Raw genomic sequence first — 61,135 nt, forward strand, 5'->3', positions numbered from 1 at the left:
TAGGTGGGAGGGGACTATGGCAATTGTTTCGAATGTGTAAGCATGTAGATGGTCTCTAAAATATACTTCTATGGGTGGGGCGCTTTGTGTTTTGAATTGGTGTTTGTGTACGAACTTAGAACTAATTGAAGAAAATGAGCTACCAGAATCTAACAATGCAAGTGTAGGACTGCGGTTGATCTATGTGACTAATGTGGTGAGAAACTACTTATCGGAGGTGGTTGAGGCCTGAACGTGTGAGTGTCTTGCCTCCTTTAAGGCTTTGCTTAATTGTTTTCCTATATGTTGGCTACAGAGGCTGCAAATGTGTTGGACATTGCTATCAGATGGTTCTATGGGTTTTGTTATGGGCGCTTTTGGAGTGGCTTGCGACAATATTCGTCGACGTGGTCGTAGAGGTCATAGTTGAAACACCATGGTCATCCCTGGATATCTCTCGTGGGTAATCGTTTGAATTACACATTTTGGACATCAATGTCCATGGGTACTACCATTTCAATTAAATTCTTGGAACGAGGTGTGAAATTTGTCATCATTACTTTGTTTTCTCCTATGATGTTGGCCTTGAACAGTTTCGTGGAAGGTGCGAGGTCCCTGATCCATCGTTCGGCATGAAATGTCATGGTAGAGTCGTGGCCACAGAAAGAATAATTTCATTTCCCCTGTCATATTTGGTTCCGCTCATAGCAATAGCTAGTTTATATTGATGGCAAGCTGTGCAACTGGTTCATTATTGATATGGTGTTCCAGGTTCTAGAGTTGTTGTAAAGTGGTTTGAGTGAGGTTTGTTTGTGAAAAAGCCTGTATGAGTTGCTCTAAAAGGGGGGTCCAATTGTATATGACTGCTTTTGATTGTTGTGAATACTAAGTGGCTATGATCCCTTCGAGCACTGTGTGGATTTCATGAGCTTTGCGGTTGTCATCCATTGTTGGTGCTCCCCTGACATTTTGAAAGTGATCAAGCCATGTGTTGATGTCTTTACGTTCTCCATGTCTTTTTACTCATTGTTGTAAGAGACACTTCCTCTTCCACCTACATCTCTCCCCCTTCCTTGGGATTAGGGTCTTCTACCATATGAGTTTCCTCTTCCACGATTTCTATGCGCATTGTATTGTTGTTGACCTTGCCAATCCTACCACCTCATGAAAAGGCTCTCCCCCTTGCTCCACGACCTCTCTATGAATAGAATGCTTCATTGTTATGGATTTCCAATGGTGATGTTTCCAAAGCCGCTCAAGCTTTGCTTCCTCGTTTATGAGCATGCAATCAGCTCACCAAAGTTAGGCGGTGTCTCACACATGGAAATGGATGTGTCCAATGACTTGTAGCCTTTGTTGAGACCATTCAACCTAACTGCCACAAGATCTACATCATAGGACGGTGAGTTAATAGATGCCAATGCATCTACATAATCCTTGATTTCCATAATGTACATAATCATGTATGCTCCTCCCCTTCTATGCCACATTATGCATCTTTTGCTTCAGCAGCCACAGCTAGAGCTTCCTTGCATGAGTATTTGTGCCATAGAACTTCATGAGTGTATCCTAGATGTCTTTCCTGTCACATGGCAAATCACCCCGTCACTAATGCATATAGAGAGCCAATGCATAACCTTCATCTGTCGCTCCTTCCATGCATAACCTTCAAATCTTTCTTACTGGGCCATCACTCAGCCTAGCTCTGCAATACCTTTCTTACTGGGCCATTACTTTATCATCACTCAGCCTAGCTCTGCATAGGAACCTAGAGATACATGTAGTGAGGCTCGGCTTGTCTTTTTCAAAAGTCAGCGACTGACAGTTTGGGGGTCCCTCTCCTCCTTTCAACACCCGAGAAAAGTTTTTCGACTGTTGCCATTGCCATGTCACCCCTATGCCATCCATCCATACACATCCAGATTCCAAAGTTCAAAACTTCCCTCCTTCACATCACGTGAGGTCATCTTGAATCAGCGTAACAAAGAGATTCTGTCGCCTGCTCGTGCGCCACCGTTTCCAGCCTTTGCACCAGCAACGTCTACATACGTGCGAACTCCAAGACCTCCGTATCTGCAAACTCCAAGACAAAGTTTCCTCTCCTCATACCTGCAAACTAAAAAGCAGTACATGTCTTCAGGTGGCTGACGTGCTAGAGATGCCAGCTGCTTTGGTGTTTCAGGTTTTGCATGGTTTCCATAGTTCATGTGAGGAACTTCGGAAAATACTCTACCAATTCTCAGTCGTTCAGTTTGAAGCGAGCAATGTTGGAATACTTCCAACAGAATTTTGAAGAGCAGAGTCAAAAGGAGTACGACGCACTCAAGCAATTCATGTGGGCAGCGGGAGCAAATATGTCCAATCTCTAGAATAACTCAAGTGGCATTAGTTTGCAATATCTCATATGCAATAGCCATAGCACTAGGCATTAATCTGACAACTGCCAGGCTATTCACAGCAGCAGCCTCTCTGTTCCGGATACCATCGTGCCATCGCATGTGATACCATTGCCAGAGCCCCGGGTGCGTATTAAGAAAAAGCCTTGGTGGTTGTCAATCTGTTTGCCATTTAAAAAAAAAAAAAGACCTTATCTTGCAGCGATGCTTTGCGGATCTGTTCATGTTCCTGCCTGTGCACTTCTGAAGTTGGTTCATTTCGGAAGAATTATATTCAAGTAGCTGTAGTTGTTAGTGCAGATAATGAGAGATTTGCGAGTATATAATGTGAAATTGTCTACGTATGTCATTGAGTTGGTGCAGAGACACTCGAACATGACTTAGTGTTGGCATAGATGCATTGATTGGGGATTCCCCACACGAAAACTGAGCTACAGACACGAAAATTGACTCCATCAAAAACGAAGGATGCAGTTAAACTGTACGGCATCTATCCTTCTATATAGATCTGCAGGCCCTTGAATAACATATCTACAACTACAATACATGAAGATATATAGCAAAACATAAGCAAGTAATGGAGCTATGGCCATTGAAGGACGCAGCTATGGAGTTCGCCACAAGAACGAGAGACAAGCTTCTCGCTGTGCCATATGTCATTTGTTGATTTTCTTTACTATTGTTATCACGACCATTCAAGAGTCTTTTGCTATGCTTGTTTTCCCTGAGTTCCACAGTCTCTTGCTTTCAACCTTTCCTTTTCATTTAGCTCAACTAATCTACAATTACATTAGACGCCTCTTTAGAGATTCAGTAGTTGTTAATAGGGACATGCATACTTGCAAACGTGTCTGTTCCATCAATAGTGAATATAAATACTTTTTTATTCTTTGCAGATAAAGATCTGATTGCAAATTACATATAAACGTATAAAATGTGTTTCCTTACTCTATCTGAAATGTGGTAATGCAGATGGCAGCAGTGCCGTTGCTTGCAATAAATCGTTGCGATAGAGATGATTGCGAAATAGTGCATAAGATACGATTGTTGACTCCACCTACAGGCCCTTTTGACAACCTGGCTTTATCTTGGGATCATGCAGTGGAGAAGAGATCCATGTACACAATCATAAGGCGGGCACATATCCCTTGGAATAGACTTGCAGACTTCTTAGAAGGTGAAGATAGAAGAGAAGAATATCCAACAAACTTCAAGAAGACATCCAGTTAGAGCAAGTCCACTAGCTCTATGGAGAGGCCGAATCAACATAGCTGGATTTCACTTACAGAGTATATTTCTATGCAATGAAAACATAAGAAATGTGTTTTTCAAGGATCCATTGTTCGAAGATTAATCCTTAAATTTCTTGCCATGCTAATGTCTTTGTAAGTTTGATAGGTTCTAGTGCTCTTATGGTCCTAATGATGCTCGCCATAAACCATCACCTCCTCCAATCGACAAGAGTAAGTGCCCAAATACTAGAAAAGGAAGCAGGCCTAGGAGAGTTTTTGATACTTATTAGCATGGTTGTATGTGTTACTTCATCATCAAGAGATTATATTTCTGGCCTGATGTAGCATGCATTAGCTACATTGAAATGAATCACATTGATAAGAAAGATGAGATTTGCCATGGATTACGTTACTCAGGATGTTCAAAAGCATCTACTAACTTTGCTCCTTAGTTATCTCTTGAAATCAAAGAATGGATTTTCATTATGTTAGCGAGGGGGCTTACGCTGCAACAAGTGTTTAAACAGCACATTCTCTTGGTTGGGTGGTAGCAAGCTAAGGGTGTCCACCACTTCTGGACCACTTTCGGGTGAGTGTGACACCCGCTCAAGTGAAAATACAAAGGTTTTGCTTCAGTCTGCAATACCTCGATCGAGGTATAAGTTCCAATGAAAATCACACACGAGGACAACCGAGCCAAGCCAATACCTCGATCGAGGTGCTGGGCTTTTTTCACCGGACCGAGCCTATACCTCGATCGAGGTTTGCTGGCATGCCACCTATACATGCCACACATACCTCATTCGAGGTATCGTGGCAATCCAGCTACACCTCGATCAAGGTAGTGTAGCATGTCCAGCTATACCTCGATCGAGGTATGTGCCATCCGACAGGGCAGCTGACATACCTCGATCGAGGTATGCTGGACGAATACGTCAATCGAGACATGTGGCATCCGGATGCTACCGACATACCTCGATCAAGGTATCGTGGCATGTCTATACCTCGATCGAGGTAGATGTACCGAGATGTATGGGCATGTTAAAATACCTCGATCGAGGTATCGTGGCATGTCTATACCTCGATCGAGGTATGATGGAGTGATATGTATGTTGCATGTGAAATACCTCGATCGAGGTAGGGAAACCCTAAATTTTCTTATAAAAGGAGAGCGACCCCCCTCATTCTTCATACCTCGATCGAGCTCCTCCTCATCGACCGAATTCGGATTTGCGGGACGTCGATGGAATTGCGCCAGCGACGGAGAGCGACCGACGGACAGCGACGGAGATGGACGGAGCGGGAGAGTCTAGGTAGGGTTTTTTTTATGTAGCATTTTTTTTTGCTAAAATTTATTTAAATTTTAGTTTATAGGAATAATTATAAAGAATTTCTAAATTTCAAATGCATTTTAAAGTTTTTTTGAAATTTTTGAATTATGATATTTTTTATTTAAAATGTGAAAATGTAAAAATTTTGTTTTTTAAAATCATCTTTGAAAAAAAAGAGATTAAAGTTATTTTTTAAATTAGAGCTATTTTTATTAAATAAAAAAATGTTTCATAGGAATAATTCTAAAATATTTCTAAATTTGAAATGCATTTTAAATTTTTTTTAAATTTTTGAATTACGACATTTTTAATTTAAAATGTGAAAATGTAAAAATTTTGTTTTTTAAAATCATCTTTGAAAAAAAAGAGATTAAAGTTATTTTTTAAATTAGAGCTATTTTTATTTAAATAAAAAAACGTTTAAATTTTAGTTCACAGGAATAATTATAAAATATTTCTAAAATTGAAATGCATTTTAAAGTTTTTTTTAAATTTTTGAATTACGACATTTTTTATTCGAAATGTGAAAATGTAAAAATTCTGTTTTTTAAAATCATCTTTGAAAAAAAAGAGATTAAAGTTATTTTTTAAATTAGAGCTTTTTTTATTTAAATAAAAAAACGTTTAAATTTTAGTTCATAGGAATAATTATAAAATATTTCTAAATTTCAAATGCATTTTAATTTTTTATTTAAAATGTGAAAATATAAAAATTAGGTTTTTTTAAATCATCTTTGGAAAAAAAGAGATTAAAGTTATTTTTTAAATTAGAGCTATTTTTATTTAAATAAAAAACGTTTAAATCTTAGTTTATAGGAGTAATTATAAAATATTTCTAAATTTGAAATGCATTTTAAAGTTTTTTTAAATTATTTTTGGAATTACGTAATTTTTTATTTAAAATGTGAAAATGTAAATATTTTGTTTTTAAAATCATCTATTAAAAAAAAGAGATTAAAGTTATTTTTTAAATTAGTGCTATTTTAATTAAAAACGTTTAAATTTTAGTCTTCAAAATCATCTTTAAAAAAAAAGAAAATAAGAGTTTAAGGTAGCGGTGTGCGTTTATCAATCTTTATGTGGAATATTATAGATTATATAGTTGGTTAAGAGTTGTTTCATAATTTAGGTAGAGTAAGTAGGCTATATAAAACACCACATGGGCATTATCCCTAAAACACCACACCGCATGGGCAAAGACCCCAACACTAGAGTGGTTAGATGCATAAGCGTATGGCTAATTGGATCTTCTAAATGCACTAGCGCATCGAAAACACATACGTAAATGATTGTCCAAAGGTCTCCTCTCTTCCCAGGCATGGGATCCAAGTGATGATCTATAGGAATGGCCACTAGTTGAGGTGGATTGCCCAACCAAAATAGATAATATTGAAAAGGCCTAATTATTTTCTCAAAGTTCTCGCTTTAAAAGGTCTGTAGTGTCAACCCGCTCTCTTTTTTAATGTGTAGTCCGAGAAATACTAGATGCACCTTGCTTGTGTATCGTTCAAAGTAATGTATTAGGTATCCTTCTATCTCCTCCATATCTATTGCAAACCCAAGGCAGTAAAGCATTCAAAGAAGGTCTTATTAACCAAACCTCTCCACTATCTGTCCTTAGTATAGGGGCCATAAGTGGACAATGTGGTCCTTACACCACATGTGGAAAAGTTTCATATTGGATAAAAAGTAAAAATAGGGAAACATATAAGGAAAAAATATTTGAGACATCTAAGTTTAAAAATGCAACAACTAGAGTTTGAAAAAATTTTAATAAAAATTAAGAATTTTTAATAATATTGAGTTTAATAAACATAATATTGAGCCACACATTTGGCCCATCTACCGGTAGGTGCATAGGATGATCCCAACGACATCCTACCTCATCAAGGAGTACGTACAAATAGTTTTCATTACGTAAATAGATTATAAGTCATATTGAATAGAATATTATTTTCATTACCCAAATAGAATATTAATTTCCATGTGTTTTTTTTGTGCATGCGCTAGCGAGCGCACAGGTTCTGGCACCACTATTCGTATGCAGATAGAGATTCTGAGAGCTGAGATGAGGGCACTGCAGGATGCTAGGGCACCCCCTCACTTGGTTGCGAGTCTAGATTCAGTTATTGAGGCTTTGGGTCGATTGGACACAGTTGAGGACGTTGGGGATAGCTTTCAGGCACAGGCTAAGGCAGAGATCACTGGTGATGGCTTGGATTGGAGAGCCATTCGACAGTTGTTTGAGCGTGAGTCACATCACAGGCAGGCCTTAGAGGATATGTTTTGGGATGGTCACACTGAGGCGATGCGACCACGATCAGGGCTCCCCTTGCATATTTTACGTTGTAGGCACCCCATCATAGCAACACACATTTATCCGAGATATCTCGCTGCGAATGGTGGTCGATTGCCTCACAACCGTCAGATAACCAGGTCATTTGCCATGCAACTATACACTGAGTTTGTGCTTGGTCATCGGGTAGACTATCTTAGTACCCATCCAGGATCAAGAGCGGGACATGGTAGGATGGGGCGTCAGGAGCGTCAGACTGCAGGTGTTCGGCGTCGACGCGAGGCACCAGAGTTGCACACCATCCCTGCACCGGCATTGCGAGCTATTGGAGGACGGATTAGGGGGGATGTTCATTCAGTGGCATCATCCTTGCAGCACATTGTCTCTGCCCTATCGAGATCACTTTCGATTCCACCTCCCCCACCTCGATCATCGATGGAGCCTCCCACATCTACACCACCTCCCACATCTACACCGCCTCAGCACAAGTTGGAGGCTCGAGATGCACGGATTGCAGAGTTGGAGGCATTGTTGGCCGAGTCTAGGGACGAGGTTAGTTATTTTGATTATGTTAGTTTATTTTTTTATAGCGTGTTTTGAACTGAAGTTTTTTGGTTAATTCTCACCATGTAGGCGACATGTTTGCATTGCAGGCACATCTATTGCGTCAAGATATGGAGTCTCGTGTACGACTATTGGAGGCAGATTTGGAGGAGCAGAGGATTCGGACACGCATAGCATACCATCGTGCGGAGCACTATATTTTGCAGCTGAGGCATACTAGTCGTGATCCATCTCGCCATAGGATCGACCCCAGCGTGGCCCTATACCCCGCTCCTTCTGTAGATGTGCCGACTAGGACACCCATAGACGCAGCAGTCATAGCCAGGCTTCCTACTGCCACTTGCATCCTTTGCCATGAGGAGTTTGATACCGTAGGGTGGTTTGGACTAGGGTGCGGCCACATCGCACATCTCCATTGCATGACCCGCCACATGGTGGCATGATCAGTGTGCCCTGTATGCTTTGCTGACATTGATGTGGCCACATACAGAGGACTAGGCATGGATGATCTGTATCTTGGTCATCGTTAGGCCATTGATCCTTTCGCCCGCGTGGTCTTGACAGAGCACTACAGGGAGGAGGTACAAAGAGTGTTACTGATGCAGGAGGGTGCTGATACATCGGTGGTTGTAGCGTGCGTTCCACGATGCTTTTCATATGGTGATTTCATGCCAGGTGACGAGGCACGAGCAGAGGAGGCACACCGTATTGAGCAAGAGGTAGAGCTGTAGACATCATTGTAGCAGTGGGTGGAGCAGCAGCTTGGGCGGGGCCAAGACCAGCATCTTCTACATGTAGAGACGATTACTCACGTTGGATTTGAGGCACGAGGATTCGCAGATGCACGACTATGGGAGCTGAGACGCGCATACATAGAGGAGACGAGGGAGGCAGAGATGGCAGTGGTGGCTCGTGCAGCATGCCCTCCTCTTCATCATCTCATGCAGGTGATGAGGCTGGCCCATCTGATCCGGCTTTGCCTGAGGGCACATAGCGGACGGTTGGGCAGCGGGTCATACAGGAGCCACGTCAGAGGATGACTAGAGGACCATATGTGGAGTTATCAGATTCTGATTCAGGATGATTGTTTAGGCTTCACACATTTCTTGTTTAGGGATGCACTTCTGCACGATGATGATGATGATGTACAGATTCATTTTGGTACTTTCATGATATTGTTCTTACTTTTATGATGTATGAGCATTTTCGTACTTTCATGATGTTCTTCACACTTTGTTTATCTCAGTTTATAGTTTGTTCAAATCTAACATAAACATTTAAAATTAGGAGTATGATTTTGAATTTCGAATATCTCAATTCACACATCTAATACATAAGGTATTTAAAAAAGAATGCCATGTGAAGTAATTGTAAACATTAAGCATTGAAAAAGTGTTCAAGTTCCAACTTTATCATTTTGAATATCATATTGAATTTCGTATATATCAATGCTTGCAATTATTACACTAAACCTAAGAGCCGTGCGAAGTTTCATCCCCATGTGCGTATTTAAAATTAAGAGTATGATTTTGAATTTCAGATATCTCAATTCACACATCTAATACATAATGTATTTTAAAAATAATGCCGTGTGTCATAATTGTAAACATTAAGCATTGAAAAGGTGCTTGCAAAAATGTATGCATTATACCTTCCACGTGGTGCATACCAAATCAGTTGGAGACCAAATCTAGTCGTGCTAGTAGGAATTGTAAAAATGTACGCATTATACCTTCTACGTGGCGCAAACCAAATCAGTTGGAGACCAAATCTTGCGTGGATGTACGTCTAGGGTAGCCTAAGAGCCGTGTGAAGTTTCATCCCCAACAAGGTTTAGGATTTAGGGTTCAGGATTTAGGGTTTAGGATTTAGTCGTGCTAGTAGGGATTGTAAAAATGTATGCATTATACCTTCTATGTGGCATAAACCAAATCAGTTGGAGACCAAATCTTACGTGGATGTACGTCTAGGGTAGCCTAAGAGCCGTGTGAAGTTTCATCCCCAACAGGGTTTAGGATTTAGGGTTCAGGGTTTAGGGTTTAGGGTTTAGTCGTGCTAGTAGGGATTGTAAAAATATATGCATTATACCTTCTATGTGGCGCAAACCTTGCGTGGATGTATGTCTAGGGAAGCCTAAGAGCCGTGTGAAGTTTCATCCCCAACAGGGTTTAGGATTTAGGGTTCAGGGTTTAGGGTTTAGGGTTTAGTCGTGCTAGTAGGGATTGTAAAAATGTACGCATTATACCTTCTACATGGCACAAACCAAATCAGTTGGAGACCAAATCTTGCGTGGATGTAAGTCTAGGGTAGCCTAAGAGCTGTGTGAAGTTTCATCCCCAAGAGGGTTTAGGATTTAGGGTTCAGGGTTTAGGGTTTAGTCGTGCTAGTAGGGATTGTAAAAATGTATGCATTATACCTTCTACGTGGCACAAACCAAATCAGTTGGAGACCAAATCTTACGTAGATGTACATCTAGGGTAGCCTAAGAGCCGTGTGAAGTTTCATTCCCAATAGGGTTTAGGATTTAGGGTTCAGGGTTTAGGGTTTAGGGTTTAGTCGTGCTAGTAGGGATTGTAAAAATGTACGCATTATACCTTCTACGTGGTGCAAACCAAATCAGTTCGAGACCAAATCTTGCGTGGATGTATGTCTAGGGTAGCCTAAGAGCGTGTGAAGTTTCATCCCCAATAGATAAGTCCACGTGCGTATTTCATTAGTACATGCGCCATTTTTCATACGAGTAGGGATTGTAAAAATGTACACATTTGTCCTTCCACGTGGTGCATACCAAATCACTTGTGCACCAAATCTTGCGTGGATGTACGTCTATGGTAGCCTAAGAGCCGTGCAAAGTTTAATCTCCAACAGATAAGTCCACATGCATATTTCGTTAGTACGTGCGCCATTTTTCACACGTAGTCGTGCTAGTAGGGATTGTAAAAATGTACGCATTATACCTTCTACGTGGCGCATACCAAATCAGTTCGAGACCAAATCTTGCGTGGATGTACGTCTAGGGTAGCCTAAGAGCCGTGTGAAGTTTCATCCCCAACAGCTAAGTCTACGTGCGTATTTCATTAGTATGTGCGCCATTTTTCATACGTAGTCATGCTAGTAGGGATTGTAAAAATGTACGCATTTGTCCTTCCACGTGGCGCATACCAAATCAGTTGGGCACCAAATCTTGCGTGGATGTATGTCTACGGTAGCCTAAGAGCTGTGCAAATTTTAATCTCCAACAGATAAGTCCACATGCATATTTCGTTAGTACATGCGCCATTTTTCACACAGTCGTGCTAGTAGGGATTGTAAAAATGTACGCATTATACCTTCCACGTGGCGCATACCAAATCAGTTGGAGACCAAATCTTGCATGGATGTATGTCTAGGTGGCCTAAGAGTCATGCAAAGTTTCATTCCCAATAGATAAGTCCACACGCATATTTCGTTAGTACGTACGCCATAGCTTTACCGTAGTCGTGCTAGTCGGGATTATAAAAATGTACGCATTGTACCTTCCATGTGACGTATACCAAATCAGTTCAGACCAAATCTCGCGTGGATATATGTTTAGGGTGGCCTAAGAGTCGTGTGAAGTTTCATCCCCAACAGATAAGTCCACACGCGTATTTCGTTAGTACGTGTGCGAATTTTCTTAGTCACGTTTTTAAAATGTCCTAAAGCACAAAACAAATTACAACATTACTACTAATAAATAATTTTTTGTTTTACAAACACAAAAAATCCCATTGAGAAGACATCAGACATCATGTATAAAATAGAATCTAATACAATGATGTGTATGAACGTGTATACAGCCATCAGAGTGAAATACAAAATATGAGTCCATGAAAATTACAATGGTACGGTCACACAGTGAGCCTATACATATCGAATACAAAAATGTGTAATCAACTAGTGATACCCAATAAAAGTCAATCTGATTAATTGATGATCCCAAAAAATATGATATGTAATGTGCTACTCCTCAAGATCAGCTCTCATGCCAATAGTTGCAAGTATGCTAGACCTTGCAGGGCTCCTAAATGGAGAAATTATCCTCTTACCTCAGCTATCTTCAATCTTGAATCCTGCAAAACCAAAGGAAGCTCATTGTGGAAATCTATTCGGCATGCTTTTGAAGAGATAAAAGCCTTTCTTCAATTCACTTGGTAAAGTTGCTTTCATGGCCATTGACTCAGTTAGGGTGTCAACAATTTTCAAATTTGTATGTTGACAGAGGAGCAATTTAGCATGGCATGTTCTCTATTTAAGAAGGGACTACAATCTTGGGGTCAGTTATGGAACATAGAACTTTTCATATGGAAGACATGGCATGATATTAGAAGGGAAATTTCTCTCACAAAACAAAGCCAGGGACTTATCATGGGTAGGTTGGAATTATGGAAGGGAGAAATTAGCTGGAAAGGTGGCAGGAATATGCGAATTATAATCTCTGTCAAATTATGCGAGGTTGAAGAAGACTGCATAGCCTTCAATGCCTCACCTGGTGTGGTTTGGCCAACTTCTTCTTTGTCCTTTGGAAACTATAGTGGTGTGTTCCCTCATGAGCTATCATGCACTATATATCCTCAATTTCATCCTTTAGTACCTCTGCTTTAGCCATGTCTCCATCCTCTATATCACTATCAATCTATCCTCTGAGGCAAGGATAAGATATGACCCAAGGAGACTGCAAGGTGCCACTTCTTCAAAGTACTAGGAGTGGAGTTCCTACCAAAGCTCCTCATGAGTATGAAAATCCATTGCATGAGAGTTGGTTTGGGTCAATTCAATTTGCTCTTGCTCAATGTAGCCCATTGAGTGAGTGACAAGGTCTATGGGATCAATAGTATCGGAGTTATAGGGGAGGTAGAGGCCATTTTCATTGATGAAGTTTGACCAAACTCACTAGAATGCTTGCTATGTATTTAGAACTCCCTCAATTACCATTAACCTATTACACTAGCTAAGACAAGATAGACAATGGATCCATGTACTAGGTTGAGGTAGTTCTATTCCCATCTCAATATCCATAGTATCTTTCCCTCCTTAGACAAGAGGTCCATTAACAACAAGGACTTATTGGCCATCCAAAATGTTTGGAATAGAAAGATCTCATGTCACAGCAATGGTGTGACATGCACCCTGGCCACTTTGTTCACTAAAATGAACGAGTAGATGAGGAATGGCATACACATTGGTGGACTTTAAGGCCAGTATAAGTTCTCCATTGCACTCTTTTTTTATGACAATAAATTTTCATTACACGTGGATGCAAGTAGATATGGATAGTGTGTTAAATTACACGACGCAGCAGCAGAATAGAAACTAAGCAAAGATTAGAGAGTACACAGCAAATTGAAGACAAACAAAATTTTCCTTCAATACTGATGTAGTATAGATGATGGCTCCGTCCACCCATGCGCTCCCATAGTGAAGCTTAGATGGCGATCTAGACAGATACTAGGTGAAGAGCTACTAGCTGGAAGATCTCTGCTGGTATAATGGACTGGGGGGTTTCCTCTTTATAGCTATGAGGGCGGTAGTCAAATCAACGTAGTCGGTGGAACCGACCAGTCAACCTAGTCAGTGAAGCCGACCAATGAACCTAGTCGGTGGAACCGACTAGTCATCCATGGAATATTTAGGAAATATTCCCTATATCATTGCCTCGGGGGCTCTCGCCCCCGAATCCCCACCAGCTGGCCCCTAGACCCCAAGAAGAGCAAGGGGCTCCCACACAATCACCTTTCTACCATCAACGATTTCATTGTTGATAGACCTCATTTGACATGTCAGGATCCATCCAGTGTCCCGGGCTCACACATGGCTTCTCCTCATATGGGGGCCTTACAACTTGAGCATCTTGGACCACTGGTGGTTACCAAGAGGGTGGGGCATTGAGCATATCTAACATAGTGTTTGTAGGCTACAAAAGAACCATACTAATCTTATGATTTAAAATGAGAGATAATGGCATGAAGTTGCACCACCAAAACAAAGTGCATAAAGGACTTACCATCCAAAATATGAGCAATCTAGGATTTTAAATGGGATTGACATCCCACACAAGGAGCTTGGGCCCTTCAATCATTGCCCCTCTCCCACATGCTTGAAATCAAACTGACCATTTATAGCAACCCATGTGGTCGCGCTTTCAAACAAATCTACAGAGGTAGCTTGCAAGGCTACATTGCTTCATGCCATGTGTATGGATACAAGAAAAGGTGAATGGAAGGAATATAGCCCTTTGAATCAAAGCTCTCCCTTAGTGCTAAAATTCCACTTGAAGCCATGTGTATTGCTTCATTCGGGAGAAGTCTGTAGAGTGGTACTAAGGGGGGCTCTATTTGTTTATTGTAGATAATGAAGCTAGCTAGTACATCTTACAATAGGCCTAGCTCATATTCCTTGACTAGAACCATTTAGGTTTCAAAAAGACCCTTTCTTCTTGACCATCCTCATCCATATGGTCCTTTCCATTGCTTGCCTCAGTCTTGCATGCTCCACTATCTCCTTCTTGTTTGTCTCTTTCCTAATCATCTCCTTGACCCTATCCATTCTTGTCTCTGACCCCTTTGTCCCCATCCATCACTATGGGGTTGGCTTCAAACATCTTTATCCTTTTAAAAAACTTCCTTCTCATTGGCCTTGATGGTGATTGTTGTGTGTTGAGATAGATCATATGGATTTGATGGCCTCATCTTTTCATAGTTATTTGAAGTGTCCTCATCACATATCATTCTACCATTGATTCTCCTAGAGAGCATAGTATAGGCTTGCGGACTCCTTGATAAAATTGTGAACACATCCCATCAAGAAATCTCAAAGCTACATGTAAATCTAGCATAATAATTATAGGTAGAGACTTGTGATCACTTGTTTTTTTGCATCTTCTCGTATCTATTTAAATCCAAGTAGTCTCATGGATCATAGACCTCATGTGCATTAGTCAAACCTAGTTCAAAGGGAATGGCCAAGAGGATAATACAATGGGGGGCACTCAATTAGACATGTTTTATGTGGACTAATGGTGTGGCTCTTTAGACGCATTGTCCCAATGCTAAATTGTCCCCTTTGGCATAAAACAAGTACTCTCCAAAGCTCATTTTGGATGTACACTGGTGTACATCCAAAATAGGCCTCCAAAGAGCCCCTTTTTTGAGTCCAATAGAGGGCAAGGGTGGATGGATGGGATGGAAAGTAGGGGTCCCTAATTATATTTTTTTAGTCCAATAGAGGACCCTTGGTTTTAGAGGGACTTTGACTTGCTCCCTAAATAAAAAAGGGCAAGATGGGATCATAGGGGGTGGAAAACAGTTATACCTAATGCTCATTTTGGATGTATGTTAGTGCACATCACAAATAGGGCCTCCAAAGAGCCCTTGTTTCTTGGACCAAGAGGGACCCTTTATTGTAAAGGCTTCATCAAACTGGGCAAGATGGGACCAAGGGGTGAAAATAAGGGGTCCCCAAAGCTCATTTTTTATGTGCACTGGCGCGTGCATCAAAATGGGGCTCCTAGGAGCCCTTGTTTTGAATTGCACTTGGAAATCATATTGTTCCTTCTCAAACTCAAACATAGGTGTTAACCAATTTGGCTAACAAAATGCCACCATTGGTTGGTAATGTCACTTGATAGATAGTGGCAAGTTCCTAGGATATTGACTTGGACCCAAATCATCCCAAGATGATTGTAAAGAATGAGGATTACAAAGGGGTATAAAAAGAATAGTGTTGGAGCCTCCCTTCAAAAGGTGACATGCATAAAAGACCAAAAGTTTGACTTTGGTGTTTGGTTGTTGGATGTAAGTTTTAAGGAATAGAAGCTCTCTCTTTTTCCAAGAGTTATGTCTTATTTTATACTTGCTTCTTGCTTTTGTAAATTCTAGACACCCCCCTTCCCCTTCTCTTATCTCTTGATTTTCATCCCTTGTCCCTCTCCCTTTCCCTTCCACCCTCCCTTCTCCCACATCTTTGCATGTGGATTCACACTTGCAACAAGTCTGAGAGACATTTGAGTGACACCTATGGACCATTGATGCTTGCATAGCTCTCACAAAGAGTATCTTGGAGTAGGAGCCTCTATAGGCACTCTTACAAGATCCCCACGACACATGAGTCATAGTTAAGACCATATTTTTTGCACCATTGCCATGGAGTTAGAGGTATGTTATTCCTTGCATGTGCTTCTCCCAGTATCTCCCATTTCCCAAAACTTAGTAGCTTCATGAAAAGTAGCCAATTTGGGTACTTTGGAAAGATATGAGCTTTAAAAAGAGGATCTTGTGGGTAAGAAGAGAGAAAGATAGTCAATTAAATTTTGTTTGTAGATGCTTTTTTAGGTTTCTAGTTGTGCAAATCTAGGATAACCATTGCTAAGCTTTGTATGCTACCCAATGCTTAGAGAAAAGAAAAAAATGATGACTGGGTGAGTTATTTAAGGTCTTGAAAATGAAAAAATCCCACTTTTTGACAAAAACATTCTATTTTTCTTCAAACTTGCCCGTTTTTTGTTGTTTCTTGTTTGTAAGTAGGTAGAATAGGTAGAAAAGTACCTCGCTAGCACTCCAAACCTTGCACATAAACCATGGAAACTCATAAATCTCTGAGAATTCCATTGACAATATAGCTTGAGGAAGACACATTGGGTTAACCTTAACCTAGCACACATTGGGTTAGCTTTGACCACCTAACATAGTCTGACACTCTAACATCTGATAAGTTCTTCTACCGGCTACACTAAATGCAAAAAATCTAGTCCAAAATGGAGGTCAATCCCTAATTCAAGGAGCATTGAATTACTAACCTAGTGCACACAAAGTTAGCAACAGTACATGTTGGATTAGCTATGGCACGTTGAAATAGCAAATTCCATAGAGAATTACAAAATCCAACATTGAACTAATGACCTAGTGCATGATGAGTTAGCATTCTAGTGGATGTTGAATTAGCTCTACCACACTGAAATAGTAAAGTCAACGCTGAATTGCAACACAATCAATGCTCAATTAATAACCTAGCACATGCTAAGTTAATATAGCAGTCCCCTCACAAACAAGGTGGAGAATCCACTGAGTACCTTCTTTTAGAAAATTATTTCTTTGTTGTGAGTTCAATTGTGCATGGATGTATGTTCATGCATGTGTTATTACTATGTTATATGCTGTGATTTTGGTTTTGCAATTTGCAATGGGAATTGAATATATACATCAATAAGTTATAGGGCCACAAAAGAGTTTTGAGTAGTTAATCTTAGGGAAATCACTCGCGAAAAGCTGAAGTTAACATGGCCCATAAAAAATGATTAACCAATTGCTCTTCACTACTCATGAATAGCTAAATTATTCTTTCAATTATTAGATAAAACAGTATGTACAACTTATGTCATTCATATTGACATGCTTTGTTGGTGCATAGCCAAAAAATAAATAAAAACAAATCATAGTCCCAAACTTAGAAAATCACAAATAGAAGTTTGGTAAGTCCTTAACATAAGGACCTAGCATTGGCAAAGACAAAACCTTTTTTGAAACATTTAAAAAAAAAAACCATAGAAAACCTTCGCAACGCCTAATTGTGGGAAAACACATGGGCTTAAGTAGTCATTTGTATACATATTGTAGAATGCTTGAGTCAACATTTCTTCAAATGAAATATTTATGAAGTACCCGAATACGACAAGTTAAAGAATTTGTGCACTTTGCTCCTAGGGAGAAGCAACAAGTGGTATATTTGGCCGATAAGAGATGGAAGCAAATGCACACCCCTTTGCATGGAGTTGCGTTTGAAGTACATCCACAATATCAAAGCATGCTCAATCACTTAATCTTGAAGTCATAAGTAACTTTCGAGAGGTTTGTAAAAAGTTACTTCCTAGAGATCAAGGAAAACTGGCCTACCAGCAACGAGTGAGATATACGAATCGCGAAGGCTCTTTTGGAGATCCTTGGGATCTTGATGCTATTAAGACCACTATTGCACCTACTTGGTGGAAGGAATATGGTGGAGAGACATTGGAGTTACAGCATGTTGCAACTCATGTGCTCTCTGTTGCTGCATCATCGGGTGCATGTGAGCGAAATTGGAGTGCATATGATTTTATTCATTCTAAGAGATGCAATCGCTTAAAGCCATCAAGAGCTATAGATTTGGTATTTTGCTTTGGAAATCTATGATTGTTGAAAGGATTTAATGTTGCGGCTAGGGCAGCAAGCGAAGCTGTTGTAATGAGAATTGCTGGACAACGATTGACTATAGAATTAGTTGCTGAGGGTGCATTCAAGGAAGAGGAAGACGAGCTTGAGCTACTCAGTGACAACAGCGAAGTTGAAGAGATAGACGATATTGTACCTGTGTTGAATGTAATATAGAGTGATAGAAGAATATGATAGGTGATAGAAGCAGTGGATGAAGCTCTAATTATATCGGATATAATGTTGTATGCGAGGGGATGGATGGGAGAATATGTCAAGCGATGGGAGAGCACATATGCTCATATCCATCTCGTCTCCTTTTGTATTGAAATCTAGAACCTTGTGGGCTACAAGCGATGTTGTGTTGTAATTATTGAGATTGTGGATGATTTTGGTGTACATAATAGTTAGAGACAACCTTGTGACTTGCAAATACTTTCAAGGCAACATCGAAGGGAACATCAGAAAGTTGGATCGAATAATCGAATATGCGCAATCGAAGTTTATATTTTCAAGTCTCAAGGGTTGATCTAGCTATTATGTGCACTAATTCACGTCGATATATTTTAATATTTCTGCATTAACTTTACAAGTCCACCTAATCCATTGAAAACCACGTAAATCACTTATACCACTTAGTTCACTTAAATCACTTAGTCCACTTAAATCACTTAAATCACTTAGTCCACTTAAATCACTTATACCACTTAATTCACTTAGATCAATTAAATCCATAGAAAATTACTTAAATCAATTATACCACTTAGTTCACTTAGATCACTTTAATCACTTAAGTCACTTAAATCACCTAGTCCACTTAGATCACTTATACCACTTAAATCACTTAGTCCACTTAAATCACTTATACCACTTAATTCACTTAGATCACTTAAATCACTTAGTCCACTTAAATCACTTAAGTCACTTAAATCATCTAGTCTACTTAGTTCACTTATACCACTTAAATCACTTAGTCCACTTAACTCACTTATATCACTTGAACCATCGTTGCAGAAGAAGAGTATTATAAAGTTATATATGAAGTTTACAATGTACATAATTATGTAGTAGGATCCACATCTACTGTTCCCTGAGTGCTTGGTCCTGCACCCAATCTATATTAGTGAGGTCCTTAAAATAAAAAATATCGGTATCCTCAGCTGCATCCAAATCTCCAAAGGACTGTCTGTAGCATGCAAGCTCGGACTCCAACGTCTATACGGGTGCTTGTAGGTCCTCGATCTTGTAACTCCTCAGTAGTAACACCTTGTTGATGGAGAGGTATGGCAGATGTGGCCAAGTCAAACAAGATCACTCTGTGCCTGGGGAGTTAGCACACGAGGTCTTTGAGACACGAGCCCTCTGTTCTCTATCCTTGCTCGCTTGCACTTTGCAGGACGTCCCTTTCCTATTCCTGACAAGTGATGCTTGTCATTCCAATCCACGTGTCGATGCAAGACGTCATAGACATACACCTGTTGGATGAAATACATGGGTATTTGCTGGTTATTGGGGATGCTTCCTTCCACCTCTATGAATCATTGGAGAAGGATGTGGGCTAGGGTTTTGTGCCGCAAGTCTGACAACTTGGGCTGTGCATATTTATTCCTAGCACTTCCTGAACGAAGAAACAAGGTGTTTCTTATGAACTCTTATGGGCATAGTCTCTGTACTTGTCGAAGAGAGACCGGGTCGCCTTGCATGGTATCGCCATCCACTGGACCAGCAGCAAAAATACCTAGTCCCTCTCTACCCAGCATCTCTCTTTGCGCTTGTAAGATAGCCTGAGCCTCGGTGTGATTTAGCTAGTCTGCTAAATCAACCTCTTGAGGCACAAAAGCACCTTGTGGGCCCTCTTGGACTGGAGGTTGCTCTGGTTGGGGAGGATCTTGTGGGAGAATGTTCTCTAAGTTCTCTCCCTCCATGCTCATACTTAGCCTAAAAAATGAAAACAAGATAAAATTAATTTGTAACCACAAATAATATTAAATATTTAAATAATATTAAACAATTAAATAATATTAAACCTATACAAATAATATTTAAATATTTATTATCGCATCACTTATCATATTTTAAAATTGGACCATCATTTTTATCGCAACATTTAGTTATACAAATAATATTTAAACATTAATTATTGCATCATTTATCATATTTGACAATTGGATCATCATTTTTATCGCATCATTTACTTATACAAACAATATTTAAATATTACTTATTGCATCATTTATCATGTCACTTAAATATACAAATTGTTCAAACAATGGAGTGGATCCAAACTTGGATGATATATAAAACTAAAAATGTTACAAGTTCGAACAATGTCACTGTAAATATACAAACTGTTCGAACAATGGAGTGGATCCAAACTTGGATGATATATAAAACTAAAAATGTTACAAGTTCCATGATCGGTCACTCATGTTACATCCCAGCATCCAAGTCCTTGGTTTGGACTGAGCTGTATACCACATCTTGGAGCAATGTCAAAAATCCCACAAAAATCTGTAGTACTTGGATGTCTATTCGGTTCGGTTGACTTTCCCTGATCACAAATCATAGTTAATGCCCGATTAGAGCTTCTGCGGGCCTCGTACTTGGCGATGGTGCATAAATGTCCAAGATTTTCAGGATGTGATGAGACATGGCGTACACATCCTGTGCAACATCGAAAGGTGGGGGATTGGTGCAAAGGCACTCTAGAGCAACATGACGAAACCTAGCAATGGAGCTTCGCACAGTGTTGGGGCTATCACTGAGTAATGCGAGATAGTGCTTTCTAGTGCTGCATGGGGTCATCATTCCCCAATCACAAATGCCCAGATACACCTCCTCATATGACTCCGAGAAGTGTAGCATAATGTTTTCGCATGCAAATCATTATGCAAGACATTGTGTTGGTGCATGTAATGAATAGTGCGAACTAGTGCACTTAAAATATCAAATACATGCTGACAGACCCGTGGAGCTCTAGCAGGCATTTTTGCATCATCTCTGTGAAACACCGGAGATGGTCGCTTTCGGTCATGTTCGAGGTAGGTTAGCCATCTTTCCAAATGATTTCCATTCTAGAACAGAAATAATATCATTGGGTTATCGTCATGGACTAGACCTATTGCTTGGATGATGCCCGAATGTACGACATCGCCCAAGCATGTGGCTTCTTCCAATGCGCTGGCCTTCAATGCATCAACGGACACAGAAACCCTCAACACCTTACATGCATAAATCTTGTCTCTTTCAAAGGGAGTGACAAGAATATTGCACATGTTGACTGTTCCTTTCGTGCCTGTGCCCACAGCTGCACTAGGCGTGAATCGGATGTCTCGTTGCTGAAGTAGTATGGGCCGCATGGGTCTTGGCACTTCTACATGATCACGCAAGCCATGTGATGTGCGTGGTGCTAGTGTAGGCAAGAATGAAGGAGATGGGAATGTATCTGCCTGTGCAAATAGATTGTGCATTTGTGGTGTAGGCGAAAATACGAGAGATGAAAACTGGTCTACGCATGTGGTAGGAGGCACAAATGGAGGCAGCACAAAAGATGTGGTGAAATGTGATCGTGCATGTGGTGGGAGATGTGAAAAAGGAGGAGAAACTTCTAGGTATGAAAGATCTTGGCAAAAAGGGATACAGGGTTCGACATGTTGTGGTGGATGCACTAGTGCATATGTGTGGCATGGCTATAGTGGTGCTTGTGACTGCGTTGGGTGGAATGCGACATATGACTGGGGACGTGGGTGCATTGGTGCTTGTGGTTGTGGTGGATGTAATGCAGCATCTGACTGGGGGCATGGGTGCATTGATGCTTGTGGTTGCGGCTGTGCTTGGAGACATGGGTGCATTGATGGAAGGGAGGTCGAGGGCTCCTTTGCCTTTGTAACCTTGCCATGCATTCTTGATGTACGTGACCCTGGCATCTACAACAGGACCCTCCCACTTTGTGTCACATGAGTTTATGTCTCGATCTATTTGACCGTGTTGGCCCTCCATTGCTAAGTGGTACAAATATTGGTCTATAGACTCTACTGTGAAAACATCTGGAAATCAATCGTGCAAGGTCCTCCCTCCACGCTCTTCCATTGTCCTCACCAAATTTTGTACACCACTTTCACCACTTTGGAAAGCTATCTCAATGATGTCCTGATCGACATTCATTAAGAAGTGTAGATTCTCGTTTTTCAACACCTTCCTCTGAGACTTTGTGAGATCAAGTTGTTGACACTTCCTCTTCTCACCTGCGTGAGCCATCTCATATGCAGTAAGCTGCAACACAGAATTCAAAAAAGAATTCAGTGCCAGTCTAAGAAATTACTTAGGTATAACCTCTCAACTCAAGCTCAAGCCTCAAATCATGTAACATACTATAGAAAATCAAAACACAAAAAATGACCTAGGTATAATCTAATCATGGACTTCACCATCTAACACTAGGCTTCAACTGCAACACACAACTATCAAGGGACAGTTGAGTGCCAGACTAAGTGTCTAAAAGCACATCACATGATTTCTAACTTAGGCTGCAACACACAACTATCCAGGGACAGTTGAGTTCTAGACTAAGTGTCTAAGACAACGTCGCATGATATCTAACTTAGACTGCAACACACAACTATCAAGGGACAGTTGAGTGCTAGACTAAGTACTTGAATACATCTCTAAACTTAGATTGTAACACACCACTCTCAAAGGAGAGATGAGTGCCAAAATAAGCATCTATGAAAACATCACTAAGCTTGGACTGTAACACACAACTCTCTTAAGAGAGATGAGTGCCAGCCCAAGAGTTCCTACAAACAAACATTTTTATACAAACTGAGATTGCAACACACAACTCTCTTAAGAGAGATGAGTGCCAGTCTCAGGTAAAAGATAATTATTTATATTATAATTAAAATTGCAATACATGACAAAAACAGACTACAACACACAACTCTCGCAAGAGAGATGAGTGCCAGCCTGTCTACACACTTAAATACAATACAAAATAAATATTAAACAATTTAAAAAGACTACAACACACAATTCTCCTAAGAGAGGAGCGCTAGTCTTAAACAAAACAAGAGAGAGAGAAACATTGATTACTAACGAAAGACTATAACAAAAGTAAGGTGCAGTAAGGTACCTATGACGAGAGCTGGTAGGTATGGAAGTAAGCAAGAGATAGCAGGTAGGCAACCAAGAGGTGGCAGGCAAGCAAGCAAGTGGCTCAAGAATACAACTGGATGTATTCGCACGAATACCAAAAATAACAATTGTTTCAAATTCATACTATGTGTATTCATACGAATAACATCAATTATTCTTACGAATAAAGGTTTATTCGTACGAATAACCTATTCGTAGGAAAAATCGTTGGATTCATTTTAATTCGAAAAAATCATGATTTTTCGCATTTTTTGGAATCGAATAAAAAAATCGAGCGAATAAATGCAACTTAGATCTAGATAGTGGTATGTATGTGTTGAAAATATCAAAAGTTCTTTGTTTTGCGTTGACACAATTCATTGTGATCTCGATTCCATGTAGTGAAATTTTCTCTTCTTTTTCAATGAGAATATTCTTTCGTATGAGGGCGCAACTGGAGCGATTGTTTATGTATTGGAAATTTGGTGCAAGATATGGTTCACACTCTTTTGTTCTGGTCTCTTGCAAACAAATAATATCAGAGTTCATTAGTGATTCTGTGGCTTGTATGTCATCTTTAAATTTTTTGCTAACCTAGTGTTTAAAGATTGGATTAGTATAGTTGTGTCAACCTTTTGGTGGATTTTGTTATTCAAGGTTTCCCATTTTGATTGAGTTGTCAGTCTTTCCATCTCATTATGAGCATCTCTATCTACAAAAAAGTATTGGGTTTGAAGTGGTTGAATTAAGTAAAGGTTTTCTATGTTTTTTGCACATGAAAGTGTTGTGTATACAAGACCGTGTGTTTGAATTCTTGTTGGTGAGAAAGCTAGTTTGTCCATTGTTAGACCTTGTGGTCTGTGGACCACCACCACACACACACACACACACACACACATGTGACTGGTACTAGATGCACACATGCACCTTAGAGCAAGCATTTGATCACAAATATCCCAACATATAGTGCCCATCTAATATGGTTTGCATGGTTAGGGATGCATTATACTATGTTTCCACCACCCGTCATGCACAAGGGGCAAAAACCATGCTTCGGGGGTATTATTCAAACATACGAGTCTTTGATGGACATGAAACTTTTTATACATCTCATTTTCACCTAAACCTTAACTGTGCAAAATATTACGCTAATGAGGTATGGTCTACATGGTTCAGGGATGCATTATACCATGTCTTTCACTAACCGTCATGCACAAGAGTAAAAAAACACGCTTCACGGTGGATAACTTAAATGTGCAAGTCTCTGATAGAAATCATACTTTGAAAGTGCCTCCATGTCACCTACCCTAATGTATGTACAAAGTATCATGCCCATTGGATGTGGTTTGCATGGTATGGAGACATTATACCGTGATTTTTACCAAGTATCATGCACAAGGATGATAAAAGATACATGGGGGTGGCTTATTCCAAGATGTGAGTCTATCATGGACATGATACACCAAAGTATCTCCATTTTATGTACATTAAGGACCATGGACAATATCATGTCTATAAGATATGGATTTCATGTTCTAGTATGCATTATACCATGTTTCACACCATCTGTCATGCATGATGGTCAAAAACCATGATTCAAGGTACATTATTCTAGTAAGTGAGTCTCGAATGGGCATGATAATGTGCAACCATTTCAACTTCACCCACCTTAATTCACTCACAAAGTATCCTACCCACCACTAGATATGGTTTGCATGGTTGGGTACTCATTATACCATATTTTTCACCACCCATCATACATAAGGGTCAAAAAACACATTTCGGGGTGCCTTGTTTGAACATGCGAGTCTTTGATGGGAATGATACTTTGCATGAACGTCCATGTAATTGAACTCAAAGATCCTATAAAATATTGTGCCCATAGGCTTAGGTTTTCATGGTTAGGGATGCATTATATGATATTTTCCACCACCGTTCATGTACAAGGGTCAAAAAACATGCTACTGGGTGTCTTATTGAAATGTGCAAAACTCCCATGCACATGACAATTTTTAAACCTCTAATTGGCACCCACCTTAAATCTCTCTTCAAAGTATCCTGCCCATTAGATATGGTGTGCATGGTCAGAGATGCATTATACCATGGTTTTTACCACTTGTCATGCACAAGCATCAAAAAGCACACTTTCGGCTAGATTACATAAATGTGTGAGAGTTTAATAGACATGATACCTTGAATATGCCTCCATGTCACCTAATTGGATGCACATACAAAGTATACTCCCATTTGATATGGTTTTCATGGTACGGAATAGATTATGCCATGCTTTTTACCAACAAGTATCATGCACTAAGGGTCAAAAAAGATGCTTCGGGGTGTCGTATTCAAACATGAGAGTCTACGATGGACATGATACTATGCATGTGTTTCCATGTCATATACCTTAAGTACCATGCACAATATCATGTATATCAAATATGGTTTGAATGTTCTACAATGCATTGTACCATGTTTTACTCCAATGATTCAATGGAAGCACTACTCAGTTGATGGACATACTTTAGAGAGTGAGCCATATGATTTATTATACAATGAATAACTCCATTGGAGGAAACTAGATTTGTAATAAATCATATGGAGCGAGCCATATGATTTATCACAATGAATAATTCCATTGGATGAAACTATATTTGTTCTCGCAAAGAATAAAATACCTAAACATAGATTATATGAAAGGCTTGGAAGCCTTTATTAAACATCTTGAAAATATGATGCAAAAATATATTGAGAAATCATGTAAAAATTTTTAGATAATCATGTCAATTGAGGCATTTAAAGAAACAAGAAAACTTAATGAAGATTGAATACTCCTTGAAGTCTTTCTAGCCTGAATGACTTGAGTCACCAGGATCTACATTGGACATAAATATAGAGGTTAATGTGGAAGAAGCAAAGCAATGAATTTACTTCAAAAATATTGTGGTGTGAAAGGTGACAAACCCTTACTAGAGTTTGTGCCATTTGATGAGATTCAAGAGGGTCTGTTTGTTGTATTTTGGGCATCTAATATAGATTCAGAGTTGGATGAGCAAGGTGTCCCAATTTGGGTGGAAAAGATTGCTATGAATAATGTAATGGAATTCCTATAACATTCATTGCTTTATGGTATGAACCAAATCTATTTAAAAGTCTCCCAAAAAGATATACAATAAAGCAACTTTATAAGGGTTACTTTCAAAAGAAACGTGAATAGATTCCAAACAAAGAGGGTCTCATAGATGTGGAAGTGAGTAGGATTATTTATTGCTAGAAATCAAGGACTCAAAAATGTAAAAAGAAGCATGGCTATGATGTTAAAAAATGTATCACAATCCCAGATCCTAGCCATGCCCATATTAAATATCACTTATCTAGACTTGACCCATAAGGTGTAAATGGAGTACAAAAATCTAATGGCTCAAAAACCCCCAAGCTTGTGTGTTGATGGATTTGGCCGTTGACCCCATAGCAGTAGCCATGAAAGTTGTTGATGGGGATAGTTGTGAGTTAGTTTAGAAATTCTATTATTAAAATATCCCAAAATCCAACTTCCTATGTGGATTAGGAGGGAATTTTATTAAATATTTCCCTTCATGAGCGAACCAATGAAAAATGAGTAAACTAATGGAGGAAGAAGAAAAGGAGAGCTCTGAGAAACCTATTGAGGTGAACATTACTCCTCCCCAAATGACCAAACAATAGGAGAAGTGAAAAGGCAAACTCATAGAAACTAAAAAAAGCTTTTAGCCACTGAAAGAGGAGATTCAGGTTGAATTGAGCTCAAAGGATGAGAGGAGAGGTTGTTCCAGACACCCAGACCTTTGAGGAACAAATCCTCCAAGAAGACTGAGCCAAGGAAGATGATGGAGGTCCTCCGTTAATCGTGGTTTGGAGCAAGAAAGCCACTCAGATAGAAAAGAAAACAAAACCAACAGAGTGGAGAAACAATGTCAAAATAGAGAAAGGAACCAACCCTTTTGAGCCAAGGGAAAAAAGAAGTCTCTATTGGTTTTGCTATCTTGCCCGTGCAAAGCCTGATTAAATTTAAGGAAAAAAGAAATCAGAACACCCCGCAATAATATAAACAATTCAAAAGATAAATTTCCTTTTCTCAGTGTGAACGTTTAGGGTTTCACTAATGATCTTAAGCCACTATTCTAAAGAGATGGATCAAAAACCTAGAACTTTAACTGTACTTCTTGGCTTTACAAGCGGCTAAGGTAGGTGGAGAAAAACTAAGGTGGCAGCTAAGGAAGGTAGATTGTAATTGAATATGGTTCATCTCTAATAACGAGGGGAAACGTGTGGTAGATAGTTTGGTAGAATTTGTTGATCACTGTGATTGTCGTAAACTAGCTCGGTGGTTGGAACATCATGTAGCCGTGGTTGGTTCACCTCAAACACCAGTTATGTGATTGTCTTAAACTAGCATGGTTGAACAAAAATTAACAGCAATATATTTTGCAACAGAATGGAAATATATTGTTATTGTCCTAAACCAACTCAGTGGTTGGGACATCAAGCAATAGTGGATGGTTCGGCTCAAACATCAGTAATGTGATTGTCCTGAACCAGCATGGTTGAAAAACAATTAATAGAAATATATTTGCAATAGAATAGAAATATATTGTTATTTTACTAAACCATCCCAATGGTTGGAACATCATGCCACTATGGCTGGTTCAGCTCAAATATCATTTATGTGATTATCTTGAACTAGCACGGTTGAAAAGACATTAGTCAAATTTAATTTCCCACACTATTCAAGTCATATACCACTTAATTTCTAGACCACGATGGCTTTGACTTAATGTGATTGTCCTAAACCAGATCAGTGCTAGTTCAAGTCAAATAGCAATTTTACTTATTGAAATAAAGAAATGAAAAGCAATATATTGGTATTGTCTAATTGTGAAATTCAAAAATGGAAAGCAATATATTGTTATTTTCTAATTGTGAAATTCAAAAATTAAAATAAATATACTTGTTATTGTCTAATATGTGAAGTTGTGACTGTCAAGCTAAACTAGCCTAGTAGAATTTTCTACTGTTCGGGTAATATACCACTTAATTTCTAGACTAGGATGGCTTGGACATAATATGATTGTCCTAAACCAGCCCGGTGCTGGTTCAAGTCAAACAGAGTTACTGATTGAAATTGTGGTTGAACAAAAACAAAGAAATGAAAAGCAATATATTGGTATTGTCCAATTGTGAAGTTGAGAAATAAAAAGAAATATAATGTTATTCTAATTGTGAAATTTAGAAATGAAAAGCAATATATTGTTATTTGCTAATTGTGAAACTTAGAAATGAAAATCAATATACTTGTTATGGTCTAATTGTGAAGTTGTGACCGTCAGGCTAAACCAACCCGGTAGTTAAAATTGTGACTGTTCTAAACCAACCTAGGGGTTGAAATTGTGACCGTGTCCTAAGCCTAGTGCTTGAAATTATGATTGTGTCCTAAACCAGCCTGGTGTTTGAAATTGTGACTATCCTAAACCAGCACGGTGGTTGAAATTGCTTTGCTTTACTAGTAGCTTGATTAGTTTAATTATTAGATTCATTATATGTGACTATATTAAACCTACCCAAGGGTTGAAATTGTTTTGTTTTCCCAAGTCAATTTCTTATTTAGAATATGTATTCTTAAGTAATGTTATTCTTACAGAGCTTCTCCAATTAAGATGGATAACTATAACACAAATTTCACACAGCTAATTTACATTCTCCAAAAGTACCAGTTACAATAAACATGCATGCAAAGCTTATAGATGGTGAAAACTATTTTCATACACCACAATAATAACCATCCCACAACATCCGCATGTCACCAAACAAAGATGTAACTTTAGTACCATACTAATCATCATATGGATTTGTCATAGTCTCCACTCTATCTCTTCCCTATCTCCAGCATGTCCTAACCACACCTATTTCCCAGAATAGTCTACTCCAAGAGGGTCAACAACATTAGCCAACACATTACTGGCATCTAAATTAAAAGAAAAACATAGCCTACCACTAGCCTATTAGGCGCGCATGAGAGGAGCTGTCCCACAACTAATCTCCAAAACCAATCCTTCTACAGGAGAGACAAAAGACACCCAACAAAGTAACAACACCACTCAAGCCCACCTCGCAACATTTGACAAGACATAGGCATTATTGCCCTCTCACTGAGAGGAACATAATGAGTCCACAAATTAGACAATGGATCAATTGGGTTCTTCTTGGCTCTATGCACCAGATCCAACATAGATGACTACATCTGAAAATTATGCATAAAGAAACACAAACAAGAGCATGACCTCAGCTACTATCAACCAAGAACTACACCATCAAATACTATGCATGATAGTAACCACAGATAAAAGAGATCAAAAGAAATGGATGATTTTGACATTAGATTGCAGCATCATTTAATATGCCATATATAGAGAAACACACACAAGAAAGAAATATATAGCATACCTTAAAAGTAATAGAATGGTCTTTATAGTGCCCATGTGGAAGCTTTTCATGAATGACTACATGCCTTACAACTTCCAAACACAAAGCTTTCCATCGAAGAAATACAATGTCCTACAATGAAATGACATAAACTCAAACCAAAACAATTGAAGAGGCCAGGTATAACATCAGTAATAATAGTCAACCATACTTGCCATAGGACATATAAGAGCTAGCTAGCCACTATCAGATAATGATGCTATTGCAATCCCAATCCCATGATGCACATCGTCCTCCAAAAACATATTCCATATTGGGGAACCTATTGGGAAAGTCAAGTAGTATAAAATCCATAGCCCACTTGACCTTCTTACCCAAGCTTATGTATTATCGATTAGGGCTAGCAACACTCGTAAGAAACTCATGCAGAGGAGTGTATTTATCCTTCTTCTTGGACTATGAAAAGTCCATGCCCATGGTAATAAAATCACCCACAATGCAAGCATACAATGGAGTGATGCCTCAAGTGAAGGTTTTGTCTAGTGATGGTGCCGTTGGAATACATGATGGCACACTAACTTTGTTACAGATTTTGTACCTATATGGAAATAATATATCAAACACAAACAAAGAGATCTTTGCAATACTAGCCAAAAATACAAAAAATAAGCACTTCCCTTACCTACATGCTCTATTTGATCCTTTTCTTACTCTTTTGGACTCATGATAGGAGCTGTCCCACAACCCATCTCCAAATCAATCCTTAAATAAATTGCACCATCACCCTCGAGGAGCTGCTACTTCTCCCTGACTACCTTTATGTCCCCTCTCAGCCTCCTCCTGCCTCCCTCCTCTCAGCACCCTCCCCACCTCACCTCTCCCTCCTACCTCAGCCCCTCCTCCTTCCCCTCTCTCCTCCCTCCTCTCAGTGCCCTCCCCACCTCACCTCTCCCTCCTCCTGACCCTATCTCCTTCCCCTCTCTCCTCCCTCCTACCTCAGCCCCTCTCCCTTGCCCCCTATCTTGCTACTCAGCCCCTTCTCCCTTGCCCTCTACCCTTGCCCCCTCCCCCGCTTCTCAACCCTTCTCCCCCACCCTCTACCCCCTCTAGAGTCTTCCCTCTACCCCTGCTCCTCAGCACCCGTGAGTCCCCTACTATCTACCCCCATCCCCCTCCATTACCCCCTCAACCCCTACCCTTGCCTCATCCCCTCGTCCCTGCAGCCCCCCTCCCCCCCCGCCTCCTCACTTCTTCTCCCACCCCTTCAACCTGCCTCTCCCCTCCTCTCCTCCTTAATCCCCTCTCCCTTCATCCTCACCCTTCTTCCTCCCTTCATCCTCACCCTCACCCTCACCCTCCCCCTTCAACCCCTCCCTCTACCTTCACCCTCATCTCGGACCCTCCTACCTTCTCCCTCTTCCTAGGAAGCTTTTTAGTCAGATGTGCCACTCAATAGTGTTTGAGTCAGCCTTTCCATCGTGATTAATGATGTCTCTGCCAATCCTCCCCCACTTCCACCGGTAGGGCAGCGAAAACCATCATGTTCTCAAAAGGCAGTTGCAAGAGCTCAAAAAATATACAGAGGAGAGCTCGACATCACATCCATGGGTCCCACCCTTCCAGGTTATAGGCTAGGTACTGGATACTTGCCGCTCTACCTGGAGACCTTGCAGGGCACCTCACAAATATTTGTTTGCTTTGTTAAGGGTTATTTCAGGTTGTTTTTTATTCCTCAGATGTAGCAGGTTTAGCGCACCAGGCCAGTCCTTTGGCACTGAGCTCCAAGAGGATCTTCTTGACACCCTTCTTGTTGGGTTTTGACCCTGTGGAGGAGGATGGCTGGATGTTTTCACTTTTCCTTAGATTCCTTCACCTCCCTCAGGTGTACCGTCATCGACTCTTATCGTCCATTGGAGACTCTTTTGGGATGGTCACCAAGATCCCCCCCTTCCTGTGATGCCTTCTTCGGCAACAAAGGGAGTCAAGACGAACGGGGTACCACATGTTAGGGTCATTGTCTCTAGCCCTAACATTATGGATGACCACATCATGCTCCAGCATCTAGATGGCTCTTTTTTTAGAAAAAGAGTCAAGATCACTGGAGACAGGATCAATGTAGGATCTGCAGGACCTCTGGGCATTTGGCCACAGATTTCCCAAGGAAGAGGAAAAAGAAACAACCTAAAGGTCCATGGCTGTTGCACCTCTTTGCACAACCTCGGTTGGACCTACTCCATGATCTACTACACGTCCTATCACTTCTCGCACTGTTGGACCTTGGATTTAGAGAGGTGTTTCCATCAGTTACTTAGGATGCCAAGTTGGGGTGGGCATCTCTCCAGCATAGCAATTTGTTCCCATGTTGGAGAGCATCAGGAGGAAACTCTGCGTTCCCTTGTTCCCCATATTGATTATGTTTTTCATTTCTCGTTTAGCAGAAACTAATCGAGCTCCGTTTGATCTACCAGAAGCAGAAGCTGAATTAGTGGCGGGCTATAATGTGGAATATTTTGGAGTTCTTCTAGACTTGACCTTGCATATAGAGTAGTAGTTACGAACCAGGTACTTTTGGCTACTGCTTGGTTCGTTTGCTCTTGTTGGTGTAGATCTAGAGGTTGTATATCTAAGCTCATGAGATTGATCAAGAACTTTCTTTGGAGTGGGTTAGATGGCATCTCAGATGTTGTAGCCAGGGTGGCTTGGGAGGCCCTCATTCTCCCCACTGGGAGAGGTCTCAACATTATTGATTCGAATTTGCAGTGTATGGCATCGCTCTGCAAATTTGTAGTGAGAGGATTGATGCTTGGACAGGAGCCTTGGAAAGATTTTTTCCTATGCAACATTTAGACTTGTACACCTTCTCACGGGGGAGATTGGATGGACAGCTCGAGATGGATTTTTACTTCAGCCCCCATCTTAGATCTCTCTCCTCCACTCTCATGGCTTCTATTATCAACACTTGGGGTAACTTTAGAGACACTCTTTGGAGAGTTACACTCTCTTCTTGTGAAGAAAAAAATAGACATCCAGTTATGTGGAATAAATCCATTTTGGATGAGCATGTCAGATCACTAGGAGTGTCACATTATATGCAGTGGTCTAGATGGGAGAAGGGAAATTCTTCCATTGTAGGTGCCTGGAAGGCTTTTAGGCAACATCCAGAGGATCAGAGATTCTTATCAATTGGCCATCTCAGAGGGAATGCATTCAAGATACAACAAATAGATGCAACCATACCAACAAAGTGGATAGATACATATGACTTGCCGATCACAGAGTCCATTTGGTTGGGAGCTTTTATGGGAACGGGGAGGGAACGAGTGTTCCCTTGCAGGTCATTGCCATGCGGGATGCACATGAGGAGACCCTTCTCTTTTATGTTTAGTCGGGAGGCAGACTTCTTAGATCCTCAGATGATATTCTTTTGGAGGTTTCCTTCTAGCATGTTAGGATTGTAGGTTACATGGAGTGGGGTACAGACTCACAGTGGTATCTTGATTTTGACCCTATTCTCCTGGCACTTGGGTCTTGGAGACTCTGGTTATATGGTGGTTCTCCCATCAGGTTCTTGCAGTGGGACCCAGAGGGGTGGAAAGAGTAGTGGGACCCAGGGGAGTGGTTCTCCCATCGGGTTCTTGCAGTGGGACCCAGGGCAATGGGAACCTGGGGATTGATCAAGGGCACTGAGAGAAGAGCATCCCCTTCTTTTGTTACACAGTCGAAAATTCCAGGAGATTTCATCTTAGTAGTAGAGCTTAGAGGCCCTCTAGAACTCCTCATTGGGATAGTTTTCATATTTTTGTAGAGGTGCAAAAAAACGTTTGGAGGTGGCTCTGGAAATTCCTCAAAAATAGAAAGATCACTCTCTTCTTTTGGAATTCTATTCATGGAGAGATTCCAGTGAACCTCGCGAGATCCAGGTTCAGGACTGACCCTACTTATCCTCAATTCCAACACAGCAGTTGAGTCAGTTCAGCATTGACTTTTGGAGTGCAGACAGGCGAGGACGATCTGGAAGGGTGTTGCCAAGATTCTTTGCATATTTCATAGATTCAACACCCTTCTTCATGACCTAGGGTTCAATGGCATGGTTATCTCTTTTTGGCCCTTAGGTGTTTTTCGAGGGACATGACTCAGACTCATCCTTCATTATACGATGACACTTTGTGGAGCCATGATCTCTCTAGGATGTTCCTTTCACTGCTTTTAGAGCTGCTCATGCCTCGGTAGACACAACTTGGGAGATTCTGGCTAGCATTGCAGCTTGGTATATTTGGAGGGCTAGATGTACAAAGGCGATGGAGAGTTCATAGATTCACCCTTCCCAGTCTATGGCCAAAATATGTAATGATACTATACACATGTTGATGGCCATCTGGGCGAGCATGCATCCAGAGCAGCTATAGCCAGGAGAGATTATTTTTTCAAAGTTTGGAGAGGATCTCCATTCTTCTTTGAGTCTGCTTCAGGGTTGAGGTGGCATTTTCAGCCTCCACCTTAGATTTTTGTTAGCTCTTTTTGAGCAGTTTTTTCTTTCATCCTTGACATGATGTACTCCCAAAGTTGAGCTTGCTCTTGCGGCTTTCATTCATACTTAATGAAGTAATCTTTTTGCAAAAGAAAAAAAACCAATCCTTCTAGAACACACAGAAGAGAGAAAAGACACTCAACAAAGTAACAACACCGATCAAGCCCACCTCGAAACATCTAACAAGACATAGGCATTGTTGTCCTCTCACTGAGAGGAACATAATGAGTCCACAAATCAGACACTGGATCAATTGAAATTTCTTGAAATAATGGGATACTCTCATCCCGAAAAATTATTGGGTTCTTCTTGGCTCTATGCACCAGAGCCAACATAGATGACTGCATCTAAAAATCATGCATAGAGAAACACAAACAAGAGCATGACCTTAGCTACTATCAACCAAGCACTACAACATGAAAGACTGTGCATGATAGTAACCACACATAAAAGAGATCAAAAGAAATGGATGATTTCAACGACCCTAGATTGCAGCTTCATTTAATATGCCATATATCAACGATACATAGAGAGAAACACACAAAAAAGAACATATATAGAATACCTTAAAAGTAATAGCTTGGTCTTTATAGTGTCCATGTGAAAGCTTGCCATGAAGAGGTCATGAATGACTACATGCCTAACAACTTCCAATCCCTAACACAAAGCTCTCCATCGAAGGAATACAATGTCCTACAATGAAATGACATAAACGCAAACCAAAACAATTGAAAAAGACCAAATATAACATCAACAATAATAGTCAACCATACTTGCCACAAGATATATAAGAGCTAGCTAGCCACTATCAGATAATGACGATGCTGCAATCCCAATCCCATGATTGACATGGTCCTCCAAAAACATATTCCATATTGGGGTGGGTCCTTTGTCCTCAAGTGGGAACCTAATGGGAATATCAAGTAGTATTTAATCTACATCCCACTTGACCTTCTTACTCAAGCTTATGTAGTCTCAGTTAGGGATAGCAACACTCATAAAAAGATCATGTAGAATAGTGTATTTATCGATTTTCTTGGACTATGAAAAGTCCATAGCCATGGTAATATAATCACCCACAATGCCAGCATACAATGGAGTGATGCCTCAAGTGAATGTTCTGTCTAGTGATGGTGCCTTTGGAATACATAATGGTGGACTAACTTTGTTATAGATTTTGTACCTATATGAAAACAATATATCAAACACAAACAAAAAAATCTTTGCAATACTAACCAAAAATACAAAAAATAAGCACTTCCCTTACCTACATGCTCTATTTGATCCTTTTCACAGTTGCTCTTTTGGATGCATGAGAGGAGCTATCCCATGACCCATCTCCAAAACCAAGCCTTCTAGAACACACAAGAGAGACAAAAGACACCCAACAAAGTAACACCACCTCTCATGCCCACCTCAAAACATCGAACAAGACATAGGCATTGTTGTCCTCTCACTGAGAGGAACATAGTGAGTCCACAAATTCGACACTGGATCAATTGAAAGTTTTTGAAATAATGGGATACTCTCATCCTAAAACATTGTTGGGTTCTTCTTGGTTCTATGCACGAAAGCCAACATAAATGACTACATCTGGAAATCACGCACAGAGAAACACAAACAAAAGCATGACAAAGACTGTGCATGATAGTAACCACACATAAAAGAGATTAAAAGAAATGGATGATTTTGACATTAGATTGCAACATCATTTAATATGCCACATTCAATAAATCTCACACCTTACCTCCTCTTCCATGGCCTCATGAGGTAACAATGGAGGGCTACTATCACCATCAATCCATGCATCCATAACAGTCCCCCTTGAATATCCCACCTCATATCACCGCCGATGCTTCACCGGGCAACATATGTGGGTGTGGCACTGCATCCTATATCAAATAGAAAAGGAGCATATATCAAACACTTTAACATCTATAGATCTCTCAATCAACCTCAACATTTTAACACTTACCATGGATACGGTTGCATCCCATCCTCTATGCTTTGAGATGTGAGTAATTGTGATTCTACATGCACGATACATGCACCCTTGACATCGATCACACATATATTTGATTTTTTGCTCCAACCACATTTCTTGATTGTGGAGACAGAGGGATTCAATATATCCTCATTGGAGATCATGGTTGTTGAAGATGAAGACATCCTATCAATAATCCTAACTCAAAATGTTAGTCAAGCCCTTGAAACTTTCACCCAAAAAATGTGTGTAATGCGTCTATTACCGCGCCTGTTCTGTGAAAACGTGTCTATAGGCACATCTATTACACGATATAGATGTGCCTATAGATGCATTTTTAGATGCGCTACGTGGTTTTAAACCTATATTAACAAAACCTTCTCCTCACTTCGCTGACTACTTCTCCTCTCTGCTTGTTTTTCCATCTCCAAGATTAGCTCATCTCCAAGCATATATACATCATCTCCAACCATACAAGAGAGGAGGGTGAAGAAGGAGGACCCAATACAAGAAGGAGAAGAAGCCTTTGAGAAGAAGGAGAAGAAGCTTTTCATACCTCTATCCAAGGTAAGTCTCTTGTAAGTTGCTCTTCTCTCTCGATGTATGATGCTTCTTGAAATTGTAAAAAGATGTTTTCTTTAGGTTCGTCCTCTTTCGCATGCAAGAAATCATGTTTTTGGGCACTTCTTTTTTATCTGGAGGGCAGTTAGTCTATCACTGTCAAATTTTTGTCAAGATTTGGGTGTCGCAGCACATCTAACAGTGCATCAAGCTATTTATGAACTATGTACCGATGCCTATAGACGTGCTATTAGCTGTGTGTATAGATGCGTTGAGATAGTTGAACATTTTCTTTTCCTTCTACTCTTCCCCTTTTTCTTCTACTTCTTCTTCTCCTTCCCATTCCATTTTCCCTTAGAACTCCTTTTTCCCCTTTTTGTTCCGCTTCTCCTTCTCATTCCCTTTTCCTTCTCCTTCTCACTCTCATCCCCTTTTCATTTCTTAATTTTCCCATACTCATTCCTTCTTCTTCTCCTTCTCTTTCTCTTCTCTTTCTCCTTTCCTTCTCCTTTCCCTTGCATGCATAATGAATGCATGTTTAAGTTGAATTTTCAATGCCTTAAGCATTCACAAATGAGATGGGGTAGTTTGTATGCATTGTTCTTTCCTTCTAGTTGATGGTCATGCAAAAGCTTTGTGCATTGAATCTTCATGCATGAAGCATTAATGTAGAGAGATGAAACATATTCATCATGGGGGAAATTAGGGAGGCATGAGGGAAGTATAAGGGTAGAGCATGCTTTTAGATGCTTGTGGAAAGAGGGCATGCATGATGGAAATAAGGGATTGCATGAGGAAAATAGTGGAATCATGAGGGAAATTGGGATAAAGCATGAGGGAAGGATAGCAAAAGAGGGCTAAGGGTATAGGGGTAGAGCATGTTGTATGATCTTGTCGAAATAGGGCATGATGGAAATAAGGGAATGTATAATCTTCTTCCTCTTATTCTCTTCCTCCCTTTTTTTCTTCTCTTCTTTCTTCTCTTTTCTTCTATGCTCTTCATATCTTTTTATCTTCTCTTCTCTTCTCTTCTCTTCTCTTCTCTTCTCCTCTTCTTTTCTTTCTTCTTTGCCTCTTCTCTTCCTTTATTTTCTTCTTTCTCATCTTCTATTCTTTTATGTTCTTCTTCTTTCTCTTATTACTCTTAAATTCTCTTGTCTTTTCTCTTCTTTTCTCTCTTCTTGTTTCTCTTATTACTCCTAGTCTGAATGCTCAACTCATTACTTATGGATATGCCTTTGTGTGTTTGTGTATTTTGGTAGGCAATCTACATGGAGGCACTTCTATTGATAAGGGGTTGATTATTGAGGAGCAGTATAGTCGGGCTACTGGAACGCTCATGCAGGTATTTAAAAGTACTTAAAAATGTCAATGTTGTAAATTTGTTTTGATTTTTCATACATTGATACATGTTGTCCCTCATTTACAAGCTCCTGGGGTATTGAGGAGGAAGAAGGCAATGAAGAAGGCTCCAAGGGTGGTGGGAGCGGTGATGTGAGCAATGATAAGGATGCCTCCGATTAGTCATAAAAGTAGTGCTAGAAGTAGTACTAGCCAGCTAGTATTCTTTTTTGTACTTGAAGCCACAAGTGGCTTGGATTCGTGCTATACATATATATATATACAAAAACTTTTTGGGCCATGTATTAATATACACTCCTTTTTTTTTTTGGGCATTCAATTTCCTTATGCAATGCTTTATCCATGAATTCCATTTCACAGTGTGGATTCCTACAAACACTTTTTTTTTTCTACTGAGCATCTATAAGCGTGTCTATAAGCGCGTCCCGCTATTTTTTTAATTTTTTACAGAGCATTTATAAGCACGTCTATTAGCACATCTCGTTGTTGTATAGGCGTGCATTTAGATGTGGGTCTATGGACGTGCTAATAGACATGCCCGTCACTTTTTTTTTTTAATAAAAAAATGTGTCTGCAAATGCGCCTATGGTCCCTTTTCCTTATCTTGCTAGATTTACGTCCTACGCTAGTCCTAAAAAGCTAAATTCACCAATTAGTATTAGGGATTGGATAGGAGTGTAAAAGTGAAGTTTGTGAAAGCTAGTAGTGGTTTCAGTTTTTATTATTGATTTTTGAGCTTTTCTTGATTTTCAAGCCTTTATATTCATTATTTCAATCATAATTCCCTCTCCATGCTCTGCATACTTTCAAAATCTCTTTCGCACCAAAAACATCCCCAAATTTTGTGATATAAGGTAGTAATTTTTCCAGCCTACTTTTCAATACCTTTTATGACCTACATATTATGAAATTTTGCTAGTCCTCTTTAGATCCTTTCATGAATCTCGGAATCTAGGAATCAAACATAAGATTTCCTTTCAAATGCCTGGGAATTTGCATTTGTTTGTTTTGCGTTGGACTTTTTACACATTCCATAAGGAAATTACTTTTGGGACTCAAAAATTTACAAAAGTAAACATACTAAAAAAGATTGTAATAGCTATCTTTAAGTCAAGCTTCTTAACTTAATGAATCTCAATTCTATACAAAATCCCATTTTAAAAAAGTACACATGCTAAAAAAGATTGTAATAGTTACCTTGAAGTCATAAGTTCAGAGATTAGCTTAACTGAATAATTCTCGATTCATAGGAAATCCCATGTATTATAATGAATTTTTAAAATTTGGAGACTAAGAGAGACATCAGGAACTTCGTATGGAGCATTATTAAGCTTCCGTGCGACCAGATATACTATGTCATAAAATGACAACTCTGTATATTTCAACCATACATGCCTCTTTTTTTTGCTATTTTGCTGCAACGAAGACAAGCCTTTTCAGCTCGCTCGTGACTTCCGTTTATTGGGCGTGGCAATGTGGCACCCCAGTACTCCGAGTTTGGAAATTCTGTTTAAAGCCTTTCGTTCTTCGCATTGTACGTCTCTAATGATCACAGTGTAGCTTCGCCTCCTACTCATGATTTCGTGCCGAATCGAATAAGATTCAGATGGATCGAGTTCCAACTTCCAAGTCTAGCTTCCTCGTCGAGATGATTGCCAGCTGGTCTCGTAGTCCCGTGCTTTAAAGTTGTAGGCACGTAGATTGCATTTTCCTGAATCATAAGGCAATCACTGCTTGCACAATTTGTAATGGCAGTAACTCAGCTCCATGACTCAGTAGTAGCTCCATTTTAAAAACCTCAACAGCCTGAGAATTTAAAGGATGTTTGTGAAAACGTAATGGAGCAGCTTCTTGAGGGAGGAAGGGGACGTGAAATCGTTTTGCAGGTAAATTGCTACGAAAGAGGTATTGTTGTCGGTTAGTGCAATGGCGGGGCTAAGCAGCGTTCTAGAGGTAGAGCAAATATGGGAGTTGGGCGGGCCGCCACTGCACAAGCTGGAAGCGTAGATCATAAGCGCTACCGGTATCTGGAAGTAATAGTTCATCTTAAAAACCAGACCGGTTGTCGACAGGACGAGTGACGGCAGTATTGTATTGCCCAGCAAAGGAAAACGTCAGGAGAAAGGCTTGTGGCAATGACGCAGTGCACGTGTTAAAGAGTCACACCCACATTATTGTAGCTAGAATCCACCACAAAGAAAAGATGTATGCAAAGGAGAGGACGCATTGCGTAAACCCTACGGCTGTTCGAGGCTGAGAGTCTGGAGCTGAGCTCGTGCAGGAGCCTGGGAAGTTGGACCCGGGGCTGCTTATCGGGGGAATAGGTGTTACAAGCTCGGTGTTATATAAGATATGTGCACAACCAGCGAGATACGATTCATCATACGAATGCAATTTAGATTTCTATTTGCCAGACATTGTGGGCGTTCCAGTTGGCAACTAGGTATTCTCTTTGCTATATTCTCCTTCCAATTCCAAATCCAGTCGCTATTTCTCCATCGTGACAGGAGCTGCTAATTGTTGAAGGGGTTTTTGCTAGCCACCGATGAGTCTGATCATGGCCAGTGCTGCATCATCAGGGCCCGGAGCCGCAGAAGGGTCCCAGGAAAACTTCTGAGGAGCTTGGATTATTCGCGCTTTTGTTTGTATTGCTTCGGGGGGGCCGCCCAAAGCGCGTGATGGTCTCATCAGCGGGAGTCCTGCGGGACTACGATCAAAAGGTCACTGTATGGAATTCGAAGGGCTGTGCAGCGTGCTGCTGATTGATCGGCGTCAGATTCTGAAAGCTGCAAAAGAAACCGGCCACCTTGGTCTTTTCTTTCCATCGACTGACTGCCAATCGAAGCAATGCCCAAAGCAGCCTTTTATTTCAATATCTTTCCGCCTCGCCTCCAATTATTAAGCTATTATACAGAAAAAGCAGGAAATCCATACGGTGCTTTCCAAAAAATTTAATCTAACTCCACGTTCCACGCCCCTTACACACATCATTCCATGCAAAAGCGCAGGCAAATACTTTTATTGTAGCTTCTACCCGAAGCTAAACTGCCAACCACAATACACATACACGACCATGGATGAGCAACCGAGTTCATAGCCAGGAAGTAATGCTTAGAGGAAAAAGGAAGAAGAAGAAAAAGGGTGTATCTATAATCCGATTAGGACCATGATTTCCCTCTACTATCCTCTATTCAAATGACAAACAATGGAAGAGCATGGATATACATCACTTTGTAAACCAATTGGAAAGAGAATCAAACAAGTTGCACAATTTAAAATTCCACTCAATTTACGAGACAATGCCAAGGCCATGTTACCCTTGTGCTACCTATGATAGGATATGTCACAATAGCAAAATTTCTATTTTTTTATGAGCTTGCTACTTCCATAGCTGACATGACTCATGAGATGACATTTTTTTGTGTATGTTTTGTAGAAATATATAATATCATTTCTTGCCTATAATAGAGGTTAGTATTCCTCTCGAGGCTTCTTAAAACCTTAAGTGAAAGAATACCTTTGTAAGTGACTAGTTATGATGTCATTCATTGTCCCTCCCTCAAGCACGATATTCATTCAGAAGCCAACACCTTTAGTACCTTCCAACATCAGTAACCTTCTAAAATCAATCTCTCTCTCTCTCTCTCTCTCTCTCTCTCTCTCACCTCTACAAAATTTCTCCTAAAATGAGCTCTATTTATAATTATTTAAGGTAAGTGTAATATGCCTCTAGTTTTCTCTTACACTAATCAAAGCCAAAGAACATGTCACTATGAGCTTTTCTTATTATGTTTCTTAAAATGTTGTATCGTTGTATACTAATATGCAACTATTAATGTAGAAAGGGAATGGTTGCTTTTACTTTGGTGCTTATGTATGAATGACACATGGCTTCAAACTTAAGTTTTAAGATTGAGCCAAAAGTGCCATAGCATTATATCATCTTTTGAACTCTAATAGTAAATTGATGAGAATTTAAGAGGAGTTTAAGGAGTAAGAATATATGCATGTATTAAAATGTACATGTTTATTTGTACTATAAGAAATTATACTATATGTGCAAATGATAGAGCCATAATGTGGAAAAGTTTGATGGATGGGACATGTTTTGACAAGGAGAATCATTTGGATTTTGAGCTCTTTGTAAAGGTGACAAGAGGCAATGAACATATCAAGTCAAGAAGATATGGATATTTTTTATTTGGCCCCTCTTAGTACCTGACTAATTCATTATGTTCCCTAACATTAGATACACAAAAATAAATGACTTTTAAACCAAATTTTCCTTGGATGTTGTTTTAACAACATGATGCCTATATTTATAGATCTTTCTTAAAGCACTTTTACATAGAATCACTTCGAGCTGCTTTAGGTTTTCAAGAGAGAATGACTTAACAAGGTCATGTGCAACTTTTATGTAGGAACGGCAAGTGCTTGAAAAAGTTATAGGAATTTACCAGGGAAGCGTGTGCTTGCAGAAAAATAATCTCAAGATGCCCTAGTGGAAAAATAGGAGAGGGTGTGAAAAGAAAATTGTGAGAGCACCCTAATTTTTAAAAAAAGTGCACATGGGGACACAAAGTTCACAGTTCGAGGAGGCCTTTATTCCTTTCGTTACTATTGTCCTTGCAGAGAAAACGATATAAAATAACGAGAAAGAGAAGCTTTGGCCTACATGGGAAAAGGGAAAAAAGAAAATGAAGTGGTCGGGTGGGAAGGAGGGGTAAGGTAAGTGTGAAATGACAACGAGGGGGAGATGGAGGTGGGGGAAAAGGTGGTTAAATGTCTAAAGAAGAGATGAGGGAAAGGAAGAAGGGGGGCTAAAGCCTAAAGGAAAGAGAGAGAGAGAGAAGAATACATAGTTTCCACAAAAAACGTGTGTGTGTGTGTGTGTGTGTGTGTGTGAGAGAGAGAGAGAGAGAGAGAGAGAGAGAGAAGAATACATAGTTTCCACAAAAAATGTGTGTGTGTGTAATATGGCCTAATCTGTTATGTAACGCGTTGCTTAGTCCCTAATTCATCTCAAAGAACTTCATTAAACCCCGTCAGAATAACATGATCCCACAACCTGCACGCTATATAACCTTCAAGCTTCTGGCTATGGCGGCTTCTTGCTTTCCGCTCATGCTCTAGCTCTGTCGATCACCTGCTCATCGGCATCCTTGCTACTCGGCATAGCCATATATACTCCCCGAATCACTTCCTCCTTTATCTCCCTTGCATTATCTTCATCGCCCACTCTCCCAGTTCATTCCCTCAATTATACCCGTTCATATTCTCCACCATCCCTTTTCACACCCCTGGCTTCCGATCACTCAGACCCTCCTTCGTTTGATTCTTGTATTTCGTATCCTCTTATCGATCCCACTGTACAAACCCTTCGCCTTATCCTTCTTCACTCTTGTCAGTTGCTTTGAACCACCCCAGGATGTGCTACGTCGTCAACGGCCGGAGGATGTGCTACTTCAACGAGCGCAAGATGTGACCCGAAATTTATAGTGCTTTATCCAGCTCGAGGAATCGAGGATAGTGGCTGAATCCAGCCACGTTTCGTCAGGCGAATCAAAGATTTGCTGCAGACAGAAGGTTCGGTTTCTGGACACCATTTCGTTAAGTCAAGTTCTAGCCAAACAAGCCCTAATTTAGATTAAAGTGCGCGCTATTTCTCCCCACGTTATAGCCAAGTTGTGTTAAGAGCGCTTTTGTTTACGATTCAGCGTTTCTGGAAATTTGATTTTAATGCGAGCTGCCGATTAAGTTAAATCCGACTCATCAAACATCCAGCTAATTGTAATTGACAATTTTGACGTGCAGTTGCCGCTGAATGATCCAATGCACCCATCATTTAGTTTGATCATTATTTTTTTTAGTATAACGGCAATAAATTGGTTGAAGCGTCATCAAAATGTGGCGTAATTTCCTGTTTCAATTGGAAAGTTCTAGGAACTAGTATCACATAAGCTTGCTGATCATTGCCACCACACTTATGCAAGATTTCTCACTCAACGACGTGCAAGTATTCTATGATAATCTTGACCAGGTCATGATCCCCTATATCTAAACTTCATGTAAAGACCAAGAGGTTCACAAACTATAGTGAATGCCACCCCAAACATGTCTGTTTGGAACGCCGACTCGTCTGCATTTCAATTGCAAGTTAAAGGATTTGCTTGTATGCAGCTAAGGGGGGAAATATGAAGTTGACAGCTCAGCGGAGAGAGTCATCCGTGAGTTTCGTGACTGGGGGAGTGTATTTAATAACTTGTTCCAGACGATTATTGAAATTTCGAAATAGGAATGTTCGAGCAACACTCCAAACAATGCCCTCGAGATACTAGAAAGAGGAAAGCGTCGCACCCCATAGGCCTGCTAGTAGTGCTGACAATGCAGGAGCCCTGACAATGTAGGAATTGCGACGGCTTCACTTCAGTTATATTCGAGATGAGGGGGCGACAAGGGTCGGTACTATGCCCTTTTCAAGAGTACGTAGAAGATTCGGAAACCTGAACGTAGATACTATGCATTCATTTTTTATATTCGACAGAGCAGGCGTCCTCTCTTTGATTGATGAAGAAATGTCGGTCTGATGCTCTATAACTGAGGAGAAGCAGGCTATCTCATGCAACCAGGCCCTTGAGTCGAGGCTACCATTTATTTGCACAAAGAGAGAGAAACCACCTCTTGGTTTGTAACCACAATACCAAGGCATGCGCGATAGCACTAGAAATTTTAAGACACGCTCATTGGGAAGTGTTCTTACACCCTGGTCCCCTCGGATGTAGATGTGTGGTCTCGGGGAAAACGAAAGATAGAGAATGTTGAAATGGATTTGTGATATAAAAATGTTGCTCCAATGGGTAGAATGGATAGCATATCTAGTAAAAGAAAATCTCATCGGCATTGGACCTTTGGGCTTCCACCTAGCACTCAATAAAAGAAGAGGATTCTACTAGGCAACGTTGGTAACATCATACATGAATGTCGTTAATAAAAGACCGCTTAACTCCTATGTATATATGATGTTCAAAGATTAGATCCAATCAAAACACTAGGTCCAACCAACACTTAGCGTTATAGTCTACAAAATTGAAAGAGGAACGCTTATGTGAATGACATTACATTTTGTAAACACATATATCTGGATTTACATGATGTTCTTGGACTAGAATTGGGAAAACCAAGGATCAACAAAAAGCCGCATTGCTTCTTGGATGGGTAGATATACTCAAGAGAACAGATAGGTGGAAAATGTTTTCACTGAATGTGCAGATCTAAGGTGTAAGATTGCAAGCATCTTTTGTTCTAGCATATCCTATCCCTATTAGAAGGTGTAGAAGTGGAATTTCCCTCACCTTGCTTCCTCATAGTAGAAGTTCTTACATCAAAATTGGTAAATTAGTTAAATAGCTATTAGTAAAAGTTAAAGATTTCTCATATGTGAGTAGTTTAACTGAAGTACAATTGAAAATTAAGTTATTTGCAATTTAATGATAGAGTGTAGATTAAACATGCTTGAAACCCTTAACAAGATTTTTGGATTCTATTGTGTGTTAAGGTTCTAAATACTATTTCCAAAAGGAAAGCACATCTTTATTCTGCTAAAACATATATATATTATTTGATTCTTTTTTTGCCATAGACTTGGGTAGTCACTACTTATCATCCCCAAATTTTGAATGCATTGACTACTTAACATCTTACAAAATCATGCTCATTCAAGGTTCACCTTTGGAAGTTCAATACTTATCATCCACTCCTATGTTGTAACAACTTGTTAAACTTTTTGAAGTACTTGAATTAAAGTCCCTTATGTAGAGATGAATACATTAAAAATTTTCTTCAACCTTTTTACTTAATGCATGTGCTAAGTTCATGTAATCTTACCCCCTATGCATCTTTTACTTTGACTCGTAAGCTTCTCTTTTTGCTATTTTTATTCCTCAAAAGATAGAGAAAGCTAGATGGAGGCCTTTAGGTAGTTAAAAATTTGTTTACTATGAGATTAATTTGAGACTATAGGATATTACAAGAAGTATTAGAAATTATGTAGAAGGGTACCCTTAACTATTCTAGAAGCTAGTCGTGAAGGATTATTCAAGGCTAGAAAGATATGTCTCTCTCTCTCTAATAACATGGCATAGAGCATCATGAAGAAGAATATCCTTGCGTCCCTTGTTAACTATTTTAGAAAGCTAGCATTTGAAGAAGCTAATCTGATATTTGATCACTAACATTTCTACAAATATGTAGAAGAATACCCTTTAGTTCCTTTTTCATTCGAAATCAAAGCCAAGCATTTCCACATGGCAGCTCATTTGACATTTTTCTGATAGAAGTTGGTTGGTCAGTCCTTTACCAACTATCCTAAAAAGCTAGTTGGTTTAAGGACTATCAAAGCCTAGAAACATATTCCCTAGTTATGACATGCACAATGTCAATTCTATATCAAATAGACCTATTGTTGCTATATGTTGCTACACTATAAAATATATAAACACACACACAAGCACAAATATGCAGATGTGCAAGTGTGTGTGTACTCGCACACACATGTGCATGTGCACATGAGCTAGCACATGAGCCACCTGCCTTCATGCATGACATTATGTGATTCTTAATAGCAATAGAAGAAATATTTATTTAAAACACAATGCTCTTAAAATAACTGATACAAGAGAGGTTGCATGTGTGCTTTTTGATGCTCTCATAAGAGGAAGATCCCCTTTCAATAATAAAAATATGTGCATAATGGGAAGTCTAATATGTGCCTCATAATCTTATGGAGATCAATAAGCATGAAAAATTAATGTGTTATCCCATACTATCCTCTTTAATGTTCAAGTTATCTATATTGTCTACACATTGATTGCATTCACATAATTGTTAGTGATTGAAAACTTCATAGTATAACTAAAATTATAGTGTCATCGAAAGAAATGAATCAATTTGATATCAAATGTAGGAAGCTATTGATCCATAACACTCTAGAGATGATAGTAGAGGTGCCAATTTGTGATAGAAAAGCAAGAGAACCTACATAATTGGTGTTGGCCAATCACTCATACATTTATATGAGTCAATCTAAAAGCCTAAAGGATACACAATACAAAAAATCTATGAAATAAGAATTTGTACATCTAGGAAAAATGTGTATTTTGTGTGCTTGAGCACTTGCATCCATATGAGGGATGACTTATACTTGGCCTGGAGGTGCGCTTGTAACGTCAAGGCTAAGATGCTAAGAAAACATATGGGATTTCTCCAAACCATACAAGCAAGCAGCTATAGGACTCTAATCTCATTGGGGTACCCATCATGCACAAAATTTCCACTCCAACCCTTTATAGTCTCTAACCAATATCTTGGAACAAAAAAATTGGTTGACTATTGATAAAACCATTATTACCAGGCATCACAACTTTGAAATCAAGATCATGAATGATCACAACTTTGTTAAATTATTTTTCGACACATAAACCAACAAGTTGAGCCAAAGAAATATCATTCTTTGAATTGATTATGATCTTGTAATAGAGTGCTACTAAAGCTATCCTAGAGACTACAACAAAAGAGGATGAAAGAAAAGGAATAAATTCAAGGAAAAAAATGTTAATCTTAAAAGATCGGTAACTTTAATGTGTATAGTGGCAACACTTATTCATTGTATCTAGTGCTTTATCCATTTCTCTTTTTTCCCTCACATTTTCGTATCAAAACAAGTAAAGTCAATGATTGAAAATCATCAAATAATTTTCCAACTCGTAGCCTACTTTAGTCATCATTTTGCCCTCACACAATAGCATTGAAAATTTGTCAAGTGCTATAATAGCTAATAAAAATCATCAATCGAGTAGCTCTAGGGTAGCAGTTGAGATTCTCTTTCCATATCCCTTCTTTTGAGTGCTATTAAGATTCCCCCTTTCTTGCTTAGGGTAGAATAGCCAATCACCTCCCAATTGTGATCTTTCATGGCATCCAATTCACCACATGATAGGTAATAAAAATAGCAAAAACCTGTGGTTTCTTGGATACCGCATCCATCAGCACTGGCCTTCTAGAGAGTGCATGTACAACAACATTCTTCTTCACGATTTGAAAATGAAACATAGATAGAAAACTGGCCCAGTGCATGTGCTTCTCAGATAATTTTCTCTGTGTGAGAAAATATCTTGACAAAGAATGATCAGTTGAACATAAAGATCAACACCCAACAAGTAGTGCTTCCACTGTTTGAGCGCATGAATTACAATAAGCATCTCCTTTTCATAAAATTGAAAATTCATCTCCATGGGCCACCCTAGAGATCTAATGGATCACATAATTGCATTCGACATAGAATCTTAGAACTCAAAACAAGATGGTTATGTGGAAATATTCCATTGATGGGATCTAAGGGAAAGATAATAGAAGTAATTCTCTACCAATGGAGAAACAATATAAAGAACTAGTGTCTTTATGATCTTTTATTAATTGACATTAGTTTAAAATATTTTATGAGATACCAAACTTATTGATTGAAATCTAGCATTTCTTATTGTTGCATGTGTTGTGGTGACATATCTTCATTTTTTGTTGACAATGGAGTTTCATATATTTTTAAAATTTTTATGTGAATCTATAATTATATCCATAGTATCTCTATAAAAGTATTCCATGATCTATAGTGCTTCGTATTGAAGTGTCTTGACTTGTTTCCTTGGCATACTCACATCCCTCCCATATATTGACTACTATGTCAAATGAAGCATTTCTGCTCTTGGAGGCTTGCTTTAAGGATCCATGTATCCATCCTTCTCTAGCTCTTGAGTGCTAATTCTTTTTCAAAGATCTTGTAGCTATGATTGAGCATGGTGAGGGGTCTCTAATTCTTGATTTCCTCCTTGCAACCTTCCTTTGTATGAGCTTTATAATTCCTTCATTTACATGAATAGGAATAGAGTGGTTTGCTAGTCTTTTTTTCCACACCAAGACTCTTTGGGTTCCTCTAGGGTTAAGGGATTCTCCATGTAGAAATTACCAAAATTTTGAACTATCTTTCCCCTTACCTCTTGACACATGAATCTTGCCCTACCAACTACCTCAGGTGGGAAAGGGGAGGTGGAGATGAGGTCTTAATAATGCTAAGAGATAATCTATAGGTTCTCTTGAGAGCTAGTAGCAAAATCTTCATCACCCTTTCTGAGTACCATAGGCATCTCCTCATTATCTCTCTTCCTTGTAGTGAGCTTGAAAGTTTCTTTTGTGGGATATTCTATCTTCCCTAGCCACCATTCTCTATAGTCAACATTAGTCTCATTAAGCATGATCTACTCTTAATGCTTGAGGTCCCTTTTTCCTTAATGAGCCTGTGCTCTTGTGTCCCATTGTTTAGCCTATTAAAGTTCAAGGTTTACTATTGGCTTTAAAAAAACAAAAAGCTATTGACTTTGTATGTAGTCCATTCTCTTAGTTTTGATTTTTTTCCTTCCTTTCTTGGCATCTTTGAGAATTCTCTCAGTGCTGTCAGTTGCCATTTGCCAAGAAACTACCATTGGCTTGACCTCAAAAAAATAACTCATCTAGGAAGCTAAGATCTAATCTTGGGGCGCCAACTCCCTTTAGTAAGAAAACCTATCAAAATCTTGAGTATGAGATGAATTTAACATGAAGCCATGAGTAGAAATTATTCAAATTAATATGGTTGTGTTCTACACTAAAAGAGCTTCAAATATGTCTTTCCACCTTGAAATTTTGGTAACAAATGAAAAAATTACGTTAATTTGAAAGGAGATGGGTTTTCATATTTTAGTCTTATTTTTGTTCTACCCCCCCTCATCCAAAAGACCTCCCGCCTTGGGCCTCATATTATGAAAAATATGTACAAATCTTAAAATCTTGCATACTTTTCAAGGTACATACCTTATATTTTGTGGGAGGGGGGACATGAAATTTTCATATTTTTTCCTTGCATATTTGAATTTTTAAAGGAAATCCATGCATATTATATATGGACCTTGTCCCCCCATACCTTGGACTTTGGACGAGGGTAGTAACATATGACATATTGAGTTGACGCCCATTGTATGTACACTTTTCAAGAGAAGAAACTTGGGGTGTTCTTTGAATGAAGAAGTGAATTTCTTTCCAAGATCAAAGTCACACAGAAAGGAAACAGGATTATGGTTTAAATGGGGGAGAGAGGAGCTAGTCTAACCTAAGATAGACAAATCCTTGCTCATTGAGTCTTGGGAGATTTAGATTCTATCCAATCTAGCTTTTCTCTATTATCATCATGAGATTGATTATTATACCAAATGAATTTATCCCAAGGGTTTAAGGAATCCACAAGATGCAAAGAGTCCTTGACCTCTTCCCAAGAGTGTAATTCTTAGGGTGTGCTTTGAATGAAGAAGTGGATTTCTTTCCAAGACCAAAGTCACACAACAAGGAAATAGGATTATGGTCTAAATGGGAGAGAGAGGAGTGAGTCTAAGCTAAGATAGATAAATACTTTCTCATTGAGTCTTGAGAGATATAGATTCTATCCAATCTAGCTTCTCTCTATTGTCATCATGAGATTGATTATTATACCAAATGAACTCCCAAGTGTTTAAGGATGATCCACAAGATGCAGAGAGTCCTTGACCTCTTCCCAAGAGTGTAACTCTACACCTTTGAGGACAAAACTTCTACCTAACTGCTTTGTCGGGAAGCATTATAGACATATGTAGGAACTAAAAACTCTATCTTGGGAGTCATAGAGTTCTTGCAAAATTTTATCACTGTAGGGGGGACAACACTCCTATTGTAGTGCTTCAACTTCCTTCTTCATACTTAGTAAAGAAGCATCCTTCTTCTATCAATTGCCTTTAGTCTCACTTTTAGAATATGTCTTGTGACTTTGATCACCTATAAAGCAAGACAAGTGGGAAAGGTTGGGGCTATTCATATGAGGGGGAACTCCTTTGTTTCGAACTATGGCCAAAATGTTTCCTTGTATAGAGAAAACTCTCTCTCTCTTGGAGTTAAATGAGGGAGATCTTCTTTATAGTAACCCTCTTGAAGGAGCTTAGTGACCATGGCGTCTCCCCTATTAACACTTTCCTCAAATTCCTAAATTGACCACTTTGAGTGCATTCTATGTCTTGATTTTATTGGATCCATCCATCTATCTCCTTGTCAACCGAAGCCTCAAAGGCATTCTTAGAGAGAAAGGAATTGGGATCTTTTTCTTTTTACCTTGTACTATGATTTCTAAGCTAGCTAGATTGACCTCATCCTTAGCTAGACTTTCATGGGTCCTTAGCTTCCTTTGGAATCGAATTTTCTCTACGATCCCCTAGAGACTTGGGTGTTTTGTAGTAGGAGGCTTGCCAGGCTTTCCCTTCTTCTTAGAAATTTTTTCAAAATGTGGTTGAAAAGGCCACATAAAGAAGTTAGGGATACTTTTGTAAACTACCTAATGTTTCTTAAACTTTACTCCCATTTTTGTTAAGAATGATGAGAGTTTTGGGAAGATCCTTTTCCAATTCCGTTTGAATGCATATATGGGGATTTCCTTTGGGATTGATGAAATTATACTTTTCAACTACTAGGAATTTACCGAACACCCTACAAAGGGATGAAATTTTATTGCATATAGATAGAGAGAGATTAGGGATCTCAACCCACATTGGGGTCTTTATTGACCTCTGCTTGTTAGGGGGAAAGTATGGGGATCCCTATTCAAGATCATATAGAGCCTGGTTCTAGATAATCCAAAAGACCTCGTGAAGTGCCTTCGCTGCCATTTCAGGTCTCTCAAAAAGAAAAAAATGGATCCCTTTCAAAGACCTAACATTGGTCACATTCATCTCTTGGGCCTAACCCAACTTTTTCTAATCCAAATTTCCAAAATTGCCACAAGGGAATGAGAGTTAAAAAGGGAACCTATTAATGCATGTGTATTGAGGCATTTGATAGAGTCAACTAAGAGCTCATTGTTGAGGGTCACAATTACATGTTTACCTATTTGAGCAACCACCTATATTCCTACAAGTTCAATGCCCTCTAGTGAAATTTTTGATGCCCTTGGTTGAGACTTTCCTCTTCTATCATGGCATGTGGGGTCTTTGGGGGAGTATATGCATAATTCTTTTTTGTCTTTCTTCTATCCAAGGTCTCACCTAAATGTGTAAAATGCTCACTAATTTGTCATCTTGAAGTGTCTCCTACATGGTCGAAATGCTCTTCTTCTCTAGGGTATATTGCTTGAAGGACAATATTTTGACATTGTCTTCCATTTTCACTTCTAGATTGGGAAGCTCCAATCCCATCCCATTTCTATTGCAAGGCGATTGAAAAAACCTACCTCTAGAAGTCTTGATCATCGATGAGTAACTAGGCCTTGTAGGGGAAAAGGTGCCTCACTTTTTCCTCCTCTATTTTGATGGATGCATTCGTCCCTATTGCCAAAGAGATATCTATCTCATCTAAATAGGTTGCCACTACCAAATCCATTTCTTTCTCTTGAGAAAGGATGCCCCTTTGACAAACCAATCATGGTGGTCTTGCTAGGGAGCCAAGGAAAAGCCAAATGGTTTTCCAGATTCTCTTCCCTAGAGAAACGGACAAGTATAACTCAAGGGAAGCTGGGGTGTGCTATCACCTCAATGTCCTTATCATCATCACATGCATAATTTTCCCTCAAAGCTTGAAAATGATGCAAGATAGGGAAGAGGGAGTGTAAAAGATAGGGTTTCCCAAACAAGTCATCTCACCATCCTCCACTATCACACCATAAGATGATGAAATTTGTCATAATATCTGACTCTCTTCATCACCCTCTATTTGATGATTTTTAAATTCTTTATGAATTAATACCAATTAATATCATTTAAATGGAGAAAATCTACTGAGTTTTATGTCCACTAATGTCCCCCCCATAAACTATGATGTGACCTTGCACTATGAGTCACATCGGTTAAAACCATCTGATTGCATAAAGCCTCTTCATTTGCATAGATGGATGTTTTAACATACTTAAATGGATACTTATACAAGTGACTGCAAAGTTTTGTGCAAAATGGGTATCATATTTTGATATGCAATCAAGAAGTCATCGTACAATCTCAAACAAGCCCCATGGCTTGGTACATTACTAGTGACAACTAGTTTAGGGGCTCACAAGGAGTGAAGTAGACCATGGGGTGCATGTGATGGGAAGGCAGTGGACATTCTCTTGTTGTCATAGCACTATCTTGATTTTGGGAATCAACTATAAGTTGGTCAGATGTTGCATTGTTGACAACAAAAGACCTTAAATTTTATATGCAATCATAGTTGTGAGCCTATTCATTAGCCAAGCTATGTGTCCAAAAATAAAGTGGAGAGATGATGATTTCTCAAGAACCTCAATGAAACAATGAATCATAGGCTATATACATCAAGGATAACATCCATACAAACCCCAAATTCATTGATTTTTGTGATCCTAATTAGGAAGGACCCAATTGCATGTTGATGATCTTATGATACACGAGTGATACACATTCATAATGCATTATACTTTTCCTTCATGGTCAAGAAAGAGGTAGGCCAAAGTAAGTGTACTATTGTGGTACCATCTATAAAAGAGATAAAGTATATTTGGTTATTGATATCGTTGATGAAGACTTGTTGATGACTTCAAAATGATAACAAGTCTCAATATAAAGATGAAGTTGTATATGAATTAAAGGCTATGTTGTGATGAAGGTTTTCTTGAGCGATCATGCTATGAAAGAGAAATTATGGTATTGCATGTTGGTTCTTTGGTTTGTTTTGTTTATTTTGTTCCACATCGGTAGGGATTCCAATGACTAATGGAGTCTTTTCTCTTCATCACATGAGGAAAATAAATGTGTAGTGAATATATAGTGTGGGGCAAGTGGGAATCTACAACTTAGAAAGTGAACAACGAATAGAGAGTAAGAGGGATGTAAGCACGCAAATTGGAAATTGTATTCTTCTGTTACTTAGCCAAATTGGAAATCATATGTAGGTGGCTCAGAGGCCCCACTCTATACACCCATGTTACCTTGGTAGAGCTAGAACAACCCTAACTCCTAGGACTCTAGGACTTTATATACATGACCTCTTATAACATTTGCCAAAAATGGGTACTAACCATTGCAATTTCAATATTCTAAATCTCCTCATGAGAAGAGGATAGGTGCCATTACATTGTATTAGACCTTCTAATACATTTCACCTTTGCAAATCCTATGTTAATTTTCATTAATCTCTTTCTCAAATTCAATCCATTGACAACCAAAGTTTGCCTTGTCTAACTCTTCTAGCCCATTTGCTACTAGAATAGGCTCACTAACTCTAATAGTCAGGTTCCTTTTTCACTTCCCTTGTTGCATGCGGTTATCTATTGGGGACTGGGCATCTAGTACACAATGTTGACAAAGAGGAAGGCCCACTTCCCACTTTGCCATGACATTCATCCAATTGCTCTTGGATTGGCAGCATGGTTTGCCTTCTTTTCTCTTCATTCAAAGTATTATATTTTGGCCTTAGTTGAATGCGTGGAATGTTCATTATGGGGTTAAATGATTTCCCGAAATCTAGTTTATACTACATCCTCATGGCTTGGATCTCTCTTTATAGCTCATGGATTTGGCAATGCATGCTACCTACATCAAAGACTTGAGGGTTTGCTACACTTGTGAAGGACTTTACAGATTAAAGTTGCCTCAATATATAATGAGATGCAATGCACACCCTAATCAATGTCATTACCCAACTTGATACCCACAATCAAGATTGTGACAGTGTAGACAACAAAGGATGCATAGACCCATTATGATAGGGTAGACATGAAAAAAGTCAAAATACAAACCCGATTTGGTATCAGTATCAAAGTCAAAGCTCATCAAAGACCACACTAGTCTAACCAATGAAGGCTCCTATGTGTTTGACAAAATTTGGCGATATAGGGGGGAGTTACAGCAATAGACCAAAGAAAATCTACCAACTATAAGGATAGCTTGAGAAGCCCAAGCCAAGAAGTATGGACACTCTAAGAAAAAGGTGGTAGTAGAGTGATCGGAGCCTCATCCTTCAAAATAATCCCAAGAACATATTCCAACTTGAACCTCAAAATTTTTTTGCCAAGTATAAAACTTATGGTAGGTGGGGATTGGGAGAAGCAAAAGGACAAAGAACCACAAGACCAAGAAGACCTAGAATCAAATCACCATATGTAGCTAAAGAATTAGAAATCCAAGTATTCTGCAAAACAAAGAATGAGATATTTTAACAAGCAAATAGCACACACTTGTCATGGTTGTGAGGATATCCTTTCTAATTTCCACTCTTTGTTTGACATTTGTTGTGGCAAAATGTTTGGCATGATATTCCTTTAGGCAAGGCTTTATCTTCTTTAACTATCATCTAGAGTCTTATTGCCTGAGTTTTGATTCTAGTGATCCACTCTTCTCTTTCTTGTTGGTACCTTAGTTCATAGATGATGTCATATTGTTGCATCCTCCATCCTTTCCAACCTTCATTGCAAGTTGATTTGCTTGCATTACACTAGTATCTCTAGTGCAAACCACTTTGAATTCCACAACATGGTTGGTGATTGTTAATGCCAAGCCATGGGATTGCCTCTATTGGTGCTTTAGTTCATCCCATTGCCCTTTATTTCATTTTAGTTTGCAAGGAAATTTCCATTTCTAGATGACTAATAGGGTGTTTGCTCTTCAACTAATGAGGCAAATCAATGTGGACTTAATATATAGCATGCAGCAAGGGGAAGCACACAACGCAAAAAGTGAAAGGTGAATAGACAGAAAGAGGGGTGTATGGATATGGATTGGAAATTACCTTATTCTATTACTTTGCTAAAATTGGCAATCATATACAAGGGGCTTGAAGGTTGTACTCTATGCGCCTTTGTAGCAATAATGACACAAACTCCTAGGACTCTAGGACTTTACATACAAGACCCCTTCTAACATGTATGATGGGCACTACCCATCACATTTATATTGTTTGCGCGTCCTTATTAGAAGAGGGTAGGTGACATTACACCATATTGAACCTTTTGATACCTTTCACATTCACAGATCCTATGTTCATTGTCATGTATCTCTTTCTCATGTCCAAATCATTGATGATTGAAGCTATCCTCATTTGAATCTTCTTTGGATTTAGAGTGTTGATGTCCAAAGCCATCAAGATCTGACTCTTTCTTAGAGTTTGGCCCCTCTACTACTACAATTATATGTTTACCTGTCTCGTACAGCCAAGGTCCTATGCTACCTCACTTTTGGGCCTCACTCTATTGTGGAGCATCATCTGTGAGATGGACTAGGCATCCAATACACAATGCTTACAAGGGGGTAAGAGATTCTTCCCACTTCACCTAGCCTTTACCCAACCACTCGTCAATCGACCACCTGGCTTGGTCATTTTTCTCCATGGTCAAGCATTAACTTGTGGCCTTAGTTGAATTTGAGAAATGTTTATTCTAGCATTCAAAATTTACAACCTTGGATGTGTGACCAAATTCACCATCCATTAGATGACTAATTTGTGGTGTACATAATACTCTTATTACCTACATCCTAGAGCACTTTGTGGCATAAACAACTGTATCTTTTATTTAAAAATGAGATTATGTGTTTTGGCATAGATTAAAAGAAAATATCCTTCTTACCCTAGGTGAAATTAGAGTATGTAGAGTGGTAAAAACATAATCTTACCACAAGGGATAATGTAAGCACAATATTACATGGTCTAGGGAAGACTTGATCATTGCTACATGTCTCAATCTAATCCTTTCTCTCAATCCATTTTACTTCTCCATAGCTTATGGACTAAAATATAGATTTTCTTGCATACTGACTTGAATTTTGAAGAAGACTTACTATGACATTAAAAATACCACTATACTAATGCAGAAAAGCCTCTTCGGTAGCTTCAAATCCCATATGAGATTACATGTTGACCGATTGTTGACTACTCCAAACCCAATTACTAGAGATGCAGATGTAAAATGCTATTGGAAAAACAATACGTAGATTGGTTGAGTAATTGCTTTTTTTTGTGTACTTATGAAGGTAGCCTTAAGACTTCATATGTAATGTATATGCTAGGAAAATAGACGTAGACATGCCCACACATAAGATTGAATGCTCACGGTAAAATTTTATGATTGCTGATAGACTCATTATGAGATGCTAATTCAAATTCCTATGGGGCAATTACACTATTATAGTACATATGTTTGGTAACTTTCTAGAACTTTAGATAGCTACTCCAAAGGCTTGGCAAAACCCATAAAGCACAATAGGATTGCTTACAAGTTAGTTATTTAGGATAACGTGGAAGAATCTTATAGTGTGAGTTTGTTTTGTTATGATGTGGGCAAATGAATACAAGTACAATTGAACATAAAAGTAAAAAGCCAAGTTGATTACTTCTTGCCTTCCTTTCATGAAGAAATTCTAGAGCTAGAATGTTGGAATATTTTGAGCAAGAATTGAATTCTATTTAGATAGTTTCTAGAGTTCTCTCCCATCAGTTGTATAGCTTTGAGGATGTTTCTCATGAATATCAATATGTTTTGAAAGTTCCAATGATGGATTATAGTTTATTTGACGTTTCAATAAGATGTAGATTTTCAACTTACGTTTCATGCACTTGAGAGTGCTTCATATATTTGAAAACCGTGCTGTCCCTAAACCCAATTGACTTCTTGCTTAGAATGGAGCTTTTTCCATTTTTCGTCTCATAGGGCACCTAGCTAAGTAGCCCTTAATATTGAGGTAAGGATATGCATTTTAAGCATGAGGAGTCCAAAGGTTTGGTGTAGTGATATGGGCGTTGGGCATATGCTTTTCGATCCACATGCTTTGGATGTGAAGGTTGGGGTTGTACATGAGTGTGCGCGGATACTTTGCCAAACGCATTTGATAGAATGTGCAGCGTTTGACAGAAAGTGACGAATTTGAGGGGATTACGGTGTGATCGTGTGGAAGTACGCATTTGATAGAATGTGCAGCGTTTGACAGAAAGTGACGAATTTGAAGAGATTATAGTGTGTGATCACGTGGAAGTATACGTGATCCCTTTAGTTTCGCTCTACGGACACAAACAGGATAGGACCGCTAGTGGTGTAAGTCGAGTTCTTATCAATTTTGTCTCGAGGAAGAAAAGGATAGTCTCGCCTCTCTCTCTCTCTCTCACACTCACACACACACACTCACAGATCACCATTAGTACACACACGCACACACTCACAGATCACCTTTAATAATGTTGGTTTTGCAGAAATGACGCCCCCAAGTAGTGGATCCTCTCAGGTACCTCCAGGTTTCAGGTTCCATCCAACTGACGAGGAACTGGTGAATTATTATTTGAGAAAAAAAGTTGCTCAAGAGAAGTTCGATTTGGATGTCATCCGAGATGTGGACCTGAATAGACTCGAACCATGGGATCTCCACGGTAAGCATGTCGACAAGGCCTTTGAGTTATATCTGAGATGCGATGTTGATCGAAAGAAAGCATACGTTTCTTCGCAATACCTTTCTCTAAAACATGATAAGATTTGAGCAGAGAGGTGTCGGATAGATTCGACACAGCAGGCCGAATGGTACTTTTTCAGCCATAAGGATAAGAAATACCCAACTGGCACGAGAACAAACAGAGCAACCGCGGCCGGTTTTTGGAAGGCCACAGGGAGAGACAAAGCTGTGTACTCAAGCTATAAACGCATTGGCATGAGGAAGACGTTGGTATTTTACAGAGGCAGGGCTCCGCACGGGCAAAAGACTGACTGGATTATGCACGAATACCGTTTGGAGGACTGCGAGAACGGAATCGGAGGCAATGTAAGTTCAGCTTTTGGTCAAGCTCAGTCCCTTAAGAATACTGAGCACTACTTCCATTAATGTAGCCTGCAGTTTAAGCTTGTAGGAAGATGCATCAATCTTAACGACGAATGTAGAGCCGATTGACCAAGATTGTCTATCAGAAGTCCTCAACTACTCTTTCGGAAAAATCAAGAGCGACAGTTGCTTCTGGTTAGAGAGATATGCTCATATCGATACACGTGTTCTGCAGGAAGATGGTTGGGTTGTTTGCCGAGTATTCAAAAAGCGCGTCCATCATCAGAAACACGATCGGCAAGGCCAAAGGCTTGCATCGGAGGAAGAGCCGTCCAGCCTCAACGATTCTAATCCAAATTACTACAAGAATTCCAAGGTAAACGGGGCTGCTGCTGGAAATAGCGTAACATTTTTCTGCAAGCCGGAACTGGACGTCGCAAACCGCCTTCCGCAGGTGTCATTCCTGCATCTGCCACATCTTGAAAGCCCCAAAAACAACTGCAACACCGCCTTCTCGGAGATCAGTTACTGCAGAAAGTCAGAGTTCTCCACGCCGTTCCCCTTAGAAATGCCCGCACTAGAAGGTTACAATACCAAGTCGTTGTTCAGTTGCGTCGTCGAAGAGAATCAGCTGACAGACAGCTATGGCGACAACGGGTGGAGCGTGCTGGAGACTATTTCGAAAGAAACGAAATTATGTCATTCAGAATTCAGCAACTTCTCCAACGATCTACCGTCGTTGCCGCTTCTTACAAGTCGAGGGCAGCAATCCGGAGACCAGTTCCCTCCTTGCGAGGGGGATCTGTGGAATTTCACAAGGTGAAGGCATGGCATGACTGATCAACAGGCTGAAGCATCAAAACCCATGTCTGGTCAAAGCTATGGAAGCTTTTCTATCGATCGACTGCATGAGACGTGGGATGATATATGAAACTTTAAACAACCGAACAAATTCTGTTAAACCAACTTTAAACAACCGAGCAAATTCTGTTACAGATGCTTTCAAACAACCCAATCACTATCATTTATCCTTCTCATAATTTCCTCTATTCTTTACTCAATCGTCATACCGGGACAAACAAATCTTGACAATTCTCTATGTGTACAGTTTCCATTGTACCCAAATCTCGCAGCCCTTCACCGTGGGCTTCGATTGAACTTTCTATATTGTAATAATATAGTACTTTTCTTTTTTACAAAAAGAAAATGTATCAGGCATATTCTACCCAAAAGCATATAATTGTAATTAATATGATATTTTTGTCTTCTTACTTCTAAAGCTCCCTCTTGTTGTAATTGAAATTGTAATTAATTATATATTTATAATTAATATGATATGATTAATTAATCATATAATTGCGACTAATATCATATTTTTTCCATTCTTACTGCTCCCTCTTGTCTATTGTCCCCTCTCTACATTTCTTAGTCCATAAAGCCAGGCATCCATCGTTGGAGACTTCCGATACCTCAACCAGTCACATTGTTACTCTCCCAAATTAAAATTCATGTAAAATCAAATATGCACAAAAAAGTGAACATTAAGCCCCTTAAATATCAGATAATTTATGCAAGTGGCTACGTACATGTTATCTAACATCTTACCTACTTGATATAATTGATGACCAAATGATTGCCCAAATGACTGATCAACAGGCTAAAGCATCAAAACCCATGTCTGGTCAAAGCTATGGAAGCTTTTCTATCGATCGACTGCATGAGACGTGGGATGATATATGAAACTTTAAACAACCGAACAAATTCTGTTAAACAAACTTTAAACAACTGAGCAAATTCTGTTACAGATGCTTTCAAACAACCCAATCACTACACAGATTTATCATTTATCCTTCTCATAATTTCCTCTATTCTTTACTCAATCGTCATACCAAGACAAACAAATCTTGACAATTCTCTATGTGTACAGTTTCCATTGTACCCAAATCTCGCAGCCCTTCACCGTGGGCTTCGATTGAACTTTCTATATTGTAATAATATAGTACTTTTCTTTTTCACAAAAAGAAAATGTATCAGGCATATTCTACCCAAAAGCATATAATTGTAATTAATATGATATTTTTGTCTTCTTACTTCTAAAGCTCCCTCTTGTTGTAATTGAAATTATAATTAATTATATAATTATAATTAATATGATATGATTAATTAATCATATAATTGCGACTAATATCATATTTTTTCCATTCTTACTGCTCCCTCTTGTCTATTGTCCCCTCTCTACATTTCTTAGTCCATAAAGCAAGGCATCCATCA

The 61,135-nt window shown here is 39.3% G+C and overlaps 1 protein-coding gene across 1 annotated transcript; it reads left to right on the plus strand.

Annotated features, from left to right (window-relative positions):
- Positions 1 to 43,217: 43,217 nt before the first annotated feature.
- LOC147881285 (NAC domain-containing protein 12-like) lies at positions 43,218 to 59,707 on the plus strand. Its single transcript, XM_087369914.1, has 4 exons — positions 43,218 to 43,607; positions 58,308 to 58,481; positions 58,593 to 58,867; positions 59,100 to 59,707. Exons 2-4 carry the CDS (start codon positions 58,310 to 58,312, stop codon positions 59,685 to 59,687), a joined length of 1,035 nt encoding a protein of 344 aa, XP_087226040.1. The 5' UTR covers positions 43,218 to 43,607; positions 58,308 to 58,309; the 3' UTR covers positions 59,688 to 59,707.
- Positions 59,708 to 61,135: the final 1,428 nt, after the last annotated feature.

Source organism: Dipteris shenzhenensis, chromosome 31, assembly GCF_047967505.1.
Source record: "Dipteris shenzhenensis isolate YYH24624 ecotype China chromosome 31, Dip_SZ_1.0, whole genome shotgun sequence".
In the NCBI taxonomy this organism is placed as follows: domain Eukaryota; kingdom Viridiplantae; phylum Streptophyta; class Polypodiopsida; order Gleicheniales; family Dipteridaceae; genus Dipteris; species Dipteris shenzhenensis.

Coding starts and splice junctions, on each gene's coding strand:
- LOC147881285 (XM_087369914.1), top strand. CDS start 58,310: ATGACGCCCCCAAGTAGTGGATCCTCTCAGGTACCTCCAGGTTTCAGG. Junction 58,482..58,592: donor CGAACCATGGGATCTCCACG/GTAAGCATGTCG, acceptor AGATTTGAGCAG/AGAGGTGTCGGATAGATTCG. Junction 58,868..59,099: donor AGAACGGAATCGGAGGCAAT/GTAAGTTCAGCT, acceptor CGTGTTCTGCAG/GAAGATGGTTGGGTTGTTTG.